The following is a 72,089-nucleotide window of genomic DNA, read 5'->3' as shown; positions in this document are numbered from 1 at the left end:
CTTGATGGTTTCAAGGAAATGTAAGGTGGAATAAAATGCAGTACAGAAATAACTTGCTATGATTTTAGCAAAAGGTAATATGATCACTTTTTCTTTTGACAATTCACTCCCCCCATATGCAATACAAGAAATGGAAGGAGAGCACACAGTCTTCAAGAACACTTTATAATGCAATACACAGTTCCAGTTCCCCCAGCAAGCTTAGAGAAAACAGGGATGAGTTTTAAACACAGGCGAATTACTTTAATGTGGTTTACAAGGAAGTGAAAAGGTGCTAAAATTGCTTTTAATTCCCTCTAGAGGTTCAGGGTAGGTGATGGCTACTTTATATTAGTTCAGGCTCACTTTAACAATACTCTATGAATGATTATCAGATTGCAAACGAATTTTAGCAAAGAGAAGCAAAAAGCTACTGATTTCTACAGATGAAGAAATCGGGCCAAATCGCAAATCGCGGTAAATTTCACGAGTGCGTGTCTTGCGATTACGGAAAAAGTATAGGGAGTAGGAAGTCGGTTCTAGGTTCCTAGCCCAAACGGTTCCAGAGATACGGACGATTAAATAAAGGTAGTTTTTCGGATTTAAAGTAAACTCAAAATGACAGGTGACAGCTTGCAGCTGCAGAATTGACAGGTGACAGTTGTGCAGCTTTAAAAATGACAGATGACACGATCTCTAGGAGGCTGTTCTATTTAGGTTAAACTAGTTTGGATTAGATTATTCTAACTAAGAGATTGGTTCTGCACTGTTCTGCTAGGTACTCACAATATCAATTTGAAATAGGCCTCGTCACGGTCTGGTCAGGTTGGACGGGACTTCTGGCAGGTGGTTCTGAAGTCCCGGCTATCTGGGTCAGCTCTGCTCTCTGGGTCTGTCAAGCACCGGATCTGCTCACAACGGTCTGGTTTGTGGTTCTCTCGGGTTCCGGATACAGCACTGCTTTCTGGATACTGCTACAGGTTCTTGCAAAAATTCTTGGCAAAAATTCAAACAGCTCGCCCCCGGCTGTTGAATAGTTTGGTTGGTTTTGAGGCCTGCTGACGAGGATTCAGCTGGTGGATTCAGGCCTCTCTGCTACAAATTCTGGAGTTAATTACTGCTACAGGTTCTGGAGATTGATGGATTTGAAGTCTGGATCTCTGGATGTGAAGTCGTCGGTCAGCATGCTCCGCAGCAAATGGAATTGAATGTCCCTACCTGTCCCAGCAGTCTCTTTTTATGTGTTTTAAAAAGTGAGTGGAGAGGCTAGCATCCCTAAGCCTGCCCCTCTCTTGATTTGATAGGTCAACAGATTCTTTGGTCCCTGATTTGGGAAGGGATAGTGTGTCAGAGTGATGTCATTTTTATGACCTGCAGAAATGACACTCCCCTGGTCAATGTGCACACAAATCTATTCCTGATCCAAATACATATTTCCCAGGCACACAGTTGTTTGACATCACATACACACCCCATATATTACTAAAGATAGCCCCTGTCCCGACTCTGGCGTTTCTAGGAGCTTGCATTCAAAAATGGCAACTTATTTTTGATTTTAGTGGGTTTTGCAACATTGGTTTTTCATCAAAAATTATACAAAGGTACATTTCCCTTCCACATATATCCCAGTAACTTTCCATGTCTCTAGCTTAAACACATTGTCTACAGTAATCATAATTAGCAGGGTTTTGCCCCAGAACATGGTACAAATGTCAGAGTTTAGACCGCTAGCGCCACCTTGGGGAATTTGTAGGTACTGCATCAATTTTTGAGTTGTCTTGAATTACTGCATTTCAATAGAGTGGTCTTTTGCTTGATAGTATAGGACCCTTGCTTAACATTGTTTTGATGGCATCCTCACAGTAGAGTGGTGATGTGGAACCCCCCACAAGAACGTTGTATCTTTGGAGTGGTCTCGTGCCAACTGCACAGTTCTCCTATTCTGGCGTGAATGTGGGCGGCGATAGCTCATCCCCACATCCACCCAGTCTATTGATTTAGTTTGTTCTGGGATAGAATAATGGGCGGCGACAGCTCATCCCCACATCTACCCAGTCTATTGATTCAACATGGGTCAAAACCCTTGACACACATGATGATGACGGCCTGATCCCCCAATTGTCTTATACCTGCCCAACAGGCTGCATGACTTTCGCGCATGCATATACTAATGTTAATGTTAATTTTAAAGGATATTTGTACCGCGCACTATCACCACTGGAGTGGTCCCCTGGCGCTCTGGCGGCTCTGAAAAAGGGAGGGGTGGGTGAGTTATTGGGTATGAGCTGGAAAAGTGCAAGATAGCAGTGATGTGCTGTTTGCAGCCTCAGCCCGGTGGGTCCGTTGGCTGGGCTTGGGGTGTTTTATGGTTGGTTGTCGCCATGTGCTGTTGTGCAAGACTATGGGCCTCATTACACGGTATGCGGTAACCATGGCGCTATTAGCGCCATGGTTGCTGCCGGTATTTTACCGTGTCCGCCTTGGTGGATGGCGGAATTACCGCCCAACTCCAAGGTGAGCAGGGGCGGTAATTCCCCATCCACCAAGGCACTTCCCCATTCCCATTTTTGCCCCCATAGGGCTCAATGGGAATGGGGAAGGAGCTAATTACGGTACCGTAATTAGCACCAAGGTCCCTTTGCGGGCACATTCCTTAATGGCTGCTAAAACCAGCTGTTGAGGTCTGGTCCGGCAAAGGGACCTCATAGTAAGGTGGTAAGGGTTTACCGGTACCGGTGCCCTTACCGGTACCGGAAAACCCTTACCGCATTACATGTAATGAGGCCCTATGTGTGATTTGTTTTGCTGTTGCAGTGTAGTGAAGTCTGTGCGGTTTGCTGCGTTTAAAGCTTATGGTTGCGTTTTTGGTTCGAGTTTGAGGGGTGTATGCAGAGGAGTGAAGTTGTTAGTGGGTTGGTTATTGATTCATGATTGCACGTTTGGTTAGTCTTGGCAGGAGAGTCGTATATCGATCATTGGGCCTCATTACGACCCTGGCGCTAATGGGTTAATGGCGCCGTAAAGGCTGCGGTGCCGTTAACCCATAAGCGCCTGATTACGAGGTCCCTTTGCGGGACCCGCAAAGGGACCTTGGTGCTAAGTACGGTACCGCAAATTGCGGTACCGTACTTAGCACCTTCCCCCATTCCCATTGAGCCCCATGGGGCAAAAATGGGAATGGGGAAGGGCCATGGAGGAAGAGGGAATTACTGCCCCGCCAGCCTTGTAATGGGGTGGTAATTCCCCCTTCCTCCATGGCGGAGTCGGTAAGTTACCGGCATGGACCATGGTGCTATTAGCACCATGGTTTTCCACCTGGGTCGTAATGAGGCCCATTGAATTACATTTCTATCAAGATGCGATGTAGGCTAAACTTGAGGATTCCACCCAACTGTGGCGCATGCTAACATTTACAATTCTATCTACATGCAACGCAGGCTAAACTTGAGGATCCCATCTAAGTGTCTCACATGCCAACATTCACAATTCCATCTACATGCGACGCAGGCCAAACTTGAGGATTCCATCTAAGTGTGGCACATGCCAACATTTACAATTCTATCCACATGCGACGCAGGCCAAACTTGAGGATCCCATTTAAGTGTGTCACACGCTAACATTTACAATTCTATCTACATGCGACGCAGGCTAAACTTGAGTATTCCATCTAAGTGTGGCACATGCCAACATTTACAATTCTATCCACGTGCGATGCAGGCTAAACACAGGCTATACAGTCACATTACCATATTTGCCCTTTACGTTTGCAATGGCACACAATACACCCTTTCTCCCGAGATGAGACCCTTCGACTCAGCTGTAGGGTATTTCTCGTCATTATGGATGTTCTAGAGCAGCTTGATTATGGATCTGATTGGAAGCTACAGGACTCTCAGCAGCGAGCAGTGGAAAATGCATTGTTCACCTGTACCTCTTATGTTTCCTTGCTCTGTGGCCTCTGCTTTCTGTGCTCTAAAAGACAGCACTCAGATGTGAAGTCTGTGAGCTTAATACCCATGTATTGGGTGTCGTGTAGCACATGGCCTCGAGGGGCCCAGCTAGTAAGGGCATCAATGCTTGTTCCCTAATGTAACTCAAGAAATAAAGACACAGACACCAGGGTTATACAAGTATTTGGTTAAATGAGTACTGTGTTTTCTTTATGTGTATTCTGTATATATGTTTTGGGTTAGACCATCCAGCCCACCATGGGACTGGATGCAATGTCAAGAATAAGAACACAGAAGAACAAAGGAACAGAACTCCCCTGGCCAAGAATGGGCTGGCCTGGGGAGAAAAGAATGGAAAGGGGATTTGAAGGAAAATTGACGGTTGCAAGAGGCAGTTAAGAATGACAGTTAGAAAAAGGGGAGAGCAAAGAAGCAGAAGAGAGAGAAACAAAAGAAAAAGATTGACCTTGGGGGGTGCTGTCTTCAGAGACCCCCCCCCCCCCCGCCTAAATCCAGAAATGGCACTGGGCAGCACATGGGAGAGCCCCAAGAGAGTGATCCGGGGGGCCAAGCTGCTTATGTCAGGGCCAGCTTGGCTGCCCTGGGGCCATGGTGGTGTCAGCCCACCTGAGGGCCAGACCGGATGGGCCAAGCAACATAAAGGACCCAGACAGCATGCAGGGTGCTACATGGGCCAATAAAAGAACAGCCCAGCTTGGGCTGCGTGAGTGGGGTGTTCCAGACCAGGCTGACTGGCTGTGCTCCTGTTGGCCCATCTTGTGGCAAGGTGGGCCTATCCAAAAAACCTTGTAAGTCACAGGCCTAGGAGGTGAAGAGTGGCAAGCCTGCCATGCCCCGGAGGGCGGGGCGGTGAAGAGCAGCCCTGGGCTGATGCAGCAGGCCGGGTGAAGACCAGCGGCCGTTTACCTGTGTCTAAGAATTCATTGCTGAGGGGGGGTGCCAGTCGGAAGAGAAGGCTGTGGGCCGCAGTGGTGACTATAGCTGAGTCCCCATGGTAACTGATCCTAAAATGGCACGCAAGAATATATGTGATTTTGGCGGCATCCCCAACGCCATTCGGGACGCTGCCTGAAATTGTAAGGGCAGCACAGGCCATCGTGGTAATGTCGGGAGGCCACCCGAAAGATTTTAAATATGCAGAGGGCTCAGTGCTGACAGTTGATGAGCCCCCAGTTTATCGGGTCTATCAGGAGTATCAGGTCTATCAGGCCTAGCTAGAAGACCAGAAAAGGCAGTAGGCGTCGTGGTGACTCTGAGAGGACCACCACACACGCAGGGGATGCCCAGGAACCATAAGTGTAGCGCAGGCTACACAGTGAGCCTGGGTGGTCCCACGTGGTGAACAGGGGCACCCTAGAAGAAGGAAGACCAGGAGGCCCAGGCCCCGATTTCATCAGATGCCAAGGCCCATTTTAACCAGCAATGGGGCCAAGACCCATGTCAGTTAGCATCGCTGCCAGCCAGTCACCAAGACAGACCCATGAAGGTACTGTGGGCTGGGGGGGGGGTTGACTGACTGTAGCAGTCACCTCCATTGTGACCTAATGTTTATATTGTGTTATATGTTGTATACATTTTGTAAGTCATTATATATAAATGTATGTATTGTTACATGTGCTTATTTAGTTATTAATATAAGTTAAGTAGTATAAATGTTTTGTAGGGAATCGATGGTTTTATGGGAATGTTAAGTAGGGTAAACGCTAAGTAGGTGTATTTGTGATTTTAGTAAAAGGGGGTAGCAGGGATGTACCTTGGCATGAGGTAGTTGGATAGTGTGGCGGCAAACCTGAGGCCGCCTATCGATATGGGACAAGCCACAGCAGCCATCATCCGGCTTCACACTCCATGTGCGTGGTAACTGAGTTTAGGCAAGGGGTCTGTTGCATCAGGCTCACACTAAGGGTTCCGGAGACCCCACCAAGAGACGGTGAGCTTACGTGGCAGGTCCCCATTCAGTGGGTGCCTATGCCAGGGGAGTCCCAGGGGATAGAAAAGGGAAAAGGTTAGAAGTATAAGTGTGTTTTTATAAATACAGAGGGATCTCTATTAGAATCCCTATAACATTCACTCTGGTATCTGTGTACCCTGGTAATCTAAGAACTCATGGAGTAGCCCTTCTCCTGTTATCAGCAATTGTATTTTGAGGTGCAGCGCCGCTCCCTACCCAGCAGACCTGGGTGTGGTGGTTCCCATGGAGACTGTCCCTGGTTTGCAGTGAGGAAGGTGCACATGCTTGCTTGGACCAGGGCCAGAAATACCAATATGCTCGATTCAATCAGGAACGTGTAGTTCCCCGAAAGGTAGAAAAAGAAAGACACCTCTTAAAAACATGAAAGAATGAAGACACTAATAACAGTAATACAAACATGCACTAAAGAAAACAGCAGAGGATAAATAGAGCAATGAATAAGAAATAAGAAAAAACATGGGATAAAGTAAACCAATAGACCAATAATAAATCAATAACGCAGGTGGAAACTGCACGATTTAATATCATGGGTACACCAGGTAGGGGTTCAGTCCCTCATCCACTGCTGTTACAGAAACAATACTGAACACCTGTTTACTTGAAAGTAAACTTAGATCACGCTCTCATTCTCCTTGTAATGCATGAAAGTATTGGTGCTTCGACCTTCATTGGATGACAAGGAGTCACCTAGTGGTGAAATTATAATAAGGGCCGCGAAAATGCTGTTTGTAGCATTTGAGGAGACAGGAATGAGAAACGGACACAGAGGACTCGTAGTTTTGACTATAAACTGGCATTGAAAATCAGGACTGTTGAAATGCCTTACTATACCTATCCTAGAAGGTATTTTCCAACCTCAGCCAATAACTAAGGGTTCTAGTAAAAATACATCATGTGCCCAAAAATCCTGTTCTGGCCCTCCCTTTCTAAAAATTAACTATAGGTGCAAACAATATTCTCTATGGATATCAAGGTGCACAAATGTTCCAATTCAAAATAGAGACACAACTCCAACCCAAAAGTTCCAAGTGTACATTGTTCACAATTCCAAGAGGATGGCATTTCCCTCTTGGTGCACACAGAATTCTTGGGGAAATAATTCCCTTCGCTAGGCTCCTTTTTGCAGTTAAGTTCCAAACAAAGAATCACATTTCAATGACTTCAAGATCCTAGAGCATGTGACTTCCTAAGGATTCTCTTGTAATTTAACACACATTTGATTTGGTCTGGTATACTCCCCTGCCAGGACTTCCTTACAGCTGTTTACACATTTTCACTTCACCTGGTATTTTCTCCTACCAGGACTTACATATAATAATTCTCTTTAACTAGTGTATTCTAATGTCAGGTCTTTCATGCCATATTTGTTATTACAATTTTCTTCATCTGGTGTACTCTCCTGCTACGACTTTCATACCATAACTTGATTCCAATTCTCTTCATCTGGTATACTATCCTGCCAGGACTTTCATGTCATATCTTCATCACAATTCTCTTTTACCTATGAAACAATACCAGCCCAATGTTAGTGTATAATTTCTTGATTGGTTCTCTCTTTCACATAATGGGCTCTTGCCCCTTTCTCAAGTTCATACACCTTTACTCAGTTTTCTCTTTCTATCACTTTAAGATGGGGGATCAACGACCCATTGGTGGAATAGCTCTTAGGTCTTTTAGCTTCTTCACATACTTCACTATGCTCACTCGAGGTATAGCTTTTAGATTTATTAGCTTCTTCACATACCTCACTTTGCTTACAGATAACTGCTTCGAAGCAGTGTATACCTTCAGGCAACCTCTCGTCTCTTCCCTTCAGATTGTGGGCTTAGCGTGCGACTTGTCATCCGCTACGCCTCTGCCATGCCACTCTTCGGTTTCTGCTGCATTTCTCTCTCAGGCAGCGTGTCCTCTGCATTCCGGTTCCTTCTCCTGGTAGGTGCATTAGCTTCGGTATCATTTCCCATGACGTCTTCTCCCCAAAATTCTGTTCGGTGCTCATGCAGGTAACCGTGCAGCTCAGTGACTGCAGCTCTCTCTCATTGCTGTCGGTTCTCTGGGATTCAAACTTTCTGGACTGATTAAAGAGTTACCAAAATCTAGACCACTGCAAAGGGTTCCTGGCCTTGGTGATCTTTACTGTTCTTTGTCTCTTCCTCGTCTCATTAGTTGATGGATGATTCTCTATGTGTTGTTGAGGAAGCTGGTATGGGTTTCTTTTCAGGTGTAATCATTACTCATCCCAGCCTCTTCCTCGTCTCAGTAATTAATATATTACTCTGGTTATCATGTCTGAGAATATTAATACTGGATTCAGTACATGGATGAGAATGAGTGGTGCAATAGGCCATTAAGGCTTGAGGAATGGAGTGAACATCCCCAAGAGGGAATGGGGTATGTGACTTTGCCCAATGGCATCATTCCTTCTCCCTGAGGGTCGCCTCCCCCATGTGATCCTCCCTGACATAGCCACCACCCGTGTCAGGATAGGTAGCAGCTGCTATTCCCTGGCCCCATAGGGAGAGATTACCTCAGGGAAAGGGTTGAGGAAATCATTAGATTCATCACAATTACATATTGGAAGGAAACTGGGCCAAAAATAGCGCAGAGAAGTACTGATCAGGTGACTAATTTGGCTGATAAGAAAAGTGATATGAACTACTGCTAGTTTTAACAACTGTAAAGAAGAAAGCCACACTTCTGGTATGACCAGTGAGTAATAACAAAAGTCTGGACACTTACTTTAAAAACAGATCCCAAAACCCGATGTTAAATCTCCTACACATGGAGATCTCAGAGTGGGCACTGGACTGGCGTACCTCCTATCTGATTGCTCTTCCAAATTCATACAGGGTTCCTTCTCCTCTCCTACTTCCTCCTCCCCCTGTGGCATCCCCCGATGGCTCCATTCTTTTACCTTGGCTCCTCTACCTTACTCTGCTTGCATGCCTCATTTCCTCCTTCTCCCCTAACTTCCAGTGATATGCGGATGACACACAACTCTTCTTCAAACTTCCTACAGACGCCCTTGCACCCTCCTTCATCCCTGACTGTCTCTCTGCCATCCAGGCCTTGTGCACTTCTAATGATCTCGGTCTCAATGCCAGCAAAACTGTTATCCTCCCTATTGGGACCCCTGCACCCTACTTCTTCCCTTCTCTCTGGCCTTCCTCCATGGGTCCTCCCCCTGCTCCTTCCATGGAAGCCAGGAATCTCGGAGTCATCTTCAACTCCTCTCTCTCTCATTCCTCCCTCGTACTCAGGACATTGTCAAGAAGTCCCACTTTCAGCTCCTCCTTCTGAAAGGAATTCTACCTTTCCTCACCTTCCCCCAGAGACCCAATGTTACCCGGTTCTGGTTCTCTCCAGGCTTGACTTCTACAACAGCCTCATCCTTAATCTACCTTCGTCCACTCTGCGACTCCTCCAGCTAATCCAGAATAGAGCAGTGCGACTTATCCTTGGCCTGAAGCCCAGGGACCGCATCTCTCCTGCCCCACAAAGTCTCGACTGGCTCCCGATCGCATCGCAAATACATTAAAATCCCTCTGCATCATCCACAGGGCTGTCTGGGGGCAGGGAACCACTCTATCTGCAACTCTTTTGACCAAATACTCCCCCTCTAGACACCTGCGTTCCTCTGGCACTAACTCCTTGCATGTGAAGTGGTTTGCTAAACAGAAAGCAGGTGGTCGTTCAATTTCCTCAGCCGGCTCCCTTCTTTGAAATAGCCTCCTCCTCCCTCGTCATATTGAGTAAGACCTCCTTATGTTTCAGAAATGCCTCAAGACCTTCCTCTTCTCCTCTCCCTTCACTCCCTCTCTCCCCTGCTAATCGCACAGTAGCTTGACTGAAGTGCAGGGCCCTTATGCATCCTCGGGGCCCTGACCGCCCACTTCTTATTATCGCCTGCTGTCCATCCTCTGTGCTAGCTTCAGCTCACCCTCGCCTTGGAGGTTGCACTCACCCTTTCTTCATAGCACTTCACCTGCTGCTCACCATGAGCACCATGGCACCTATCCCATACCACTCTCCGCTCTGCACTTGCACGTTCTGATCACTCACAAGGCATAGTAGGTTTGTCTTCCAATCCCCACTATCTTCTTTGGCTTATTTAATTAATTAATTATTATTGTTGTAATTACATTTTCTATCATCCCCTGTACTTCCCTGTTGCCCGGTGTGTGCTTGGAAACAGTGTTTTGCTTCCTGTATACGTGCCTAACAAGTGAACAATAAATAAACAATAAATAAATACAGGACACCACTGGATAGAAGGTACTGGAGCCGCTGGCATTGTGAGATAGTTAGAAACACATAGGCCATATTTAGCTTGTAAGGCATGTACCAAAGACAGGAGGATTACTCTTGCAAGGGCAACCTCAAGCTGGTTATAGTCAGTATGGGCTTCGGAGAGGAAGAATTACCACTAGGCCAAGGAATGGCAGCATGTGCAATGTTTTGTCTTAGGGATAACCATAACACATCCCGAGGCCACAGGAGTACTCAATTATTTATGGAGTACAGCGTATAAATAGGAACACACTGTTCCACTCCTTTTCTATGCAGTCAGAGTTAGAGTTCTAAGTTAGGGAAAAGTAGGAGGGAGTTGGTCCCACAATGACGCAGGTGGTTCTTACTTTACCTGGCTCATGACACAAATCATAGCTCAAAGAATTGGAACAAACACTTGTGCTCTATCCATCCAGAATAGGAAGAATCTGGCCAGTAAATGCAAGGCACAGAAAATGCAGCTAGATGTTCTCTGTACAAGCCATACAACTATGGAAGAGATGCATCTACAGCCTTCTCTAGTGGTTAAAGATTTGATTCCATTAGGATCACTACTGGGTAATGATCTTTCTGATGCAGACATTGTAGGGGAAATCACTAGAGAAAGAGCTTTACAAAATGCCAAGGAAGATGGTCTTGAGGTCAAAAAGCACTTCTCATTGAAGAGTGTCAGATATCAATTAAAATGGATGCTGCCAAAGCCCACAGAGGTTTTTACTCTTGTATGACAAGATTTAATGACCCCTGAGTTACCTATACCCATGTTACAGAACTGCCATTGATCTTAAGTTTTCCTACTCCTGAGGAAGTGGGGTGTGAGGTGCATTTAGAAACAGTAGATTCAGAACTCACCTATAGGCCAAGACCAGGTTAAATGCTGCCAGTTGCAGAAGCACTGTGCCACTTTCATGGCTCTGCAAAGGTAGGCTGTGGAGGAACCACATGGGTAAGCCTCTGGCTTGTTATGAATGTACTGGGCGAATGACATTACATACCAGGGTTGTCCAATCCCAGGCCTCATCGGCCAGAAACATGTCAGATTTTCAGACTCTCCCTCATTAACATTCATGAGATAAATTCACATGCAATGATTCTCAGTGTATTCACATTTATCTCATGAATATTAGTGAAGGATATCCTGAAAACCTCCTAGGTTTGAGGCCTTAATGGCCTGGTGTTGGATACCTGTTCTATACAGTGAACCCAAGAGTTGTGAGATAGGGAACAGAAAGAGGGTGGGTAATCCCACAATGTCACTGGAGGTTCTTACTGCACCTGGCTCATGACACACCTTTAGCTGCTAACCTAGGAGAGACCTAGACACATGACAGAATATTGGCTCAATTTGCTGGGTATAAAAATGAAATAGTTTGTTTGCTCCAAGCAGAATTTCAGAGGCCCTGGTACACTGGGAGGTGAAACAAAACCTCCCTCCCCCAATTCCACTTACAGTGCTTTGAAGGATGTTTGTTAGACTAGAGATTAACATTGTTGCACCACAAACACGAAACCAAACAGCATATTGACAAGGCATATATTAGGGGTCTTGGACCATGTTCCTCGGTATGAAGAAACAGTTTCTTTACAATGCATAAAGGCCCCCTTTGTGATAATTTTCTCTTGTCCCTTATTTCCCAAACAGTTTATGTTCATCACTGAGAGATGAGCCAACTTCTTTTCAGCATGCGAGAAGGCAATGTTGGATGAATTTCGAGTAACTTGTATGTTCTCTTCATCCCTCCATCCATGAACCATAAGGCTGGTTGAGAGATTCAGCAAGACTTAAAAGGAATTCTATTGGGCTAGGAAGAGCCCTAAACATGCACATGTGATGTTTTCCTGCTATGGTTCTTGGTAATCTACAGAGAGGTGCCTCAGAATGGAGTTGAGTTTCTGTAACCATACTTTCAGAAGTCCCCAGGGTCTGGCCAAAGCAGAGTGGGAAGGTAACCCCTGAACACTTACTTATAAAATAGTCAGTTGACTGTCAGCTAGGGCTTGAATCCAAAATTGACCACCAGATGGAGAAGTCTGTAAAAACACAGCAATTTAGGAGATGGTGAAACCTTGGCATTAACAGAAAGCCCTGTTGACAGAGTATACTACAGGCTAGCTGTTTGGATAGTTGGCCCTGTCAAACCCAGTGACCTTTATTTTTGCATTTATTTAATTTATTTATAGAGTACTTACGCCCAAAGGCGTTAAAGCCCTGTTACATAAAGGACAATGACAAGACTAACAAAGCACAAAAACCACGAGCAGTAATACAGTAACTAGGAAGTTAGACCCAGATGGGGACATGACAATTATGAAGAAAAAGTTCTAAAGAGAAAGGACTTCAGATCTTTTTCTAAAACACACCAAAATATGTTCAATCCTCAAACACGAGGGCAGTGTGTTCCACAAAGCTTAGGCAGAGGTTTTAAAGGATCTGCCACCAGTGCAATTACATTTATAGTGTTTGTTGGTTAAGAATTGTTGTGATCAGGAGCAGAGGGTACGGGATGGTTTGTAAGATCATCATCAAGACTTAAGTTAGGAGGGAGCTTCACCATACTCACAATTAAGTACTATAGTCGTGGTTTTAAACTTGATTGTCTGAGCAACTGGCAACCAATGAAGGTCTTGCGTTGAGTAGGTATGAGATCTTCTGGCCACATTAGTCACAATCTAGGCTGCCATAATCTGTATCACTTGAAGCATTTTATCCTCATATGCCGGCGCACACACAAGCAATGCATTGTCATAGTTCAGTTTGCTCCGAATAATAGCGCTAACTATGATAGCAGCATTAGCGTCAGATATGAATGGTTTTAACTGGCAGAGCAAGCAAAGGTAGTAGTGACAAGAAGACTGAGACCTGGGCATTCATATTCATCTCGGTATTGAGAAACATGCCAGGAGATATGGCTTTTCTCAGTATCAGGATGGTATAGGTGTTTAAGGATATAGACTATAAAACATAGAATCATAAGAATGTCCAAGTTTCTTAGTGGTATTCAAGGCTGCCAAAGTAGTAGTTCCGTTTTTTGATCATTCAGGCATAACCAGTTGTCCCTTATCCATAGGACGATGACGTTAAAGATGTTATTAATATGGTGTGTATCTCTAGCTATATTGCCAGATAGCATGAACAGCAGCTGGGTGTCATCAGAATAGTTTTGAAACGACATCACCACTGCACAAAATATCATGGAAGGGTTTTATATATAGACTGAAAATGAGGGGAAGCATACATGCTGCCTGAAGGTCTCTCTGCATGATCAAATGAGCATTAAACGAGTACTGTCCCAACACCACAGAGGTGGACCTACCACCTAAAACAGAGCTGATCCAGCTATTGGCTAAAGGTGATCAGGGTTAAGATCTCATGCAAGTTGCGACAGTAGGATGTCATGATCAAGCACATCAAACGCTGCAGAGCGGTCCAGGAAAATCAACAACCCAGCTTTGCCATCATCCAAAATGTCGAATATGCCAAACTGAATGCCTAGCATGGAAGTGTCTGTAGTATGTGCTGGACGAAATCCCGACTGGTAAGTACCCAGCATATTATGAGTGACAACAAAACGCTGCAACTGTAGGTAAGCAATTGTGTCCTAGAGTTTAAGGAGGAAGCTGACATTAGTGATAGGCCAATAGTTGCTGGAATCAAAAGGATACAGAGAGACATTTTTAAAGATGGGAGTAATGCAGGTCATTTTTAGTGAATCACGTATAAGGCCAGTGCAAAATGTCTAATTGACTATTATGGTGATTGCTTGCACCATCAGTGGGGCACATTTTTAAATAACCTTGCCATGGCATACATCACTAGCACAATTTGTAGCTTTAATCTCCCGGATAATTTTGGAGACTTCATCAAAGGATCACAGGCAAAAAAGAAAACTGTGGAATAGAAATAACCATAGTTCTGGAAGGCTATAAGAGACTGGAAGTGGCCTCAGGGGGCTATTCAGTAGATAGCTACAGGAGACTGGAAGTGGCCTCAGGGGGCTATTCAGGAGATAGCTACAGGAGACTGGAAGTGGCCTCAGGGGGCTATTCAGTAGATAGCTACAGGAGACTGGAAGTGGCCTCAGGGGGCTATTCAGGAGATAGCTACAGGAGACTGGAAGTGGCCTCAGGGGGCTATTCAGGAGATAGCTACAGGAGACTGGAAGTGGCCTCAGGGGGCTATTCAGTAGATAGCTACAGGAGACTGGAAGTGGCCTCAGGGGGCTATTCAGGAGATAGCTACAGGAGACTGGAAGTGGCCTCAGGGGGCTATTCAGGAGATAGCTACAGGAGACTGGAAGTGGCCTCAGGGGGCTATTCAGGAGATAGCTACAGGAGACTGGAAGTGGCCTCAGGGGGCTATTCAGGAGATAGCTACAGGAGACTGGAAGTGGCCTCAGGGGGCTATTCAGGAGATATTGTAGCCCTGGTTTTGTCCCTGATCTTCGCAATTCTTTTTTCAAAATGGGCCATAAGCTTATTACACCAATCAGACGAGGCAGGAGGACCAATGAGGTTGCGCAATAAACTGAAAAGCTCTGTGATGGAATTCTTAGCTGAAGAATTATTGTATTATATGTCTCATTCTTGGTAGTATCAAGGGCTGACCTATATTGGGCCTGTGCAGTGGCACACTCTAATTTCTGCTCATCAAGGCCAGATTGTTGCCATTTCCTCTTAGCTTTCCGTTTAATCATTTAATCTAATAGTGGGATTATTGATAGCAGAATTATGATACCAATCTTTTTTGACCTAAATGGAGAGACAGTATCCAGAGCTGCTTGTATAAGGGATGGTAGGAGTCAACCTTCTGATCCAAATATTTTTCGCAAGAAGAAACCACAAGCAAAGGTTTAAGCATAGTGTCCATAGCTTGAAGGGTGATTTTACTAATATTGCAGCATAGAATCTTGGAAGTGTTTTGGCAGGAGCAACCTGTGCTGTACCAGGCATTAATAAATCAAAACAAATCGTAAAGTGATCTGACCATGGGCAGATAATAGAACAAATATTTGAAATTACATTGTTATTGGCGACTATAAAGTCGATGTTATGACCCTTCTTCTGCGTGGGGTCTCTGACTAATTGTCACAGGTTTATTCCGGAAAGAGTAGTTAAACAGTCCAATGCTTCCTTGTCATTGGGAGTCCAGGTATTCTAAGGTAAAAACCCCCAAGTTGAGGTTAGTTGAAGTATTAGTCATAAAAGGTTCAATTGCGTCAATCAGTGAGTTTTTGAGCTCAAGCATATGATCAGGAGGACGATACATGCATGAGATGTTATATGTCAAATTAAGATGTACCAGGAGTTTATGCGCAAGCTTTCGCATCCTTGTACAGCGGATGAACATCTAAAGAATGGAAGAAATAGAGGAAAGACAATGTTCAGCAACATTACTTATAGGAGCCTCAACAATATCAACTATGGGAGCCTCTAAACCTGTGGACTGGATAACGTCATCTGAAATGATGAAAGTTAGGTGATCAAGTTCAGAAAAATTATTGGAAGTGCAAGACTCGGCCATCACACCTACAGATGTCTCAGTTTTGGGGACAATAACATTGGCTTAATTGATGGTGGTCAAAAAGTCAGGTTCAAAATAAGTGTCCAGACCACAGGGCTCCATAATGTCACCAGTGGATACTTCTTGCGTCATAGGCATTCTGGGCATTATTGGCTTGCTAATGGCTGTATCAAGTTGATTTAATTCATTGCTGTCAATCGCAGAAACGTAATCAAAACATCAATTATACCATAATGTCTTATCATTAGTGGTAGTTACTGGTGAAAATAAAACCACTGAGGCACTACAACACCCAGTGGTGGAACCAAGATCTAAATTAGGTGTGACCACTTTATATGCGGTCTCTATGTGCAGCAGTGTTTCATGCAGTGATGAGGTAGAACAAGTGGACATTGACACAGCCACCACACCAGTGTGCATGGTGTCAATGGAATCTAAGTCTGGGCGCTGAACATCAACAACGTCAGAGGAATGGAATCCTATTTCATCTCTACACACCAGGACAGAATAGCCTTATGCTGCGACCTCCGCTTGGCCATTAGTGCCTCCAGCATGCCAGGGTCAGGCATGGCAGAGCGTTGTTAAAAATCAGGGCTAGGTTCCTGAAATCTGCAAATGCAACAGTGGCCCGTCTGAATGCATACAACAGTAGCAGCAACAGCCCAGTGCTCCAGCAAGCAACAATTAAAAAGCATTTCTATTCTGTGCCTGTTTGAAGGAAAGAAATGTAAGTGGGAGAGCAGTGGTACACACCGCTGCTCTCCCAATTGCAAGTCACTGCATGAAATGTTAAGAAATGAGCCTCTAATGCATTGCATCTTCCCCTGTCCCTAGCCCAAACAGGAGCTGGGGAAGTCCTTGGATTTTGCACATTTCAAAGCACATACCATTTGTGAATTTGGATCTTTACTGAAATGCGCAAAACGTCATAGCATTTTTAACTGATGCTGTATCATTTTTTCAGAAGACTTTTGTAACATGAAATGCCATACCAGAGGTCTTTTACCTCTCTCTTTTCTGATTTGGTGAGGTAAGCTGTGACATACCTTACTACCGTTGTGGAGTTGTTTGTGCCAAATTAAACATCCAAATTGGCCTTCTGCATGGAAGCAATCTTTGGGTTGTACCATTTAATGTACTTGGAGGCTTCATCTCTTTTGATAGTCTATGCATTTCTGGGAGACTTTCTAGTAATGCTGCGTCTGACAGAAGACATGAAACTATTTACCTTAGCTTTTGAGCATACAGGTCTAGGGAAATTGAAACAACATTTACAGGGTAATTCATAGAATTCAGCGCAGAAGCAGCTCACGCGAGCAGCGCAGAGAGGGAGTGTGCACCAGCAGTGTGCGCTAAACAGCAGTCTGGCGCACCGCGTATTCATGGATTTCCCAAGCCATTTGCAGCGGTGGCGCAGCGAACATCCCAAAGCGCCAGTTACGCCCCCAAGAACGCCCCTTGCGCAAGGAAAAGCCATTGAAATCGCCAATACGGCGCAAAGGGCCGCACTAACCCTGGACTAGTTTACAGGGCCACTACACTGTAATCGCGTGACAAATTACACGTACCCCGCTCACGGCAGCCAAAACACGTGAAAATGTACTTGCGCACCCCTTTGAATACAGGTAACCGGCTCGCAGGAGCCAAAACGCATGGAAATCTTCCTGCGCACCCCCTTCCATACGCGTACCCTGCTTGTGGCTGCCAAAACGTGTGGAAAACACGTACCTAGGCCAATCGCGTGTGAAAAACATTTGGGGTTGTGATTTTTTGGGGTGCTTGAGCATTGTGTGACACCTCATTTCTCCTAGGGGGCCACAGAATGGGGCATTCATCATAGCTGTAGATATGTGTTTGTTGTTTGCGCGCACTTTTATTCTGTGTGGGGCCGCTTACGCCTGCCTCCTTTTGGCGTACACGTTTATGGATTTGCGTGTCTTTTTTGGCTCACGGGTTTCCCCTGTTCGATTCCATGAATACGTGTTGTTAGCGTGTGTGTGGGCGTTGAGAGCATTTACCTCCGGTACTTCCCCCGTAACGCCCACATTTTCACGCGTTGTTCCCCATTCCACATATAACGCCCCATGTTACGCCCACTTTTCTTGTGTGTGCTACACGTTGTGCGCTTTCGTTGTGCTCGTCGCGCATGGCGTTTAGTGACGTGTGAGCCCGTGTGCGCCACCCACAGATTTGGCGCACATCCCAGGATTTACACGCGCAGCACATTCCATGAATCGACGAACGGCTGCGTGCGCAGCTTTAGCACGCGTGCGCTGCGAATTTCATGCTTGCGCTCCCCTTTTCGGCGCAGATTTATTCCATGAATTACCCTGTTAGTATAGTACTTGCCTTTGATTCTGTTATGGCTTTATTTGTATCTGTCAACCATATGATATTTGAATCATAGTACCTTAATTCATAGGTCTTTTTTGGCGTCTTCTTAAGGGATAACACAAAATATGTGATTTCTTTCTCTAAATTGCAAAACGCAGTCATCAATGTCAAGGGCAAATTTTGGAGTGTCTGTAATCTACAGTTAAATGTGAATATGTGGAGCTCCTCTGGTCTGGCATTATTTTCTTCAAAATAAATGTTTAACCTCTCCAAATGAAAGGCAAACTTTTTTGCAGATGAAAGGTAACAAGGTCATGATGCGACAATGAAGTAACATGAAACAAAGGATCCTTAGAGCAGAGCTCACAGGATCTTTATACATTAACTAGCTGTTCCTGGCGTACATACGCCATTCTAACATAACCTAAAGGTCAATATTGGTCGGTAATTCATAGGGTCACTTCTGTCCTTCTTCTGAAATGTCGGAATGACCACTGATCGCTTCCAGGAAGGGGGCGTAGGTCCCTGTGACTTATTAATGGTCATTGAAATGACTAAACGTTTTGGAAACTGTCTTCTATTGAATTTGAAAGGCATATTTGTATCAGATGGAAGGAGAGGTATGTGTGGTATAAAAACAATACCTAACTTTAATTAATCGATTACACTGGCCTCTATGATGCGTCTTTTTGGGTGCGTAATTGTCAACCATGTTCCATTGCAGAGTCCCAGTGATGGCAGAAGATTGCGTAGTAGCATAGTTACAGCACCTACTTTCAGTTTTAGCTCATGAGGATGCATTCGTCCTACGGCATTTCGCTTTTTAAAGACAGAAACGTTGAGCCTGTAATTAACTGGAACTGCTGTGCCCTGTGTGAAGAGAAGTGGGGGTTGTGAGAAACCTGAAGGTGTCTCACCCGCTAGTCCCCAGGGATCTAACATCCAGGTAGCCAGGACCCAGCCATCGCTTTTTGATCCAGTTTCTGGGGGTGTGCCAGTGCAAGAGTATCACCTGGATGGTGGGTCCCCGGGAGTTGAAGTGGTACACCAGAGGGTGAGTCACGGTATCCCCCTCCCAGTAACACCTTTGCCCCATCCTGCTAGGCAGGATACCTAGGAATTCGACACAAACTCTTTCTCATGGACAGTTCACCATGAGCGACAACAGACTAAAACCAGAGCTGTATACTTGTCATGTCCCAACACCATGGACAGGCAAGGTCAGGCAATTACGGATTCTTACACACACCTGACTTCCATCACACTTCCCCACAGATAAAAGGGGAAGACAGCAAGACCAGAGAGAGTTGCAAGTAGGGAAGCACCCGTGACCTCTGAAGACCCTTACTTTCATGAGTCTTGGAATGTACAAAACCGAATACCAGGAACTAAGGCTGATGGAACTGTGTGGCAGAGGTACCCAGGCTCTCCCACGTCCATAACCAAGGTGGGGGGAGCGCTTGCCACTGTGGTACTGTCCTTGCCTCCAACAACATATCTGCCTCAGAAAAAGCAGCACAGCCCGTGAGTCAGAGAGACTCTTACTAGACCAGCTTGTGTTTTGAACCAAGGTTGCAAGCGGAAACATTGTACAAAGAGAACAGTGTGTGAGGCTTTTCTAAAGAGTGACACAGATATGAATGACAGCCGAGAGGAGTAATTGAACATTATATTTTAACTTTTGAAGTTAAGAAAAGATACCTTACAGAGAGGGGTTCGGCGCCATGTGGGTGCTCATTCGAAAGTCTCTGTTAGGTATCCAACTGATGCTGAGTGTAAGAAAAGGAATACTAATATTGAAGTGGTCATGTAACGGGTCTTGCTAAATTCTGTGCACATTCAAATGTTTTCGATAGTTTAAAGTACAGCGCAATTGGTCCGAGCCCGGCTGAGGGAGACTAATTGACCAACAGAAAGGGATCTGGCTGAGGGGCTTCCCGGGGTGAACCGTGAGTCACCCGAGGAAGAATGGCCTGAACGTTTGTTTTGGAAGGATTTGAGCCAGACTGTGGGGGATCCAACACTGAACCTTTGTTTTGAAGGATCTGAGCCTGACTAAGGGGATCCAATGTTGAACTTTGGATTTGGATGGGATCTGAGCTAAGGGAGATCCAGAGTGAACAATCAAATTGAATACTGGAAAAGGAAAAGAACGTTTTTGTTTTTGTTTAATAGACCCTCTAAGTTAAGAGACTTGCAGGAAGTAAAGAGACTTGAACACAGACAGTCTTGAACTGTAGAAAATGGAACTGTATCCTTGTGCTGCATAAGCCAGAGTGTGTGCTTTGCTCGAGTGAACCACCTTGTCCAGTGCTGAATACGTGGGAAGGGAGGCCAACGGCCCAAACATCCTGATTTATCATTCTGTGAACACTATTTTCTTTTTCATGAACATCACCCCACATTATTTGTAAATTAGTAGTAAGGATTGGCAATTGTTTTTTTCTGTATATGCCCTTTTATGTTGGAACAACTACGCTAAAACAGCGTTCTTATTATTTGATGGTCAGAGCTTACTCCCCTATGTAGATTTAGGTTTAGATAAGGGTTTATCCTACCCTTGTGAAGGTTTAATAAACACCCTTGAACTGTGGGCACTTGTGTCTGTTTTACAGTTGATACCATACCTTCCTCACAGGGTGCAAAGAAATAGCTTGAAATCATTCTGAATGGTTGCAATAGTGGATGGTTAAGGTGACCACGTAGAACCGTGCTCATTATGTTTGTTAAAATGATAGCTGTCTTTGAAGTACAAGGGCACACAGAGGTGCACTTTGCCATTTGCACAGCAGAGGGCAACCACACTGTTAAATTGCATCAGCTGAGTACAGAAACATACCTATGTGTTTTCTATAAATTGATACCATGTTTATTTCTGTTTGCTTTTCATAGGAAGCCATGCAAATAATTCCATGCATACTCTGCACAAGTAAGAATGGCAAACCGAGTGAGAGGAACAAGGTTCCTTAGTAAACAGCAAATGTCAGCATGACGCCAATGCTAGTATTTATTTGTGCTAAACATATACGCAAACATGTTGGTGGCTTGAATTGAACACTTCATCTTTCTACTTGATCATTTGGACTAGTCCTCTCTATCATATGTTTGAAAAGTGACTGCCAGTTTTCAGTGTATGTGCAACCCCATAACATCAAGATGCCAGTTTGCTCTCAAACAAAAGATGAAACATTAATTCAGTAGTTTATTTTAAACCAAGGCTTCAGAGTACATTCTTAAAAGGCCTCCCATTGTGTTTTCTTCCGTACCCTGTGCGTGATGTCTTGGGAATGCAATATTTAGTGGTCATACATGTCATTCAAAGCATTAGAAATTGCACTTTAAATTGACCGGTTTGTGGAATACCTTCATATATCTGAGTAGCAACCTTTATGTTGTGCTCTTGGAGATATTGTAAAACCATGTCAACTATACGAGGATCAACTAGTTCTTGCTACTTTCTGTTAATCAACACTGTTAAAGATTGACCTAGTTGCTTGCATATTCCTTGCATGCCTACATTCTCATTGAGGTCCAGCAGTACATATACTACCTTACCAGGGATGACTTTCAGTAATTCAGAAGTGGGTAATTTGTCAGTTTTGAGATTTTATCTCACAAAGAGCTGGAAGCATGTACAGTTTGAATTATGATGCTATCATTTAGTTTTATTTGTCAAAGTGTTTCTGGCAGTAGATATAACTCTAAGATGTTATTGACAAATCAACAGGGTATGTGGTTGTCATCGAACCATTGAGAGTGTTCACTGTCCTTTTTCATCAGAGCTGACTACTAATCTGTAATTAGTATATAAATAATTTTCAAACACAGCGTACACCCAGAATGCCTGGTATTTTTTAACAGAAGTGGCTTAAAACACCTGATTCAAGGAACGTTTTCCTATGGGATTGCACCATTATAAAATATTTCCATGAATCAGGCCCAGTGATTTGTTTCTTTATGTACTACAGAGGAAGTTGTTACTAACAAACGTTTGTACATTACTTGGTAGAGTGGGTCTGGTTTTTACTTTTTCTTAAGTAGCATTGTAGATCATTTAAATGTGTTCTACTTGTCTGATTACCACTTCGGATGTGCCTCTTAGTACACTGTTATTTAATCAATGCGATTTAGTTTAAGTAAATGTAGTTCTGGACTTGTGGCCCTGCATAGTTTGTGCAGAAGATTGTGCATTGTAGAATAGTGTGTTGCAAGCATATTTATATGGTGAAAGGTTATTTTAAAAGTTGCTTCTGAATGGCATCCCAAAGAATGGTTACAAATGTTAAAGTACAAATCTGACAAGGGGTGTTATTTCTAAAGATTATGCTGGTGGAAGAAGATCTAAAAATCTTGAATCAGCAATAAGTGTGTGTGTGTGTGGGTGGGGGATTCCTTTTTAACTAAATTTACACGTTTGAATTTGAATCCATTTTTTAAGAACATAGAATTATGGTAACCCCCTTGCGACCCAAATGATATTATATACACTTTGAAAATCAAAAACAATAATGTCCATGAAAACTTTACAAACAGCCTAAGCAAATTTAAATAATCTGGATGAAGATTGCACATACTGCTGCATGTATATCTGTGTAAAGCACATGGTGCATGTTGAAGGGGTGTTCAATGTCTTTTAGACAAACCAGTGGAACGAAAGTTTATTTTTCTCTAATTGCAGTATTGACTACCACACACTCTCTACTATGAACATTGTTGACAATGTGATTATGTTGCTGTTGGTAACAGGCACACTTCTGGAAGAAAGATAAGGCTTAGTGTTCTTAGTGTGAAAATCAATTGCACTCAAAAATATGTTACACAATTTTACTTTTTTTTCTTTCGTATAACAACTAGTTTTGTGAAAGGTTTCATTCTGATCAAGATGAGAATATACAGCTATTGTTTTATAGTTCAGAGGCACTGCCAATTATAGCTTCAGAAATGAATGTGTGCGAATAGTTGTCAAGTCTGAACCTTGAATTATCAGCGTTTTTTCAGTAGATTACTTACATTTTGAGATGAAACATTTTCTGTAAATGTTGCTTCCTGGAATGGCATATTTGCAATACACTGACATTGGAAAATGTGCATTGTTTTTGTTGTGGGAAGGGATTTCACACAGTGATGGAAATGTGGTATATGCTAATTGATTGCACCTATATTTTTGCATAGGGGGACAAGTAAACAGGTTTTCAGTGACCTGTTCATTTATTCTCTGCAGGGTGACCTCTATGAGTTCTCTTGCCTGTGCATTTTCTTTAAACGATTTAAAACAAGGTATGTGTACTGTACCGCAATAATAATCCATGCATGCTTCTATCTTCTTTAGGTTTGGATTCTAGTTTATATTTTCTGTTTGTTTGTAAAAATGAAGACATTATAATATTTCAAGTTTGAGAAATATGTGTTTGAGAAAGAAATTTAGAAAGCAAATATGAAGCTATAGAATGTGCTTTTAAAAATAGTCTTTTGTTTAAAGTTTACACCTCTTTCATCAGCAGTTCAACACTGTCTTGTAAGTTACAGTGCCAATAGAAGTCACGAGTGATAACTATAAAGTGGTGTATGTGGGCACCATTTGTATACAATGACCTGAAGGACAGCAAGGGTATTGTTCTCTAGGGTGCAGTGCTCATAATGTATGGCAGTCCTGTTATTGTAAATATTTTTCTGATCAGCTAAATTAGGCAATGCAGGAGCATAAATAAGTGTCTCTCTATTTATTGTACGGAGTTGAGACAAGGCCACATACATTATTGCCACATTTTTATATTATGCACTTTATTGAGCTAGTAATTCTGAGTAAATGTACACTGTGATTTACTAATTTGAGAAGCACACATAATAACAATTTAGTAAATCAATGCTGATTCTTTGAAATCAGTCACCTTTATTAAATGTCATCATTCATTCAATATACTTGTCTGGAAATCATGGCTTTAGGTGCCATTTTGAAATTGTGGAGTATGGGCTACAAAGGAAGGTGGTGTAACTGTTTTGACATTCACTACATAAGGAATGTGTTCATACCAGAATGATGTCTTTCCATGTATTTAATTTTAATTATTCATTGTATTGCAACACTAAGAAGGTAATTTCAAATGTGGAGGTAGCCATGCCGCTTTGAGCGGCATGGCTAGACCCCATACCGGATACCGGGTCCGGGTTCCCTGAATGGAGAAATACCGGGCCATTCCGACCTTGGAGGGCCCGGTATTTCCCCATTCAGGGAACCCAGACCCTGTGCATCCCCATTCCCATTCGAGCCCCCATAGGGTTCAATCGGAATGGGGAGCATGCTAACAACGGGCCCGTTAATGACAGGCCCGTTGTTAGCATGCTGGAACGCTCGTGGGACCCGCTAAGGACGACTGGTTATACCAGATTATACCAGGCGTCCTGCGAGCAGACCTCGTAATGAGGCGATAGGGGGTTAACGGGGCAGGCAGCTCATTAATCTCATACCGCCAGGGACGGAATGACCCCTATATCTTTTAATACATTATAAAAATCAACACTGGACGAGTTAATCTGGACAAAATGAAAACCTGCTTCATAAGTCTGGGCATCTAGGAATTTGGAGGTATGCTGCTGAGAGGCTGTTTGAATCCTCATTTTGTCGTGAAGCAAATGCTCTAATTAGCTGGTGATATGGGATGGCGAAAAATATTAAATTTCAGAATTGTAGAAAAGCTTGAAACATATCATAATTAAGATGATAAGGTACAAAGCTAGACATAATTAAAAACAAAACAAATGCATGGACTACAGAATACTAATTAAATTTTAGAGTGTATAGATATGGGTCTACTCAGGGGTTCTACTCAGTGATAGGTGATCAGTATGTAAGGTAATTCTGAAGAACGGCAATGGGGGCATCTGGTGAATTATCATCAAATTTATCTTCCAGATGTTGCACAATTTTATTTTAGCACTAAAGACTTGAATTCCATGTTGGGAAACAGAGTATGGCCTCATTACACGGATGGCGGTAACCATGGCGCTAATAGTCCGGCATGGTGAATGGTGGAATTACCGCCCCATTCCAAGGTTGGTGGGGCGGTAATTCCCCATTCACCATGGCCCTGCCTCATTCCCATTTGAGCCCCCATAGGGCTCAATGGAAATGGGGAAGGAGCAAATAACGGTACCGCAATTAGCGGTACCGTTATTTGCTCTGAAGTCCCTCAGCGGGTCCTGTCCTTAACGTGTGGTCTGACCACACGTTAAGGACGGGACCCGCTGAGGGACCTCGTAGTAGGGCGGTAAGGGATTACCGGCACCGGTGCCCTTACACGGTGCTGGTAATCCCTTAATGCCATCCGTGTAATGAGGCACAATGACCGTAGAACTTCTGCGTAAGCAGGTTTTAGGTACAGTGTTTGTACTATAAATGTTCGTTTTTCTCTATAGTGACATGCTTTAGGCAGGGTATTGGTACGATATATGCTATTATTTCTCTTTAGTGAATGGAATGTATACATGTATAATTAACACATGTTCAGTGTTAACTCTGTACATTGAGGAAAGTACCTATGCAAGATGATTTAACATTGTCCTTTGCTACAGTTGGACACTATATAAACACGTTAAAGCACGTCTTTTGTACAATCGAAATAAGCTAATTGATTTTCTTTAGAATAGTGGTGGTTGAGCTTGATAACTGTCTTTGGTAAACATGTACTGTGCTGGTAACCAACTTCTCCAGCTAACACACTTTGCCTTTTCCATTTTTCTTTGCCATGCATTTGTGTATATCTACATGCACCCTAAATGCCATACATTCTTGCACATATAATGATTGTCAGAGTAATATTCACTGACTACATACAGCACACTGAAAAGGCTTACATTGTTTATTGCAGAGTGTGAACCCATCAGTGCTATCATTTGTGATGCCATCTGCAATGACATGGTTTGTGTCACGAATAGTGCAATGCAAGGGCTGCCTTATGGTTCCTTTACGGACCATTACTGTTTAATGTACAGGGTTTTTCTGGCCTGTGCTATAACAATAGCTACCCTTTAGCAGAGTGTTTTCACTGACTATATACTATGTATGGGTACATGTGTGTGTGCGTGTGTGGGTGTGTGTGTGTGAAAAGATTGTCGATAGATAGACTCATGTATGTCTTTATTACATTTGAATTTCTCCATTAACAAATAAATAACCATAAAACAATACAACCTGTATTTATATTGGTTGTGGGACACACTCTCAAAATTCTTTACAGGAGCAATTCCTGAAAGGCCCTGGGAACACCTCAGATTTAAAATTCCCACCTTATTCCTGATTCTGGAGACTTAAAACTGGAGCAAATCAAGAATTCCTGCAGCATCTTTGAGATGCCTGTGAGAAAATCTTTGACATTCATATTTTTATGTGAGTTTCTCAGAGATGCGCCAGGAATCACTTGATTTGCTATTATTTTAAGCTTTGTAAACTAAGCATAACAAAGTAGGACCAACTCTGAGATGTTCAGTGCAACTCCTGATTTGCTCCAGTGCAAATCATTGTGAATCGGGGAGAGCATTTTTGTATAGAAACCTGTGTCAATGTAATTTTTATTTTCTTATTTACTCTATTATGGTGTTTGATGGTTTTCGCAGTTGACTCAGATATTTAGAGATTATAGCCTGTCACTGCGCTTTCTACCTGAATAACCTTTTACCTGAATAATCTATATTGCTGACACTCAGTGACACACTTGTGAGCCGCATTATGATACAAGTTTTAACATAGATTCTAGAACCATTTTACCACTTGCCCCTTTTTCTTCTGGGCAGAGTAGCATTTTCTCACAATGATCTTATCTGTCAAGCATACTGGGGAAATATTCTGACAATTTATCTCCCTCCTTGATATGTATTTGTTCACTTGTAAATTCTGCTGTCCATTCTTTGTGTGTTTATTTTTTTTAATGTTAAATCTTCATGTATTGTAAACAGATGGGTTGAGCCAAACATCTATTTGTGCCAATCCCAACATATAAAAAATGAGTAGGGATTACATTTGGGAACTAAGAAATGCCACAAGTCTAACTAGTTAGTGGCATTTAACTCAATTCCACATAATTAATTATGGTGAAAAGGGAGAGGGGCACAATCCAGTTCCCTGCAAAGTAAACCTTCTCAGCCACTGGTGTTCTCCTCCTACCGGTTTCTGTGCTCTTCACATCATCAGGGAGGCAGTCTTAACTTGCAGCTCACAGCAAGTGCAGGTGTTAATAATTAGTGATGATTCTGCTGCAAGGACTTCTGGTAGCTGTAGTCATCAGGTTTGCAAGGAACAAACTCACACCCAATCCCTTAAGTGGGGAAAGGGGGGGAGTAGCCTACAGTGAAGCACTCCAAAGTAGGGCATATGTCACCCCGGTGCAGCACCCTATAAGATTTCTGAAGATTCCATCCTTCAGAAAACTTGCAAATGTGGTGAAAAAGGAGAGGGGCGCACTCCAGTTCCCTGCACAGTAAACCTTCTCACCCACTGGTGTTCGCCTCCTACCGGTTTCTGTGCTCTTCACATCGTCAGGGAGGCAGTCTTAACTTGCAGCTCACAGCAAGTGCAGGTGTTAACAATCAGTGATGATTCTTCTGCCAGGACTTCTGGTAGCTGTAGTCATCAGGTTTGCAAGGAACAAACTCAGGGGGAGGGTGAATTATTGACTGACTCATCAACGCCCAGCTCAAACTGTTTAACCTAGCAATGTGGAATTTGGAAGTTACACTGTTTTCATGACGTAGGCACTGACTAAGGAAGGATTTCTGGAAATTCTATACATAAGGGGGCCCAAAGGGGGGGAATTTTTCGACCGACTCATCACTGCCCAGATTAAACCGTTTAACCTAGGAATGTGACATTTGGACGGTACATTGGTTTCATGACGGAGGCACCCAATAAGGAATTATTTTAGGAAATGCCATCCCTAAGGGTTTGAAAAGGTGGGGGGTCCAGTTTTGACTGACTCATCAACGCACAGCTCGAACCGCTTAACGTAGGAACGTGAAATTTGGAAGGTACATTGACCATTAACAAAACTCAGGGGCAGACTTTAAAGGTAGAGGGGATTGACCTAAGCAAAGACTGCTTCTCACAAGAGCAGTTTTACGTTGCCTGTTCCAGAGTGAGCTCAACTAACTCTCTGGTCTCTGGTAATCCTAGCACCTGAAGGGAGAACCACTAATGTAGTTCACAAAGATGTACACAAATGGTTTTTTTGTTGTAGGTAGCAGTTGCCAAATAAGTATGTTTTTTTTGTCTTCTCATTGTCTGTTTGTATTTACAACACAAAACCATTTCTGGACGCCCATCAATGGAACATCTATGATTGTTTTAGAGAAAATATGCCCCAACTAACACCTGCAAAAAACTTTGCTTATTACATTAAGACATCAACCTGTAAATTATATTTTGTACAGTTTCGATGAGAAAATCATGTGTCTTTTGAAAATAATTGTACCAAATCTCCACATCCACGTGAGTGAATCCATGGGCAACAGCTAGTTATCAATAGAATAAAAAGACACTGGTTGTGCTACCATGCAAATCACAAGAAATTCTGAAAATGCTTTTCTTTCAATTGGATAATATTTACAAAAGAATTTAATCACAAGAAGTTTCTTGCATTCAAGTAGAAAGTCCTTATGTATATCAGTTGTAGATTTAACTAAACATGTAAATGAAATTACTGTTTAAATGGTGACACATCGAAAAGGTCAATCATTTGACTTGAAGTCCTTCATTTGCAATTAAACTCTCTTGTGTTGCCAATCAGCATGTACTACAAGTAATTCTACAATGTTTTTAAAACTAGTATTCTGATTATATTCAATTTCTTTAAAGAAATGTGTGGTAGATCATGCAGTGAGCCAGAATGTGTTCATAAGAGAAGTATAGCAAAACAAAAGAGGTGATGGAGTATGACACCAGAGTTCAGATTCTAACTTACTTTTTTACTCTAGTTGGAGCATCACACATACCCAAGAAATGTGTAACACAAATAGATAGGCATGATTCGTGTATATGGAATGAGCGTGTTATGTATTTTAATCATGTTTGGGGTTGAGCAATAGCTAAAGCCATTTCACCTTCAGTCATGATGTAATGAACATAGTACAATGCATTGAAATGCATTCATGCAGTGAGCATGTATCAGCAGTTATGGACAGTTATTTGCCTTTCAGTTTGAATGTCTGGGCTTCAAGCCAGAGCAATCAGTTGTTTTGGAACAGACAGTACACTACACTTGCATTACTTCTAGGCTGCACTCCATTGGTCTGGAATGTGTTCCAATTGTTCTTGTGTTTTGGTACATATTACTGATTGTCCCCTTTAACAATAACAAAGTGTTGGGATGTACGTTTCATGTCTGAACATAGGGAAGAGTTCCATGTTGTGCACATCATATTACAAAAATGGTGTAGCAGGCTAGACACAGTGTTGATGCAATGTTGCAACTTATCATGTGTTCAGTGTAGATTAACAAATTGGGATACATGTTTCTGTAAGTGTAATTGTAAGTCTTACTTTGTGTTTAGTTTGATATATTTTAGCTTTGCATCACTACCAACATAATAGAAATCGTGGGGACACAATGCAATTGTACAATGTACAATGTGTAGTGTTTAGAGTGGTAAGCGAGAAGCTTTATGCATGCGAGAGAGAGAAGTCTGCAAGAGGAAAACCATTGTAGGGGTGCAGTAGTCCTGAACAATATACATGTGGGATTTTATAATGGTTTAGGTGAGACATGTACTTGGATATTAGGGGAGTATGGAGTTTGTTGAGAGTACATCTAAATATCCCAGATCACTGTTTCCCCATAAGTGGGTTTTGTGTAGGCCACAGAGAATTTGGTTTGCTGAGGTGAACTTTGCATGGCCTGAAGGGTTGAATGACCAGGTCAAGGAAGGCAGAATGAAGCAAACCACATTTGGGCAGCTGGCGATAGCATCAAATGGTTACTATAAACGAAGATTTAATGAAGTGCCATGGGGTCGTGGATTTACATCTAGATAGATTTGTGCATATGGGGAGTACAGAGTCTCATTGTTAAGTCCAGCCAAATGGTTAGTCGAACTTGGGTTAGTCAAAAAAACACATGGAAGGGGTGCTCGAGGGCTTAGTTTGTTAGTGTTTGATGGGTGTCGTGTGGGCTCTTAGGAAGACAAGGAGGATATGTGCTGGACACTGTATGATCTGAGATGGTAGTCACAAATTAGGTGACGTGAAGGAATACAGAAGGAATAACATGGAACGGCAGCAAATTTAGGACAATACGATGTTTTTTGCTTGATCAAAAACATGTTTTTTTGTTTCACTTCCTCCTCTTGTTTGAAGTCTTCTTGTAAAAGCCTTGCACATCACGCACAGGGTTAAAGGTTTCCTACTAAATGGGACAAGTCGTAAATTGAATTGTTTTCCGATAATAAGGAGTTTATTTTTAGAATGTCATGACTGATTATGGAAAGAAAGCATGTGGGGATGTGGATTTTAGTTTTTTCAATGTTTCCCATGGGGTTTGAGAATGTTGGGAGATTAGATTTCCTTGTACAGGTTTAGCCAATGGGATTTGGGGGGATGGCTTTGTAACAAAAGGTGTAATTATGTGAATTGTTCAAATATGTATAAAAGCTGCAACTTTGTTGAGCCCTGGAAGGAACTGTTCTTGTTCAGCTTCGCAAGGCTGACTAACCCCTTGCAACCATCAGCATGCTGTAAACCTTCTTTTTCTGCAAAAGTGCACCCTTGCAACCATCAGCATGCAGTAAACCTTCTTTTTCTGCAAAAGTGCATTTACTCTTCATTGGAGCTGGGTTTTCTTTTCATTGACTTTTGGAATCACATTCCTACATTAGTCCTAAAATAATACAATGGAGACTACAAGGCTTCTGGGCTAGGCTGGACATGAATGAGATAGTTGGCTGATGGTGTTAGAGCTAATTTGGCTTCTTGCCTTGCCATTGAGCCATTAGAGATAATTTGGCTTCATGCCTTGGCATCGAGCCATTAGAGATAATTTGGCTTCTTGCCATTATATCTCGCCTTGGGTAAACTACGGTTCTGAGGCTATAAAAGGCTGGCTTCTGGTGGAGGCAATCAGAGTTGTTCATGATCCTGGACTAGGCAAGGCTGGAGGAGGGTAGAGCTGATGCACCCAGGAGTAATCTGGAATCCCTCTCTCCATGTAGGCCTGTGGAGAGGGGAGGGGGGGTCATCTCTCCTTTTTTCTGATAGGATTATGAAGCTAAACTTGACCTGAAAGTGCATTTTCTGGGCTCCAGAGACTCAAAAACCTTTATTTTTGTTTTTTGAGGCTCTTTGAGAAGAACTACTATTTTTGGCTAAGATGCCTAGAGAAGCATTCCTACCTATGTCAATCAGCTCACCGCCCGCGGAAATATATTATTTATCATAATTGGCTGTTGCGTGCATCATGGACAATTTCAATTGACTCTTTTAAGGTTTTTTTATTCGTTTTGCTAAGAGACTGTAGAGGAGCGGCCAAATGCCTCTGCAGGAAGTCCCGCCCCCCCTCCCACCTATATGTTGGAAACCTGAGATTGGGTCATGTTTGATACCAGCAGTTGTGACCATTCTGCTGCAAATCTTTGAGAAAAGGTATCCATTAAGAAAACTCTATCAGATGTACACCTGAAGAAATTACAATCTCATGGAGGACATCCCCAAAGGAATATGAAAGAGAGCAGGAAAAGGAGCTGATGACGTCACAGGAAGCGAGAGTGACGCACAGAGAAGACTGGCTGAAGAAGATGTAAGACACTTTAAGAAGCAGCAGATGAAATAAAGAATCAAGTAAACTTTCATATGCGAAAAGGAGATTGCACGTGTGAAGAGCACTGCAGAAAATGCAAGCCGTTTAATAACTGTACAGATGGAGCAATGCAGGTAGACTAAGTGATCATAGAAGCTGGATATACGTAGTAAATAGACTGCAGGCAAAGCCGCCGTTGTATAGAAACTGGACATCAGTGTCACAACTTTAGTAAGCTTAACCCATGGAGAGAAGAGCAGCTGAGAGCTGTGTTGTAGCAAAGAATGAACCAAGATCATGGCTGAAAGGGCAGTCTGGCCTGGTGTGTAGGCTGAAGCAACCACGACTGGTTATCTATTCTTGGAGGCAGTTAATGTGAGATGCTGAATCATCCCTTTTTAGGGTGCAGAGAAGGAACACCATGAGTGCCAAGTTGTATTAATTAAAGACAAATAAATGCAGAAAAATTGACCAGATCCTGGTCTCTTGTCACGTGAGCCAAGGATGGGAATAACAAGCGGGCGAAGAATTCAATAACAACAATAGTGCATGCCTGCACTCCCTTATATTCCCAGAGGCAAGGATACTTTGCAAGGCCAAGTTCAAAAGCTATCTTCATGGCAGAAGGCACGGGTGATGAGAGACGTTGGGCTAGTTGGATGGGAGGTACAGTCAAGTCCACCTCCTGGCACCTGGGTTATGAGCCTAGGTGCTGCTAGTGGGCTGAATGTTCCAAACTGGCATGAGCGTGCCAACCAATTGTAGAGGGACATATAACGAATGGCCTTATCGTTTGCAAGCCAGTAATATACCGTGTACTTAATAATGATGAAGAGGACTTGCACTACAGGTTGGCATAATATCCAATGTCGGGAATTGCCATTAATGCTCACAGGTTTTTTGGAGCTATGAGTCGAGTTCCTTTTACTTACGAATAACCAGTCTCTAGTAGAATGTGACATCTCTGTTCCTTTGTTGTATTCGCAGCAGCCACCAATGAACATTTTGGGAAGAGATTTGATGACAAAACTAAACGTGACGATTTCATTCACCGATCAAGGGATAGTGTGTTCCACTCTGGGAATACACTATTTAAACATGGGAAAATGTATAATGCCATTCACAGGCCAAGTGGCTCTGCCTTGCGTTCCAGTAGAGCCAGAGGTTTTTCAATATGGGGTGAGCATTCTATTGACATGGCTACCTGGTTTAGTGGAAAAATTGCGAGGATACTTCATGAGTTCCTGTTTAGACCACAGGTACCTATGGATGAAGAGGGGGGACATACAATCCCTATAGAACTGAAAGCAGCCATAGTACGAAGGGAAATGGCGATGCTCAAAGAAATGGACGATGAGGGTAGATCATGGAGGACAGTAATAGCTCTCAAAGAAGGGTATGGATTGACTTATATAACTGATGATGACTTGTTCAGTGAAGACCGAACCGATGATGAAGTGGTGTTCTTTATGAGCATCACATACTGGATACGAATAGAGAAGAAGGAAGTCCCACAGCGAATGGCAATAATGTGGCAGCATCCAGCATTTTTTAAGGAAGACTTGGAGAAGGTGCCCAGCGTCCTATGGCCTACAGGCTCTTATGATGTAGCGTTGTTAAAGGGGATAGGGAAGTCAAAATAAAACTGAAGCCAGGAGCAATTTTACCTCAAGCAAGACAGTACCCCACGTCTCGAGAATCTGATGAGGGTATATTTAAGATCATTTCTGCACGGATGAAATAAGCTATTTTAGTGCCATCGGAATCATTGTGTAATACCGCAGTGTATCATATCAAAAAATCAAAAGGAGGGTTGTAGAGATTTATAAAAGACATGAGACTGATTAACCAGATTGTAGAAGAAGAGTTTCCTCTACTTCCTAATCCGGTGACGATACTGTGCAGTATCCCAGTGGAAGCTCGATATAGCACAATGATGAAGTTGAAGAATGTGCTTTTCTCGATCCAGTTGCACAAAGATTCAAAAGACTTGACTTCCTTTACGTTTCACCAACTAATTTGAAACACACTCATTTGCCCCAGGGGTACTGTGAGTCCCCATTGATCTTTAATAGAGTCTTACAGGTGGGCTTAGGCAATATTGATCTTAAGAGTGCAGGGATACAATACGCAGATGATATTTTAGTTTGTAGCACGACAGAAGATGAGTACAGACAAGATTTGATTCAGCTGATGACTTTCCTAGCAGACAAAGGGTACAAGGTAGACAAATAAAGGTCACAGTACTGTCAAGAAGAGGTGCTGTACACAGGGCAGTTGATTTCACATGAAGAAAAGAAGGTGACACCTGAAAGAGTTGAGGCGATTATGAAAATTGCAAAGCCAGAAACAGTGAGACAAATGCAGCAGTTTTTGCGGCTCTGTAACTATGTTAGGGCCTGGGTGTTTGAATATAGTTTGTATATGAGACACCTTTTGCAAGCTTTAAAGCACAAGTGGATAAAGTGAAAATAGCGTGGACTGAAGAAATGGAGGAAGGGTTTGAGGAACTGAAAAAATCTATTTTTACAGGCACCGTTTTAGGAATTCCCAATTATGCTGAGGAGTTTTATTTATTCTCGAACACAAACGGGACAGTGATGACAGAAGTACTTACACAGAGGACCACATTAGGGTACAAGCCTTAGGCATATTACAGTGAGAGTTTAGACCCAGTTATGAAAGAACAATTTCAGTGCGAACAGTCATTGGCAACCGTCATGTTCCCAATTGAGAAGTCTACAAATATTGTTATGGGCTGCTCTAATTCTCTCTTTGTGGAGCATGCTCTGTTTGCCATTTTTTGGACAGGCTTCCTGAGGCACTACAACTCCCAGTAGCCATAGCGGTCATCAAATGCGCAGAACATACAAAGCAAACAGATTTTATTTCTTGCAGAAACTAAGCGACAGACATCGAAGCCAAGAGGGTTGCATATTCTTCGGATATTTCGAGTTTTGATACTCTGAGCATTAAAGAGAAAGTTGTCACAACTATGTTGATGCAGGAAGGGTTTAATACATTGCTGATGACCCAATTAAGGGAGATTCAAGGAAGTGCACCACAGGAAAAGCAAGAATTATGGAAACTAAGGGGGTGTTCTTTACCCCCCCTGCAGCATTATGGCGACAGGATGTTAATATTGATATTTTATTTCTATTGCGCTCGTACACAAGGGTTTCAGAGCACGACAAGGCAAGGGAGGGAAACAGGGGAGAACAAAACGCTGATCTTACTAGGCCAAGTGACATTGAGAACACACAAGTGCATGGGAGAGGGGGAGGGGAAAAGTGCATGGAAGGGTGGAGAAGTGGAAAGTGCAGAGCAAAGGAGAAACAGATAAATAATAAAAAAGAAAGAAATAATAAAGGCAACAAGCAGTGGTAGTGCAGCCAGCAATTGGCAAGTGCTGGGTTTAAGATAGCAGACAGTGTAGATTTGATAAGTGCAGGAAGAAAAAGGGGGTGGGACTTTATGGGTACAGATACAGACCCCAGTGCAAGGGGTGGCCCAGAGACAGTGCGGGAGGGTGGCAGGGTGAGTGGGTACCTTGGCCCGGAGGACAGAGGGTAGCCAGGTGCACGGTGATAAGAGAGAACTGATCAGCAGGGTAGAGGGGGAGCGAAGGCATAAGCAAAGAGGAAGGTCTTGAGGTGCTTTCGGAACCAGAGATGGTTCTCCTCAAGTTTTAGAGTGGCAGGGAGGCTGTTCCAGAGGGAGGCCCCAGCCGAAGACAGAGATCTATCCCCAGCTTGTTTCTTTGAAAAACGACTGACCATGAGTGAGTTAGAGGTAAAGTTGCAAAGAGCTCAAGACGGGAGGTATGTGCGGAGGGATAGCTGAAGGTATTTTGGACCCAGGCCCCAGAAAACCTTGTGGACAATGCTTAGGGTTTTGAATTTAATCCTTGCATCCATTGGGAGCCAATGGAAAGATTTCAGAGCTGGAGAGCTACAATCCCAGGGCTTGAGGACAAGTCTCACAGTCCTGTTCTGGATTAATTGCAGAGGGCGGAGAGTAGAGGCAGGTAGATTTAGAAAGAGGCTATTACAATAGTCCAACCTTGAGAGAACCAGACTTTGGGAGACCATGAGCTTCTGAGGGAAGGAGAAGAAAGGCAGAGTACACAGTAGGAAGTTTGACTTTTTAGAGACATCAGAGATGTGGGCAGAGAAGGAAAGTGTGGAATCAAAGATTAACCCGAGGTTCTTAGCCTTGCACGTGGGGGTATGAGGAGGGCCAACGGAAGCTGGCCAGAGAGTGAGGGGAAAGGATGATGAAGGAGTGCCGATGAGAAGGATTTCCCGCTTGCTGGCATTCAGACAAAGATCATTGGTGGCACACCAATCTTGAATGGCAGTTAGGTAATCAGAGATGAGAGAGGGAGAGGAGGTGGCCGATAGAAGCCTGAAAATGAGTAGCGTGTCGTCAGCGTAGCACTGGAAATTTGAGCAGAATATGGCAATGCAGTGGGCGAGAGTTGCCAAGTATTGGTTGAAAAGCCAGGGCAAGAGGTTAAACCCCTGGGGAACACCACAGGTAGAACGGAAGATAGATGATAGGAAGGACACAAGTTGGACCTGGGAGAGTCGATCAGAGAGGATCGAGGGCAGCCAGGCCAGAGCCTGATCAGTGATACCTAGTTTGTTACGGAGACTGTTGAGCAGGATGGTATGGTTGACTTATAGGAAGGACCCAAGTTGGACCTGGGAGGACAGCCCTGGAAAGCCAGTGATGCCAGTAGCATTATTAAAGGTAGCGCTTGAACAGTTGCAATACTCCACGCATGTAACAAGGGAGAGTCTTGCTGCAACAATTGCAGAAGACTGGTTTATTCCAAATCTATTGGAGCACATTGCACTATTTATAGTGAATTGCATTTTGTGTCGAATGTTTACTACTGGGCATATCTGAGAATAATTAGAGAGGTAATACCTCGGCCGAATGGTCCATTTCAGCATTTACATATTGACTATGTCAATATGCTGCAGGTGTACAATGGATATAGTTATATGATAGTGGTGGTGTGTCCCATCTCTAGGTGGATCGAGGCAGGTCTGTGTACACACCCTGATGCCACTTGCATAGTGAAGTTTGGACTAAGACTCGCACAAACGCTCCTTATAGATATTTTAGATTTTTGTAGGATTACAAACCTTTGCTGAGAGTCTTGGCAATCTTGAAAAATGTACTTTAGAAGTACATTGACATATCAAAGATATGCCTAGAATGCCAGTTTTTGATTAAGAACTGGAAACCAGCTCAATATCCAGATTCATTTCTTGGTGCATACCTTTTGTAAGTGGTCAACTCCATGGTTTTGACTGATAGAGATGTGTGCAGGCTTGTGTTTGCTGTTTTTCCATTTATCCTTCAAGCTTATCCTGCTCTTGTCAGAAGAGACATTGATATTCACACTTTTTTACAGGATCCTAAAAAAGGCCCTTTGATTAGAAGGCTGTTAATTGCGATAATTGAGCAAATACTCCAACTACAGGAGTAAAATAATTTGGTAAAGTGTATTCAAAATGAGAAAGCTAGAAGTTAAAACAGTTCTAGAGAATGGATATGTGCAACCAGCACCAGGATGGCTCGAGAAGTGGATGTCGATTGCTTTATGCATGGTAAAGGCCTGTACAATTACTCTTTTTGTCTTTCTGTTTCTCCTCTTTCACACCCTCTATGATACTGGCACTTCTGCTGAGACAAAGGCCCTTTGATTCTACCCACCATGAAAACTGCTTTTGATTCCCTTTGTGTGCAGTCTACAAACCTTGCATATGGGAGCTATTGGAGAAATGCAGAGGAAGATAGTGCGGGGATAAATACCTATCTAGATAATGCAGCACATATGGGTAATATAACATGTGGTATCAGCACATGAGAAAGGTGGCAGAGAGAACATCCAAGGAGAGTTGTTACGTTTGTTCTCTCATACCCTATGCCATGAATACAGTATGAACTTTCATTTCAAGAGAAGATACAGAACACAGTGCCAGATGTCTGGTTCATTTTGCAGCATGCATGACCAGAGGACAATTTCAGGGAAGTTGGGCCACTCTGCAGTGGAGATCGAAATGGCTGTTTCCATTCTAGGATGATTACATCAAGACTTCACAGATTGAAAAACAACGTGGATGGGAGAGCAAGATGCTCGTGTATCCTAGAAGTGGACAGGAAGAGGTAGTTGGGAAAGACATGAAGAGGATGGAATGCCTAGATACAACAGAAATTGCTGGATCACCTGGATGTTGGGAACAAACTCAAGTCTTAGTCTATGATCAAGTGAAATCCAATAAGAGATGGGAAGGGGGGCTGATGTCCTGTGTGGCTCATCTACTAAAGCCAGAATATGTGCAGGCGGTAAACAATGGGTGTTTGAAGTCCAGGGCCAAGTATGCCAAACTCCTGACATGTGTCGAAGTTGAATCAGGTAGAATGATTGTGGTACCATTGGCGAATGTGACATTGGGCCTCATTATGAGTCACCCGGTATGGAAATAACGGTGGCGGTAAATCTGCTGCCACCGTTGTTTCCATACTGGGTGATCTGAGAGTCCTGCAGGCAGAGGTGTTATTCCCACCAGGTCTGACCTGGCGGGTTTAACACCACCCGCCTGAAGGCGGACGTGGAAACACTGGCACCATCACGAGATGGTGCCAGTGTTTCCACTTCCCCATTCCCATTAAGTCCTATGGGACTTAATGGGAATGGGGATATACCGAATTCCGCCTCCGGAATTCCCAGGTCAGTGGGGTCGTAATGCCCCGGTAATTCCAGGAATCACAGAGGTGGAATGGTAATACAAGTCCGGTGGTAACCTGCCAGAATTTCAGCCACGGTTACCGCCAGACTCGTAATGAAGCCCACTGTGTTTCTGAAGAGAAGGAAGCTCATGGGAGATAACATAGGCTGCAAAGCTACAGTTGATTTTACTGGAATGGGAGAAGGGACAGCAGTCCTGATGGATCGATATTGGGCTTGTGGGCCTAGGGCCTACACAAAGCTGGCCAAGGATTGGGGAGGAATGTGTTTCTTGGTGCTCATTCATATTCCAGCATTAGTGATTCCTCAGAGTGAATTTAACATTGGAGAATTTCCAAAGGTGGACGCCCATTTGAGAAGGAAAAGATCGTTTACATTATTCAATCGAACCAGAAAAGAGAATTACTTTACAGCCAAGTGGATAGAAGCCTATGATGCCATTCCGAATTAACACAGGTTGTTCAGTAAGAGTGCTTCAATCTTAATGACTATCTTCATGCCTGGGATGCAGACGATGGCTAATACCAAATGGTTGCAGATTACAGGGTGGGAGCTTCTGCAGACAATCAACACCACCATAAAGGGATTCAATTCTAATAAAGAAGAGCTAAGGGCCATACGATTGATGACCATGCAGAACAGATATGTCCTTAGCATGATCACTGCGATGGAAAGAGGGGTTTGCACCAATAAATCAGGCCATCATGTTGCACATTCATACCTTCTGACGATGACAAGAATGGCACATTAATAGAGGCCATAACGTTGCTGACGAAACTGCATACCAAGATGGAAGATGAGACAGAGAACATTGCAGATGACAGTTGGTTTGCGTCTATATTCTCATGGATTCCACAATGGATGGCAAACATTTTCAAGTTTCTTGGAAGAGTGCTAGTGATGGTGATGTTTGGATTCAGTGTGATCAGGATAATAATTACACAGTGTAAGAAGACAGCAAAGAAGGCTGTAGGAATGAAGATCATGATCAATGTCGAATCAGGGTTTGGACCCAAGGAATTGACAGTTGAAGGTGTCAGAAAATATATAGATGCCAGCATTTTAGCACCTGACGGAACAAAGTTCCTGTATACAAAGAATCATAAGAAGTACATGTTTTATAAAGGTAGCGGGCGCCCCTCTCTCGCAAGAACAGACATGATAACCTGTTCAGTGGTTATTAACCACTTGAGAGTTCGCAGCCACTGCTTTTACTCACTGTGCCTTTCACAGATGGGTAATATCCATTTGCATATCAGTCTTTGTCCTGCCCAGGGGCAGTCCAGCACCGAAATACAATGGCAATTCCAATCTGAACGAGAGTACCACCAGCAACCCCATACACGTGTTTCACCCTTGTTGGGGATCATCAGTGAGGTGAAGCTGATGCCTCTCTAAGCACAGTGAGAGGGAGACCACGTCTGGTTGCCCCCAGGAGACCTAGGGTTACCAATCCCAGGTTCCTTAAAAAATAGTTTTATAAAGGTAGCGGGCGCCCCTCTCTCGCAAGAACAGACATGATAACCTGTTCAGTGGTTATTAACCACTTGAGAGTTCGCAGCCACTGCTTTTACTCACTGTGCCTTTCACAGATGGGTAATATCCATTTGCATATCAGTCTTTGTCCTGCCCAGGGGCAGTCCAGCACCGAAATACAATGGCAATTCCAATCTGAACGAGAGTACCACCAGCAACCCCATACACGTGTTTCACCCTTGTTGGGGATCATCAGTGAGGTGAAGCTGATGCCTCTCTAAGCACAGTGAGAGGGAGACCACGTCTGGTTGCCCCCAGGAGACCTAGGGTTACCAATCCCAGGTTCCTTAAAAAACAGTTTTATAAAGGTAGCGGGCGCCCCTCTCTCGCAAGAACAGACATGATAACCTGTTCAGTGGTTATTAACCACTTGAGAGTTCGCAGCCACTGCTTTTACTCACTGTGCCTTTCACAGATGGGTAATATCCATTTGCATATCAGTCTTTGTCCTGCCCAGGGGCAGTCCAGCACCGAAATACAATGGCAATTCCAATCTGAACGAGAGTACCACCAGCAACCCCATACACGTGTTTCACCCTTGTTGGGGATCATCAGTGAGGTGAAGCTGATGCCTCTCTAAGCACAGTGAGAGGGAGACCACGTCTGGTTGCCCCCAGGAGACCTAGGGTTACCAATCCCAGGTTCCTTAAAAAATAGTTTTATAAAGGTAGCGGGCGCCCCTCTCTCGCAAGAACAGACATGATAACCTGTTCAGTGGTTATTAACCACTTGAGAGTTCGCAGCCACTGCTTTTACTCACTGTGCCTTTCACAGATGGGTAATATCCATTTGCATATCAGTCTTTGTCCTGCCCAGGGGCAGTCCAGCACCGAAATACAATGGCAATTCCAATCTGAACGAGAGTACCACCAGCAACCCCATACACGTGTTTCACCCTTGTTGGGGATCATCAGTGAGGTGAAGCTGATGCCTCTCTAAGCACAGTGAGAGGGAGACCACGTCTGGTTGCCCCCAGGAGACCTAGGGTTACCAATCCCAGGTTCCTTAAAAAATAGTTTTATAAAGGTAGCGGGCGCCCCTCTCTCGCAAGAACAGACATGATAACCTGTTCAGTGGTTATTAACCACTTCAGAGTTCGCAGCCACTGCTTTTACTCACTGTGCCTTTCACAGATGGGTAATATCCATTTGCATATCAGTCTTTGTCCTGCCCAGGGGCAGTCCAGCACCGAAATACAATGGCAATTCCAATCTGAACGAGAGTACCACCAGCAACCCCATACACGTGTTTCACCCTTGTTGGGGATCATCAGTGAGGTGAAGCTGATGCCTCTCTAAGCACAGTGAGAGGGAGACCACGTCTGGTTGCCCCCAGGAGACCTAGGGTTACCAATCCCAGGTTCCTTAAAAAATAGTTTTATAAAGGTAGCGGGCGCCCCTCTCTCGCAAGAACAGACATGATAACCTGTTCAGTGGTTATTAACCACTTGAGAGTTCGCAGCCACTGCTTTTACTCACTGTGCCTTTCACAGATGGGTAATATCCATTTGCATATCAGTCTTTGTCCTGCCCAGGGGCAGTCCAGCACCGAAATACAATGGCAATTCCAATCTGAACGAGAGTACCACCAGCAACCCCATACACGTGTTTCACCCTTGTTGGGGATCATCAGTGAGGTGAAGCTGATGCCTCTCTAAGCACAGTGAGAGGGAGACCACGTCTGGTTGCCCCCAGGAGACCTAGGGTTACCAATCCCAGGTTCCTTAAAAAATAGTTTTATAAAGGTAGCGGGCGCCCCTCTCTCGCAAGAACAGACATGATAACCTGTTCAGTGGTTATTAACCACTTGAGAGTTCGCAGCCACTGCTTTTACTCACTGTGCCTTTCACAGATGGGTAATATCCATTTGCATATCAGTCTTTGTCCTGCCCAGGGGCAGTCCAGCACCGAAATACAATGGCAATTCCAATCTGAACGAGAGTACCACCAGCAACCCCATACACGTGTTTCACCCTTGTTGGGGATCATCAGTGAGGTGAAGCTGATGCCTCTCTAAGCACAGTGAGAGGGAGACCACGTCTGGTTGCCCCCAGGAGACCTAGGGTTACCAATCCCAGGTTCCTTAAAAAATAGTTTTATAAAGGTAGCGGGCGCCCCTCTCTCGCAAGAACAGACATGATAACCTGTTCAGTGGTTATTAACCACTTGAGAGTTTGCAGCCACTGCTTTTACTCACTGTGCCTTTCACAGATGGGTAATATCCATTTGCATATCAGTCTTTGTCCTGCCCAGGGGCAGTCCAGCACCGAAATACAATGGCAATTCCAATCTGAACGAGAGTACCACCAGCAACCCCATACACGTGTTTCACCCTTGTTGGGGATCATCAGTGAGGTGAAGCTGATGCCTCTCTAAGCACAGTGAGAGGGAGACCACGTCTGGTTGCCCCCAGGAGACCTAGGGTTACCAATCCCAGGTTCCTTAAAAAATAGTTTTATAAAGGTAGCGGGCGCCCCTCTCTCGCAAGAACAGACATGATAACCTGTTCAGTGGTTATTAACCACTTGAGAGTTTGCAGCCACTGCTTTTACTCACTGTGCCTTTCACAGATGGGTAATATCCATTTGCATATCAGTCTTTGTCCTGCCCAGGGGCAGTCCAGCACCGAAATACAATGGCAATTCCAATCTGAACGAGAGTACCACCAGCAACCCCATACACGTGTTTCACCCTTGTTGGGGATCATCAGTGAGGTGAAGCTGATGCCTCTCTAAGCACAGTGAGAGGGAGACCACGTCTGGTTGCCCCCAGGAGACCTAGGGTTACCAATCCCAGGTTCCTTAAAAAATAGTTTTATAAAGGTAGCGGGCGCCCCTCTCTCGCAAGAACAGACATGATAACCTGTTCAGTGGTTATTAACCACTTGAGAGTTCGCAGCCACTGCTTTTACTCACTGTGCCTTTCACAGATGGGTAATATCCATTTGCATATCAGTCTTTGTCCTGCCCAGGGGCAGTCCAGCACCGAAATACAATGGCAATTCCAATCTGAACGAGAGTACCACCAGCAACCCCATACACGTGTTTCACCCTTGTTGGGGATCATCAGTGAGGTGAAGCTGATGCCTCTCTAAGCACAGTGAGAGGGAGACCACGTCTGGTTGCCCCCAGGAGACCTAGGGTTACCAATCCCAGGTTCCTTAAAAAATAGTTTTATAAAGGTAGCGGGCGCCCCTCTCTCGCAAGAACAGACATGATAACCTGTTCAGTGGTTATTAACCACTTGAGAGTTCGCAGCCACTGCTTTTACTCACTGTGCCTTTCACAGATGGGTAATATCCATTTGCATATCCGTCTTTGTCCTGCCCAGGGGCAGTCCAGCACCGAAATACAATGGCAATTCCAATCTGAACGAGAGTACCACCAGCAACCCCATACACGTGTTTCACCCTTGTTGGGGATCATCAGTGAGGTGAAGCTGATGCCTCTCTAAGCACAGTGAGAGGGAGACCACGTCTGGTTGCCCCCAGGAGACCTAGGGTTACCAATCCCAGGTTCCTTAAAAAATAGTTTTATAAAGGTAGCGGGCGCCCCTCTCTCGCAAGAACAGACATGATAACCTGTTCAGTGGTTATTAACCACTTGAGAGTTCGCAGCCACTGCTTTTACTCACTGTGCCTTTCACAGATGGGTAATATCCATTTGCATATCAGTCTTTGTCCTGCCCAGGGGCAGTCCAGCACCGAAATACAATGGCAATTCCAATCTGAACGAGAGTACCACCAGCAACCCCATACACGTGTTTCACCCTTGTTGGGGATCATCAGTGAGGTGAAGCTGATGCCTCTCTAAGCACAGTGAGAGGGAGACCACGTCTGGTTGCCCCCAGGAGACCTAGGGTTACCAATCCCAGGTTCCTTAAAAAATAGTTTTATAAAGGTAGCGGGCGCCCCTCTCTCGCAAGAACAGACATGATAACCTGTTCAGTGGTTATTAACCACTTGAGAGTTCGCAGCCACTGCTTTTAATCACTGTGCCTTTCACAGATGGGTAATATCCATTTGCATATCAGTCTTTGTCCTGCCCAGGGGCAGTCCAGCACCGAAATACAATGGCAATTCCAATCTGAACGAGAGTACCACCAGCAACCCCATACACGTGTTTCACCCTTGTTGGGGATCATCAGTGAGGTGAAGCTGATGCCTCTCTAAGCACAGTGAGAGGGAGACCACGTCTCATGGCATGATGGATATATTGCAATCCGAATGGACAGTGCAGTTACATGACCTGGAGTGTGGATGAACATGTCAAATCAAACGGATTCCTGAAGGGAGTGATGAAGATCTGGACTCCAAAGAAGCACTTCTTCAAGGGGTAGTATCAAGATGTGGAGACCGGTGAAGGTGTGTTCGATTGATCGACCAGACGGGGGCGTGCAAAGGAGTGGTGAAATGCCTCTGCAGGAAGTCCCACCCCCTCCCACCTATATGTTGGAACCCTGGGATTGTGCCATATTTGACACCAGAAGCTGTGACCATTCGCCGAGGCAAGGTCTCTTTGCAAGACCAAGTTCAAAGACAATTTTCATAGCAGAGGAAATGGGTGATGAGAGACTTTGGGCTAGTTGGGTGGAGAGATACAGTCAAGACCTCCTCCTAGCACTTGGGGAATGAGATTACATGCTGCTAGTGAGACGAATGTTCCAGACTGGCACGAGCATGCCAAGCATTTGAAGCAGGCCGTATAATGAAGGACATCATAGTTTTAGAGCCAATGATATATTGTGTACTTAATAAGGATGAAGATGACTTGCACTAGAGTTGGGCACAATATGTCCACCTGAAAGTAGAGACCCAATCACAACCCAACCTGTCATAGAAAGTATGCTAAGATGTTCCCTTTGAGCGTATCACAACCCTCCGTAGGTTTCCTTTATTTGCCACATAGTATGACATCACGTATGGTGAATTTATGTTATATAAATGTAATTTTTTGTATGATGTGCCGAGAGAGCTTGTGCAACGTCTGTTAATGTCCGTTGTGACTCCCTGTTTTAGACAATTGAAAATAAAAGAGAAGACCGTTGCCATCTTCCTGAGTTGGTTCCGTTATTTGTTGTAAGAGTTACTCTGCTTCCCATCCACTACATAACACGCTACCCAAAGGGCCTTACGTTCAAGACCATGGTGACTTTGGTAATGGCTCAAAATGTCACCCTCATAATTGCGATGGCCGAAATGGACGACTTTTTTAAATTTATTTTTTAACCCCCCTTACACCACATACATATGGGGGGCTGCGGGGGTCTCCCCCTGCATATATATGTGGTGTAAAGGGGGTTAAAAAAAGAAAGTCAGCATTTTGGGCTGACGCAATTATGGGGTCGCAGTGATCACATAGATCCGGTGACTTTGATTGGTGGACTGTGCATTGCCACTCATTGCACTCATGTTTCATCTAGACCCACTTTGAGCGTTGGACATCTATACGTGAACAGAAGACACTGAATTCACACGCATCATCTATATCTACCAGTACTCTACAATTGTCTAAAGTTTGAGACAGGATAGTAAGTTGATACATGGTTAATTAGCCCCCTTGGTGGGAGAGGCAGCCAATTAGACGGCTGGGAATATGGGCTAAATCTCCTGATTTTAGACCGCGTTCCAAGCCACCTGATGGCTGCTTCCCCACCCTGCACCCCTTTTACAATAATCCCCCTCACCTCATTGTGAGTGCCGCCGCTGCCACTTCGCTTCCTTCATCGTGCATGAGGCCACCATGGAAAGGGAAGAGGGACTCTGCATTCCCTTTTCATGGCGAACATCTTTGAACAGTCTCTTTGTTCCGTGAACAGGACAGCGCAAGGATCCCAATGAATGTGACGGATACTAAAGGCATTAAGCATCTGTTCCAAGGGCTGGAATGGGTCCTCGTTAATAGCCCTCACTTTGCTGGTCCTTTAACTTGGGCCGCAAGGCCTTTGCTACCTGTTTCAGCCCTTGGAACGGGTGCTTAACGCCATAATGGTAAGTCATGGTAAGTCATTGATCTCAACCTTCGACACACTTCCACATTTATATATGAAAGGAGACACTGGGCCTCATTATGACTGCCGCCGGAGTAATTTTTTTTCCGGCACCCGGTAATTCCCCATTGCCGGGTGCCGGAATATATTACTCCCCATTGGACTCAATGGGAATGGGGAGCACGGATGCACCGGCACCATTCATGAATGGTGCCGGTGCATCCGTCGCGGTCCTCCAGCGGGTGCTGTTCCGACCTGGCAGGCTGAAAGGCACCCGCTCGCAGAACTCGTAGTTTGCGGTCTGGAAACAATGGTACCAGCAAGCTTACCGGTACCATTGTTTCCGGACCGGCAAACTTGTAATGACCCCCACTGTCTTCCAGGCACCTATTCACCTTTTCTCGAAACCCAGAGGGCAGAGACCTGCAACATTACAGCACTCCACACTTAAACATCCAGAGTCCCAGAGTGTGTACCTTTGGAATACTGAGGCCCCACTTAACATGCCTAGACGAGTCTAAGGCGTGTTCAATGGTCCTCTGATGGAATATAACACCATTGTTACATGTTTTGTGCTTCATAACATTGCACACAGGAGAGGCATGAATAGGGAACCCTGCCATGATGTGTGCCCATAGTGACCAGCCCCACCTGATGCAGTAGCCATGCAGCAGGCTTTTGAGAAGACATTGTTGCAAAGTATTTCACGTGATCCAACGTGTCTGCTCCTTAACTCCTGTGACAGTGTGCCTTGTACATGCATGATGAGAAATTGATTAGCCTATTAGAGAATGACTCTTTCTGACATGTAAGTATCTTTCGAAGTGCTACGCAAACACACGATAACAAGACTATCCACTCGAATGTTATTGCGGCCACTCAGTTTTCCGTGGCATGGCATGGGTAGTTTCAGATCGCCATTTACACCTTTCAGAGAGGAAGTCTGAATCCCAGGGATACTATTTCAAAAGTCATTACTTTTTTGGAAACTGTTGTGACTGGTGTGGCACCGGAGGAGGCTTTCCCTCCGCTACATTCTCCCGTAATTTCCTCACCACCATACCCACTGAGACACACAGAGCCACTGCATCAGAAAACCTCTCTTTATTGCCCTCTCCAGATTCTGTGTCCTGGCTCTAGTAGGCCCTCCTCTTCCTCCCTCCTTTCCCCGTGGCCTCAACTTCCTTTCCTTGAGGTGGTTCTCCCCTTAAGGTAGTCCAGTCCTGTTTTCCGTTACAACATAAACCACAACTCTTCATGCTTAAAATGTTGGGAATACAATACTTCCATGATAACGTTTTGGAAGTTGTTAGCTAGATGTGGAGACAGGTGGAATCGTCCTGATTTTTATGTTCGAGTCTGAAAACAAAATGTAAGTCTGAGCAACCGATGAGATCTCCATGTTTCCGATCTGGGATAGAGAAAAGGAATCGAGTAGATTTCCAATGAATAAACTGGCCGTAAGCATGTTCAAGAATACATCTGATACCGCATAACTTGTAGACATGTTTTTTTTAAAATACTACATCCTGTGGATGTCTTTGACTGTTTGGCTTCTATTGCTTATTATTGTTTTTTAATTTGTGTGCTGGTTTCAGGCATTACAATGGCCAACATTTTAAAGGATTCATTCGTCTCTTCTTGGATTTTGTCAGTCATAAAACATGCCACATTTCAATCAGGATGTGCTAGTCTGTTACCGGTTTTCCCTTAGCATTCCGGGATTTGTAGTCTTGGATTTCCCCATTATAAATCCAGTACTACAAGTTCCAGTTTCTGCAGATCCGTATCTCATGTAAGTGCCTGTCCTCTGACTTCAGCATCCTGTAATTCTTTTTCTCACCAAAAGACTTTCTTTGTGCAAGCACTCAACACGTGAATTATATTTCAATGTGTCAGAATGACAAGGGCATTTTTGTTTATTTCATTAGTTTTTCTGTTTTATCCGCAAATGAATGTGTTGTGAGACATTCACCGCATATTTGGTTACTATGACTGGACTCATGGTTGTTTTGAATGACAGCTAAAGTACGGAGCCAGGTGAGATGGCTAAACATACAGTTATATATGCTGACATACAGATAACTGTAACACTGGGCAACTAGAAACGTAAAGTTCATAGGAAAACATATACCACTTATATGTGTGTGTATGTTCTCTTTGGACGCTTTTTTTAGATACTGTTTTTGGATCCGAATTTTCAGCAAAACATTGTAATCAGTTTATTGGGTTGAAAACGAGCCAGAATTTCAAATAACCTCAATGAAAACATGAAAAATGCATCTAGACGTATTTCACTTTTAATTTGGAAGTCCTGTACAATGGCATTCTGGCAAAACAGCAGTATCAATGCGCGCTTAGTTCGAATTAGGACAAGATGCGAGCAGAATTTGAAACAATGCATTTGCTATCAATTTGAATTTGTAGTCTTAGAAGGCCCTGCACTAACTGGTCTTCCAGGAATACTATAAATATTGAAATTGGCCCCTTTTCTATTCTAAATGAATTGACCAGCCTAGGAACCATGTCATGCATATGTATAGTGGGTCCTCTTAGGAATCAGAAGTCGGTACTTTTGGTAATGCGCTTGCAAATTGAAATATCTGAGAGGAGCTACAGGAGCAAAAGAGCAGAGATGTTAACCATTCTGAAGGATATTGCCTACTCTGAACAATTTACAGCAATTACGTATTTATTTGAGAAATGGCTCATGCCTGGACTAGCCTGACAATCTGTCTCTATATTTCTAAAGTCGCCCATTGCTCACCAACTGCAATTGATAATACAGCCACTAATGTTTGTAAACTATGAATGACTTATTTGCCCGTGGCAGAGTCGAGGCAAAGGCATAATAGGCAGGAATGACAAAATGGGCCCCCGTTTGTGGGGTGTGGAGGTGGGCATGGTGATGTCACTGGCGATTTTTGGATTAACTGTGTCAGTGTCTAGTTTTTCATTGTCCTTTATTTGCTGTTGGAATTGAGTGCTTGGAAGTCTGATCTGTTGGCTGGGAACCATGTTGTCGCCATGCCAAGTCTTTTTGAAGGAGGTATGCTGGATGTATGGCGAATCCCATTTGCCCATCAAGCCTGCAAATATTGAGACCACCAAAAGTTTTAAGATGAATAGTTGATTTAAATGTTGGCAATGACGGAAGTAAGGCATAGTGAGGTAGACCGCTTAGCTTCCCATATTTAGTTTACAAACAATGTACAAAGCTTTAAAAGCAGCGGATCAGGTGCCAAGTCTATCTACCAACATATATGACATATTTGCACAAACAGGTAAGGCAAAACAAGTATGACTGGTCTACAGAGAGTGCAAGAGCACAGCAAACCGTTAATTTCTTCAACATTATTATAAGCCAGCCCAGTGGATTCTGTAGATAGAAACACATCTGTACTTTACCATGAATATCTATTTGAGACGTTGAAAAACTTGGGGAATACACCATATGTCACAGGATAATAGAGATCATTATTTTCCACATTAGCAAATAATGGACCTTCATTCAGGTCATAGATGGCTACTATATGTGCTGATCCTTCATTTGTGCTTATTTCAGCCCAAGTGGGACAGGAATTTCCAGATATAGGTTCTGATCCTACTAGGCCCACGACCCAAGATGCACCTCACTGACAATGCCCAATGAGGTAGAAACATGTATAGGGCTATTGGTGGTCACATGCAGGAGGGATGTGGCATATCAGGTCAGGCTGAACTGCTCTCTTTGGCGTGGCTCCAACCTTAATTTGCCTATTGTTTTCCCTTTCTATAATGGCAGGCTGGCTGAAAAGGGATTGTCTAGAGGTTTGCCCAGCGAATTGACAACGGCTATGATAAAATGAAAAACGTCCAGACATTTGCATTCAGTTTTGCTTCTGATCCAGTTGCTGACCTATGTACATACTGATGCGTTCTCCATCCAGGGCCTCATTCCTGCATCTTTAGAATACTGATAATTTGGTGAAGGGGGCCAGAGTTGCAGCCTGGAGAGGTCATGTCTTCTGCCAATTTCACCACCAAAGAAATGAGCCTGTACAAATAAATCATGATTGGACAGAGAAGCTACATTGTACCCCTGGTGCCCCGCTGGGAAATAAAAATATGTTTGAAGGTCAGCCTGGCAGAGTGGGGAGTGGTGAGTAAAAATCCTCCAGCGATTACAAAAGCCACCAATAATACTGCACCTCTGAGATGTGTGAAAAACCAATAGGTGATCATCTTAGAGTAGTTTCTTTTTTGCATGCAACCTGTGAAATAACATGTCCCTGGTTGCAAGCAAATGTCAAGATATGTTGTGTATGTTATAACTGCTCATAACTCAGTGGGTATCACTCATTTAAAACACCCTAATATATGATCCCACCTCATAATTCTCAGAAAAGAAACAGGTTGTATTAGAAATAAAAATGTGTTTTATCCAAATCAAATTACTTGAAAGGTGGTAACTAGCTTTATGTTGTGGAAGTCAGCACAGTAAAATGTTGATGTGCATAGCTGGTTTACTGAAACCAGAATTGGCCAGCATGTGCACATTTCACTAAGAAATCATGCATACATGTATTCATACAAAATATCATTTAATTACATTTCTAAATCTAATTCTAATACGACAGTGTAATTTCAAAACAACACAATCTAAGTCCATCCGTTTTTGCTTACTGTTGCAAAATTTAAATATGTATAGCATTTGTGTTTATGTGATTACAGGAGAATGCATTGAGGTATGTTTACAAGATAATGTAAAAACTGGTGCAAAATCCTTGGTTCCCACTATTTGTAGGTAGAATTTAATTAGTGATCGGGTACAATACAGCTGTGTATTTTGCAGACTGCACTTCTCTTGCTTGGTGAGTTCTGTACAGTAACCCATCTCAATGCAGCAATGTTCCAAAGTTATATTTTGCATCCAGGACTTTCAGCATTTCTTGCTGTGCATTTAAGGTTGTTCCTAAGCCAGCCCTTAGGGCTTCAGTACATATTTGCCTATGCAGTTGCATGTTAAGGTACAGTTTGTGGCAAAATCTGTAACGTTAGTATAGTGCTATCCCTCGGGTGAGCAGGTAACTGCCTACATCCCATAGATTCACCCGGTTCAAGGTAATTCAAGACAAGCACAAGACGAAGACGAATGAGGTGAGGCTTTATTCCACTGCCTCTCACTTTAGATTCAGGTAGTCCTCATTTCTCTTGTATTCTCCCCTACACTACTACGGAATGTGACTGTTCATTATCTGAAAGATGCTCTAGGCCCATAAGGTTGTCCAACTCCAGGCCTCGAGGGCCGGAATCCTGAGAGATTTTAATATTCATGAAAAACATGGGAATACATTTAGAATCATTCTATGCAAATGTATCTCATGAATATTAATAAGGGATATCCTGAAAACATGTCAGGATTCCGGCCCTCGATGTCTGGAGTTGGACAACCGTACTGTAGGGTTAGGTGGCTGATGTAGAGAACCAAATACAATTTGCACATCACTGGCTTAAATCCGGGCAAGTCACCAGAATTGTCTCTTGGCACTTTTAAAACACAGTGTGATTCACCAACATAATGACACACATTGTTTCTTCTTTGAAATGTAACATGGGCCATCACTGCCTTCATTCAAACCTGTGGCATAAAACAGACATAGTAATCCAAAAATCGACAATTTGATTAACAGTTATGACTAAATGTTCAGCTGTTTTACCAGTAAAGACTATCTTTTTATAAATATCCTAAATAGTAACTTTTATAGTATTTAAAAACATTTGGATTTGTCTGCATCAAAGGCACACATAACTGCTCAATTGTGTTAAACTTTAAAACATCTATTTACAATCGGTGTGTGATTCCAATTTTTAAAAACATATTTATAGTTTTTACATAAAGTTCTCTGCATCAGGCATTCAACAAACAGAGCTATCACTTACAGTTTTTGATATTCTGAAAACAAGAGGCCATATGATCCTCAGCAGAAGCTATAAAATAGCTAGAGCTCTATTTTTAAAGCCTCTAAAACGGACACAAGGAAAAATTATGTACACGAGTAGCAAATTCCTCAATGCAAATCCTGCTTTCCTCCACTGGTGTTAAGCTGGCAGCCAAAGTATTTCTGAACACCAAAGACACATGGGCTTAAGTTTCAGCTTTCTGCAGAAAGTGCACATCTCAAAAATAGTAACATTTTGGTAACCTTTATTGGAGGCTACACATACCCAGAATGTGCCACCTGACCCACTCAGAATTAGCACTTGTTTGTTTGTTTTTTTGTTTGTTTGTTTGTTTATTTTATTTATGATGCGCCCCTTACCCGAGGGTATCTGGGCGCGACAAGAATATTAAGTTTCTTAGGTACAAAGTAAGTTACATTACAGGTGAGCACAGTAATTACTGTACATAAATATTACAAATAGAATCCTGTCTTTGATGGGGAGCCATTTGGTTTCTCTTCTGGCCGCAGAGATGTGTTCTCTCTTAGAAATGCTTAGAGCAGATCTCAGTGCATTGTTTTGAGGATTTGTAACTTGTTAGTGATTTGTTTGCTTGCTCCTGAGTAGAGGGCATTACAGTAGTCAAGTTTTGACATGATTAGGGCTCTCGCAAGGGTGGAACTGCTCTTGTTGGATAAATAGGGTTTGCATGCATGTATAAGCTTACAAGTGTACGCTGTGGCAGATGAGGTAGGGTTGACTTGCTTTCCCATGTTCAGTGTAGAGTCTAGGTAGAAGCCTAATGTTTTGGTTTCTTTAGCCACTTTGATGGTGATGCCATCAATCATAAATGTAGAGTATTGTGCATTGAGTTTATTGAGTTGGCTGAAGCACCTGGGCTTAGGATTTCTGTCTTTTTGTCATTCAGGCATAATCCGTAGACTGCCATCCATGCTTGAATGACTTGGTAGGTATTGTTTAGGAGGGCTAGATCACGGTCATACTCGCCCGATAGGGGGAGAAGTATATGAGTATCATCTGCATAGTTGGTGTAGATGATCCCCAGATGGTCTAGTTTGTTGAATAGCGGTTTAGTGAATATATTGTACATGGTGGGTGACACACAAGATCCCTGAGGGACACCGCATGTAATTGGGGTGGGATCAGCGGCAGCAGATTGAGAGAAAACCCTCATTGACCTATTGTTAAGGAATGATTGGATCCAGTCAGGGGCTTTGTGGGAGAAGTTGGCCGCAGTGGACAGGTGCTTGCAGAGAATAGTGTGGTCCACCAAGTCGAAGGCGGCCGACAAGTCAAGTAGGAGGAGCAGGGCGCATTGCTTTTTGTCTTTGAGTAAGTACATTTTCATCTTGTGGTCTATGAGAACGGTTTCAGTACAATGAAGTGGTGTGAAGCCCGATTGTCTGAGTCCTAGGAGCTTATTGGATTCCAGGTACTGCTAGATCTGTAAATAGGCCGCTTTATCTAGAATTTCACAGAGAAACGGGACTGTAGTAATTGGCCTGTAGTTAGTTGGGATGGTTGGGTCTAGGGAAGCTTTCATTAGCAAGGGTAAGACCCAAGCGTCTTCAGGTTAGTTGGGACAATGCAGGTGTGAAATGAAGCGTTTATTAATTTAGTGATGAATGGGCAAGGTCTCTGGCAGATTCTTTAATTATTTATGGGGGGCAGATGTTGCCTTGGCATCTGGATGGCTTGAGAGATGTGATGACTTTTTCCACCTCCAAGGTGGTTACTTGTGAGAATTTGAATTCAGGAATGCATTTCAATTGGGGATGTCCTGGTTCTGGGGCTTGCTGCATTTGGTTGTGGTATACATCAAATAAGAGTGCCAGTGAAGCATTCAATCATGAAACTTGTGTTAACGTCTCTCCTAAATATGATAATCAAACCTGATAACCTGTTAAAATAAAATCAGAAGAGAAAGTGGCATGTATTACATGTTGCAAGTTCAAGTTCAACAAGCCTTTTTTCGAAATAAGGGTCATATAGGCAGAATATTTTATCAAACAAATACAAATATAAAATAAGCCTTCCCAAAATGCAAAAAATATAACTATAGTAGTACAAGAGCAAAACAGACACCAATCTAAATTCATACAAGGAGGTACAAACTCAACCTAGATCCACAGTCCAATGTTACTCATCAATCTTGTCACACAAATGTACCCATACAAAATACATATTTGGAAAATAAAACTAGAGTTTGAAGTCTAAGACGTGCTTTCCAACAATCGGAGCCTTCTGGGCCATGCTTGGTGAAGATATTTTGGAACAAAATAAACAAAATTTAAATCATATGATGATTTACAAAAGCTTATAGCCTGCTCAAGGCTGTGCACAATGTAAAGATTTAAAACCGGCTTCAAATATCTGGGTCTTAGCTCTTTGCAACCCGCACATATAAACATGAGGTGAGTAATTGTCTCATCCCTAGAGCCACACATTTGACAGAATCTGCTTCCATTGAAATTCCAATTACGAGTAAATTTAGCCACAGCCAAAGTGCCCTGCCTGCATTTAAGGTCAAGTGCACGTGCATAGTGAGGATTGACTACATCCAGATATATTTCATAACCAAAATCTAACTTAGATTCAAGATACTGCAGCACTGTCAATAGCAGAGAGCATGCTTCGCTCATCCTAATACGTGCTAAGACAATGGCCGCTTCTTTCACAATGACCTTTGTCCCGGAACAAATCCCATGGGGATTGTCCCAATAGGACCTTAGCTCCAAGGTGATCGGGCATCCTTTAATATGTGCAAGCCATGGGAGTGACCTCCCTCCCTCTATGGCCATAACATGTGTCAATGCCTTCCTATATTCCACCAAATCTGGAGACCCCCATATCTAAACCCTATACAATACGGGTGTAAGCATAAGATATTTCACAATGGGTTTAATATCTGTTTCCAGGTGAAGCAGATCATTAGGAGTGCTTAGGGGAAGCAATAAAAGCTTCTTTAAGAACATGTTTTTACATTAACCACAACCTGAACTTTGGTGTGCCCCCATATTTCAGCCCCATAGGTTGCTGTGGGCAGGGCTTGAGCTTTGTAAACTTGCAGTGCTGGCAGCACTGCAAAACCATGTTGAATCTGGGCAAATCTTCTAACAGCCCGCTATTCTTGCTGAGCATAGTACTAGCTTTTGCTCGATGAGAATTCTAGCAACAGTTCTCAGCAAATCTTAAGCCCAAGAAATCGTACAATGGGACTATCTCCAGTTTGCTGTTGTCCACCCTCAAATCCAATGGGTGGGCCATACAGCATTTTGGTCTAGTGATCATAGCTATTGTTTTACTGATGCTTATCTCTAAACCTAGGGCTTTACATTTAGCATGGAAGCTGCCCAAAGTCTCCCTGATCATCATGGGTGAGGTGCACAACTGCATGGTCATTAGTATATAAAAGCTGTATCAGAGTAAGGACATGATCCAGGATGTTCGTGTCTAAGTCCATGCCACGCTTGGAGAGCCTTCGTTCCTGGAGGACAGAACTCCGACTCTTTCATTTCCTCCATTTCTTTCCTCTATTTTCTCTCTTCTTTCTGGTGTCCCTCAAGGTTCTGCCCTGTCCCCCATTCTCTTCAATATCTACATCTGGCCTCTTGTATGCCTCATCCACTCCTTCGGCATCAGATGTTACTCTTATGCCGACGACACCCAGATCCTTATCCGACTGGATATCGATCAGGCAGAGATGTCGTCATGCCTCAAGGGATGTCTGACAGCCGTCGGAGACTGGATAAACCACAACTGGCTAAAGTTGTTTGGGGATAAGACTGAGGTGTTGGTGGTGGGAGCCCCCCTGACCCTTCACTTTGGGTGTCTTCCTTTTGGCCTTCCTTGCTGGGTCTGCTTCCGATCCCTGCTGATAAGGTTAGGAACCTGGGGGTAATAATTTCGGCTACTCTCTCCATGGATCCCCAGTTTGCTGCGGTATGTAAAGCAGGCCACTTTCACCTGCGTATTCTTAGGAAGGTCCTTCCTTTTCTTCCTGCTCATCTTCATCCGCCGGTGGTGGCCGATATTGTGCTCAGCCGCTTAGATTATTGTAACTCCCTTTATCTATCTCAGCCGAAGGGTCTTATTCAGTGGCTGCAACATTTACAGAATATGGTTGCTCGGGTTGCTACCGGCTACCCTTATGGTGCCCACATATCCCCGGTGCTGTAAACCCTTCACTGGTTGCCAGTTGGCCAGCGCATTGTTTTCAAAACCCTGTGCCTGGTTCACCGTGCCCTCCAGTCTCGGGGGCCGGAATATCTGTCTTCTAAATTCCTACACTATGTTCCATCAGAGTGTCTGCAGTCTGCCTCACTTGGCTTGCTTGTTGTTCCTACCTTCTGCTGCTCACGTTGCGGTGGCCGGGCCTTTTTGGTTGCAGCACCCCGTCTTTGGAATGGTCTGCCTCTTCATCTAAAAAATCCGAAAAATCACCTTGCCTTCAAGAAGGCTCTTAAAACGTTTCTATTTTGATACTGTTGCAGTTTCCATTCCTCTCCCCTCTCCAGCGCCAAGATGCCTTTGGTGAATGTGCGCTTAATAAGTATGCATCACATAACATAACAACTGTGTCCGCGGGACTTCATCAAACGCAGTGTTCAGATCCACGAAAACTGTGTAGATGTTGACTTTCTTCAGAGAGACATATTTCTGTAAGATCATGGAGAGTCGAAGTGCCTGGTCAACTGTACTTTTGCCAGCCTCAAAACCAGCCTGTAAATGGCTAATTGTGCCCGGAGAGCTAGCCCATTCCTCCAGGTGCCCAAGAAGAATTTTGGCAATGATCTTCCCAGTTGAATCTAGCTGGGACATTGAGTGATAATTTGCGTGGGAATCACAGCTCCCTTTCTTAAAAATCGGTACAATTTCCACACTCCTCCAGGACTCCGGAATAACTTTAAATTGCATAAGTGCATTAAAATAACAACATAAAATGGGTGCCCAAACAATAGGTTCTTTTTTAAACAGATCGATAGGGATTTTGTTTCGGCCCAGAGCCTTTCCACCCTTCAAGGACGCTATTGCTTCCTGAACACCCCGCCCCCCTCCCCACCGGTGTAAAGACAAAACTAACTTCCCCTGGCTCCAACCACCCACTCTGGCCACATGAGGGTTGTATTGCGGACATAGCTGTAACTCTAGACTCCTTGTAAAGTTCACTAAAATGCCCAAACCACGCATCCGACCCAATGCAACCTTGTATGACAACATCCCCCCATCGTTATTCTTGATAATACAACAAATTCAACAAATAATGTGACACTACTGGCATGCAATGTTTTGCGTATTTCTGCAGTATAGTATGGTTTTGTAACAAGACAATGTAGCCCTTGCTGTTTAAGCCTAAAGTATATAAACCCCAGAAGTAAATTCTCTTTTGTACTACAATGAAAGGCCCGCCGCCACCAAAATCTCCTATTCAGAAGTTCAACCCTGCACCTTAATGTGGCCGTAACTGTATCATATGAGCCCAACCTTTTGTGCTAGGCATTTAGACCTGCTAAAGCACAGCTTTTCCCAGAGACTTGACAGGCTACAAAATTCATCTCATATTCACACATTTTCAAATTTAGAAGAAGATTGCATTAAAAGGCTGTATGCATATTGTTTATTAGCATGCAGTGAACACATTATTTCAGTTGGGGTTGTATGTGAAGTCAGCTGGTGTGCTGGTTGAAGCATGGTGAGAGTCCTCTGCCTAAAGGAGAGAGAACGAATGACGCAAGGACAAAAGGTGCAAAAGCTGCATAGCCGGAGCCTAGGATGAGACGAGAGATGATTGCTGTTCAGGAACTGCCACTGATGCTTCAGTGAGAGCCCTGTGTGTTTGAACACATCCATCAGAACTCTACAACCTGGTGCTGGCCAGATGTTTTGGGCTACAACACCAATAATTGGCCCCCGTTGGCTGTGCTGGCTAGAGCACATGGGAGTTGCAGCCCAACACATTTGGTGAACCACCATTTACAGAACTGTGAACTATTTGATGAAATATACGACACGACAAATGAAGATCTTGTATTTAGAGTCCCAACATGATGGATACCCTATAGCGATCGATTCTACCTTGTGTATTCCATGTTGCTGTTGAAGACATTGCATCCAAAGCACACTCTTGCACCGGGACTTCTGAGTGGCTGCTTTGGGGCCCGATGCAAGCCAGTAGCACCACTTACGTTATTTTCCCCATTGCACCTCAGTGGTTTTGCCTCTGGGGTCTGCCCACACCAATTCACAGCAATTAAGGCATGCCCTGATAAAATTGACTTTATGGGATCCATTCAATGCCTTTCTATTCCCTCTGATGTGTTATTTAGTAAGAGCCTCTTGTTACTTCTTCCTACTGATGTTGGATTGGAAGGAGCTGCATTAAGAGCAAAATTTGCCTTGGTCTTGATTTCCGTCGGGCCCATATTGCCTTGCCTCTGCTTTTGACACTGGTTGGTTTTGGCGATTGGTGGCATTAGTCACTAGTATCGCCAACACATTGGCACTGTAAGTTAAAAAAAAGAGAGAAATAGGAGTTTGGGAGCAGCATTGGCATGGCAACATGCCATCGCTTGGTTATGAAATGGGCGAAGAACCATTCGGGCCTCGCGCCTCTCGCTCATGTGTGCCAGCCTGCTACTGTTGCCTGGGAGCTGTGTGCACTAACGAAGTAGGAGCAAAATGACGGCACTAAACATTATGGCCATTAGATTTTCATTTGGTTGCATCAATGCTTTTGGTCAGTTAAACTACAGTTGGACTATGTTTAAAGTCCGCTGCGGAGTGATCTGTTCCCAATAAGCCTCACTTTCACCCTTGTCAGGTTTGATGGGCAGGGCTGCCTGGGCTCTCTTCTGGGAGTCTCCCCTGCTGGTTAAGGCTCACATCCTGCCTGGAGGGATCCAATCCACCCTCCCTGTATGTCTTTGGCCCAGGCGATCATGTGAGCTCGGCCGCCGATCACTGCTGCCTACCATGAAACGGCTCATAAGTGTACTGCTTTCTGCCCGTAGGATGGGTCCGCACCGTGTACATGCAGGCCAACTCCTGGTCTTCGAGGGAAACATCCTGCACAGTTTTAGCACCCCCATGCAGCTGCACATCCTCCACGACATCGAGGACAGGACGCGGGTGAGTCACCAGATCCTGGGGGAGTTGTTATGTTCATTGCACCCCACTGTTTTTATATTACCTGACATGTCACAGAGTTAGAAAAAGGCAAGACGGGGCTCTCTAAATGCTTGAGTGTGCAAATGAGGCAGCAGCAGTGTCGGGGGAGAAGACCCACCAATCCCAGCGGGTCTTTATCATCCTAGCACAACACCCATCAGCCGCATTGTGGACCATCCTGTTATTCTTATATCACATCTTTCGACAAAGTGGTAGTTTGCCTCTGTGCATAATAAATTGTGTTATAGCTTGAATTTGCACTGTATTTATTTGTATGGTAGTATTATGGCGTGGCACACCTACAGAGCTCTGGCAGACCTACAGGCTCTGTCCCAGTCTTTGCTGTGCACTTCGTTTCTTCTCCCTCTCCCTCGCTTCAATGGGTCCATCTGATGCTACTCTGCCAGTGCCAACATTAGACAGAATGACATCCATCACTACACTAAGCACAACTGGTAACCTTCAAGCACCAAGCACACATTCTCGTAACACAATCCACTAACAAACGCTTCCACAAAATTCTCAATTCATACACATTCCACACAGATGGCACGCACACGCTGAATAACTTACAGATACCATACAATGGCTTTTTCCTAACTAATTTTGTATTGCCATGCAACCGCACACTTCTGAAATGCTGCAAAAAAAATCTGTCCGTTGGAGACTAGACCTTGCTACATTTCCCTTCGCAGACTCAACCACACACGGTCTATGTCTAAATGATGAGAAAACCGAAATCCTGCTCCTCGGATCCAATACAAATCTCAAAAAACTCAGTTCCAACTATAAGGCCTTCAACATTGATGGCAATACCATCAGAGTGGCCAAAACAGTGAAAACACTAGGCTTTCACCTTGATGCAACCATGTCACTAAAAAAACAAGTCAACTCACTAGCATCCTCCACCGCCTACACATGCAAGCTAATTAGGGCAAGTAGAGCCTTCCTCACCCAAGCTAGCTGCATCATCATAGCCAACGCCCTAATACTATCCAGACTGGATTATTGCAACGCCATGTACCTAGGAGCCAACAAATGCATAACCAACAAACTACAGACACTACAAAACAACGCTCTCAGAACAGCCCTCAACCTACCCTCTAAGGAACACATCTCCAACAAAAGAAGAGAACACAAATGGCTTAAAATCCATGACCGCATCTCCCTCAAAACGGCATCACTCACCCACAAATGCTTAAACAACGCAGCCCCCCCCTATCTCGCATCCAGAATAAAGAAAAAAACGTCCACCCGCCCCACCAGATCGATCAATTCCTACTGCCTGCAGGTACCCAATTTCAGACAAAAGAAAACCGGCGGCAGCAGCTTCCCTGTCCTGGCAGCCCAACACTGGAACGCCCTCCCACTCCACATTAGGACTGACCAATCCTACTATAGCTTCAGGCGAAACACCCTCACTTGGCTGTGGGCCAATGATCCTCACGACTAACCCTGCCATCTAATCTGATCATGCCAGTGCTATAACCTGACTACCATGCACAGCCTTAAATTTGTAAATATGTAAATGCAACCGAACTGCCCCTACGCACAGTATTAATATGTAAATTTGTAAGCCTTCGCTCAACTATATGTATATATGCACATCCCACACAATGTAACTGTAAATGCAATTCACTTTTTCTCATGCCTATCTTATTCTGTAACCAAGTTTTTAAGTAATCCTATCTTCCTGACCTCTGTTGCGCCCTGTTACCTCTGGGTTTTGCGCGCTATACTAAATAAATAAACAAACAAACAAACAAACAAATAAACAAACAAACCTATTTGGAGTAGTTTTTGCTTAAATTTGCTATTCTAATAATGCTGCATTAGGTCTCAACCATTAGTCCGGTATTTGTAGTGGTTGGTTATAAAATAAACACTCTCACCCACATATTTACACAAGCACATATGCAATTATTTTGACGTGTTTACGCCCTCAAGGGCCTGCTTCTAACAGCATGCACAGACTAATGTGTGACCAACAAACACCCAATAACAACTTACACTATCAAACCATATGTATTCCTTTTTGAAATCCCTGTAAATGGAAAGTGGTATGTTTAGTCTGCTATGTGTACAACATTACAGCAGCAACCACTTATGTATCATGCCAGTGCCCACTCCCTCCAGCTAATATTCACACTGGACTATTCAGGCTCCATGCATATATGGGTGCCCGGATTGGGGAGGGAGTCGGAACAGGAAAAAGGCATTATATACATTAAGCGTAACATATTTAATCTAAAGGACTATGAAACAGCGAAACGTGCTGAGATAAGTGATATAAAAAAGATTTCCATCTTCCTCCACCACGGTGCCCCTATTCTTCTCCGTTCGCTAATAGTACTTTGACAACAAAAGGCGTAAGTGTTAAGCGCTATACCAGAATACCGATGTACGTACGTACATACATGTCATATCTGTGTAATGGGTATGAGTAGGGCTTTAAGTGGGACTAAATTGCACTTTTATTTGATATTTAGCAACTCTTTAGTCATTTTTGTTTTAATAATAGCATGATATATTAACATAAGCTATGAAGTGTATCAGAATCACTTACACAGCTGCAGATAAGACACAGTGCAGTTAATTGATTTGCCCAGGATCACATACTTTGGTTGTACCAAGCAGACGGTGTTGCAATAATGTATTTATTTATTTGTATTTAGTTCATTATGAACATTTACAAAATCAATAAATACACAAATACACGAATACACAAGTGCACAAACTTATAACTCAACAAGACAAAACAACCCAAGCACATTTCACCTATCACAGAATCCAGATCTAAATCATTATACATAGGGTAAAATTACGAAGAACTACAAAATTGTACTAAAAAACAATAAAATATGTACATAACATTCATAATCTATAACAAAACATATACAATACTTCTCATTTTTGGTAATATTAAAACTAAGCTAAAAATGTCATCCCACAACATACAATACCTATTAAAACATGCATTCCCTGATGTAATTTCAAGTCACCTTTTTTGCATTTGCCCTCCTACGTGCCATTACTTCCTTGATATCTCTGCCCAATAGAGGCTTTCACTGTATAGTTTCTAAAAACGTGTTTACACAGCACCAGACTCTGTACAAGGCAATATGAGTCCCACCACATTCGGTATTCAAACAATACGACCAAAAATCAGAGGTTTTTATCATGTCGTAATCATGTGTGAGATGACCCATTACGGTCATATAAATGTGGCCTAACTTAGAACGTTCAGATAATAAGTGCCTAATAGGTTCTATACATCCTGGTACTTTTACAAATTCTACAGATTTTATGATCCTCTCTAGGAATATTCCATTGACCCCCTCTAATAGATCTTACTGGGAGTTGATTTTTATGCATTAGCCGTCTGAAGCGTCGAACCTTAGGGTCAGGGCAGCACAGCAAATATCGTTGAGGTGACATAAACCTATGGCATACTTGCCCAACCTGGTTGTAGTTATGTAATATCTCTAGATAATCATAATTCTTAACCCAATTCCACTTTTTTAGATTGGTAAGAAACACACTCTTTATTATTTTCAAACTGAAGCACCTCTGAAAATCAGGTACCCAATCCAGGCTTTTTAAACAAATATTTTACTAACTTGATAAACCCACACTCTTTTCCAGTTCCACGTTGTAGACAGTAATTATTACCCATCTTTAAGAGTAATGGACATATGTAGTTGGATTTCAGGAAAAATACCCCTCTGCATTTCAATGGCAATGCTTTTAACGACATTAGTCCTATATCAAGTTGTATATATTCAATAGACATAGAAGGAGGAAGCCCCAATACACAACACCAAATGTATCCTTCCAAAAGTTTTTATCATTCAAGGTCATGCATCTCTAAAGCCTCAAGTCCATATAGAACAACAGGACAAAACGATTGTCTTTATAGAACAAGAATGCCTCCAAGTGTAAACCCAGCATAATAATGGACAAATCTCTGCACCAAAAAAGAGATGTGTTTCACTTTTTGCGTTTTACAATTTACCACCTCACCATACCCCTTTTTGTCTGACATTTCAATTCCGAAATACTTATAGTGCTGAATATATTCGATGTGACCAAAATCGGTGATCAAAGGAAGCTTTTTCACCTCCCACGAGGTAACTAACATTGATTTAGTTTTGTTCAAATTTATGTTGCATCACATAACAGGCCAATAAATTTTGCATTTCTTTCAGACCCAAAAAGATTTGATCACAAAGAACTACATCATCGACATAGAGCATGGCTGCCACTGTGCATGACCCAATCTTCGGCGGGCATTTATCAACGGCCGTCATTATAGAGGGGAGATCAGAAATATAAAGGTTAATAACCAGTGCTGCAAGTCTGCATCCCTGCTTTACCCCTCTATTTATGTCAATCTCTTCAAATAACAGGCCATTATTGCCCAGTCGTATCTGCGCTGTTGTCCCCGTATGTAATACCACAAAAATTTGCAGCAGCCATTCTGGGCACTCGAGTGCCTGCAATTTCATCCACAGCAGTTCACGTTTAACTTGGTCAAAAGAAGCGCAGAAATCAATAAAAGTGATATAAACCGATGTTCTATTCTTGGCTTTAGCTTGTGTCATCACTGCATCTAACAATCGTATATTTTGGGTAGTGCATGAACGTTTACGAAAACCCGTCTGCTATGGGTTCAAAATATGCTGTTTGGAAACCCATAACTGCAGATGTTCTAAAACAAACCCTCTAAACACGTTCCCAGTGTTATCAAGGAGAGATAATAACCGATAATTTTCCGGGAGTAATTGATCACCAATTTTACACACAGGTATATAGATCGCTTTTTTCCATGAGGCTGGGCTGCATCTTTCACGACATACTTTTTAAACAGAGTGTTGCAATATGCACTTAGTTATGTGCATTTTTACATGCTCTATTTAGGCCATGCCTATCAAGTCTCAGGCCATGACCATTTGGCAAGCTACGCCCGCACTTAAAGCATGGGTATCACTAAATGTTTGCATTGCGTTTGGGCCTGGTGTCCCCCCAACTCAATTTAGCTGTCTGCCTGAATTCATTGCTTATGGGTTGCTTCGATCTTTTTTTCAGCATATTGTAAATTAAAATGATGTGCTCACTCTTCTGCTCCCAAAAGGCACTTTTCTTTAATGCAAGTTGCCGAAATTGAGCACACTGTGCAGTTGCAACCCCCCACACACATTTTTTCAGCATATTGTAAATTAAAATGATGTGCTCACTCTTCTGCTCCCAAAAGGCACTTTTCTTTAATGCAAGTTGCCGGGATTGAGCACACTGTGCAGTTGCAACCCCCCCACACACATTTTTTCAGCATATTGTAAATTAAAATGTTTTGCTCACTCTTCTGCTCCCAAAAGGCACTTTTCTTTAATGCAAGTTGCCGGGATTGAGCACACTGTGCAGTTGCAACCCCCCCCACACACATTTTTTCAGCATATTGTAAATTAAAATGATGTGCTCACTCTTCTGCTCCCAAAAGGCACTTTTCTTTAATGCAAGTTGTCGGGATTGAGCACACTGTGCAGTTGCAACCCCCCCACACACATTTTTTCAGCATATTGTAAATTAAAATGATGTGGTCACTCTTCTGCTCCCAAAAGGCACTTTTCTTTAATGCAAGTTGCCGGGATTGAGCACACTGTGCAGTTGCAACCCCCCCACACACATTTTTTCAGAATATTGTAAATTAAAATGATGTTCTCACTCTTCTGCTCCCAAAAGTCACTTTTCTTTAATGCAAGTTGCCAGGATTGAGCACACTGTGCAGTTGCAACCCCCCCCACACACACACACACTCGCACTCGATCACGCCCAACACACGGGAGCCTGGCCAGCGCAACTTGTTACTGCATTTCTCATGTTAGGTTTTGCTTGCGTAGGGGGTGCCCAGACATCAGCGACTGATGTGCTGCTAGGTCCACCAGTAGGGTGCAAGCGGCAATCAGCAAAAAAACGAGCCCCAACAGGCAACTCGCTGGACTAGGACACTCTGCTCAGCAACTCTGGCCACCCCAGGCCGGTGGGCGAATCATTCGGCATCAGCCCATTGTCCAAAAGAACGGATGGAGATTTTGTGTGAACACTTAAAGGTGTTCTCTCCATCTATACGGAGCACGCTAAACGATGGGCACAAACCCTGCAAAATGGCACGAGTTTCGGACTCCCCAGGCAGGAGCCCGTGCTCACGACAGACTAGTTTTAACCAGCATCTGCACTGGGGCTAACATTTCACCAGTACAATGGATTACGCTTCTTGTTCTATTGCACACCTGCACCCCTTCTCACATCCTTCTTTCAAACTTTCACTTTCCCCCTTGCACCCTGGTGCCTACAGGTGCATAACTCAAAGAACAACAGTAAACGCCAAAGCTATTGGCATTGCCAATGCGTGTTTTCTATGTGTTCTCACTATTTCTGTCTTATTGACTTTCCTTCACCTTGAGCTTTATTTTTAACCACTGGAGTGATCTTCAAAATCTTTCAGTGCTGAGATTCCTTTGGCCAAAGGTGTGCGCTCTACATCTGAAAACCAAATGAAATCATCGATTCACAAATTCACATAAGAAGTAGCTCATATTGAAGTCACATTTCGGGGGGGGGGGGTATCATATTTACTGACAATTAGGATCTTTATCTTGTCACATGATTTAGGTGTTTGAACCCCTGGCCCAGTGCACAATATTGAACAGTGTCTTTCAGCGACTTTGAATCTTCTCTGTCTGTGAATGTCAGACTCTATGTGCAGCAGGGGCTCGAGTGCAACCTGTACACTCCCTTCCTCCTCTAGCAGACAGTTCCTGTCTAACACTTAACATGTGTTTTTCATTTGGGCAATGGACGTTCCTTTCAAGGGTGTGTTCTGAGCTGAATTATTTCAAGCTATTCTCAAGGCTGTATATACAATATTTATTTGTATTCCTGTTAACATGCTTCGATCCTGGCTGTGTGCTCTCTATGCTGTGCTCTATTTTAGATAAAAGATTTCCAATTTGTTCTAAATCCAGGAATCCATACTTAGCTGCTGCACTTGTATATGAATGTTAATTTTCTTCCTGGCATGCAGGCGTACAGAAAATCTAACAATGTAAAATCTAAAAAAATGAAATTCAAACGAAGTCAATTAGATTTGTTTGAAATTGCATGCTTAGTGCATCTATTGTGACTCACTATAAGCATCTGTTTGTATTATTTGAAATGTTCAGTTTTACCCTTTCTGTGGAGCAAAATTATTCGAATCGTGACTAACTTTTATTCTTTATTTTTTTTTTAATTAAATTGGAATTAATTCGCTATAAAACATTTGCAAATGTACACGCCCCTCCTGGTGGCATGTCTGTTAAAACAGAAAAGCAAGAGAAAAAATAAAAAGAGAGAGGTACGTTGGGCTCTTTCCCCTAAGGAGCACACAGATCAATAGACAGATCCGGTGCCAGGAGATGCAGTTCTACACAGTTATTCCCACACCCACTGCTTACATTTCCACTATGAGAACATCTCATTGATAAATGCTACTGCTGTTAGTACCACTGACACCTTTTCCTCTCTCAAAATAAAGGCCCACTATCCATCCGAGGTCAAAGTTGGTGCATCTTTTAGATGCTAACTAAAATGTTTTGTTCTTTTTTCGGTCACGCTGGTGCAAAAGAGCAGCAGATGGTTTAATGTTTCTGCTTGACCCCTTTGGGAAGAAAAACGGCATTTGGTGTCTTTCGGGGCTTTAGCTGGCATCCTTGACCCAATTATTTCATTTGTCAACAGCAGGTTCAATCTGAGCCGGAGGAATTGGTCTCTGTGGTATCGGGACGGAAATGTAACCAGATATTTCGGTAGCTCGCCCAATGCCCTTGCCTCGTGAGCCAAGTTATAGTGTAATTTATAGGCAGAGGCCTCATTTAGGGACACAATCCAGTCCTGCTCCCCAAGTTTAGTTTTCCACTTAGATGGATTTGTTTTAACTCTTCTTCAGTGGACCCAACTCCCGCAGTTTGGTCAGGTTTACTTTGACACATGCTTTCAGCATCCCATTTGTCCCTTTCCTGATTTCTTTGCAAATAAGTTCCATAACTGGTATGTCATAGCCCAGGTGACACTTCCTAAATAAGGCCAATCTCTTCCATTCCACTGTGGCTTTCAAGGCTTGGAGACCCAGTTCTCTACGCAGGATCTGAAAAGGAAATGACGTCGGAACTCTCAAAACGCTCTTCCAAAAGATGCCCTCCAAGATTGGCCATAGCCTGTTCAGCATTCTCATTGTTTCATATGTTGCATGTTGTCCATATGTTAGATTCGGGACAACTTTCATCTTACAAAAATCCACGACAGGAACCATTAAAAATCGACCACATTTCTTGTTTAATATGATTGCCTGACCTAGTGTGGCCCCCGCCTATCCGTGGAGGAAAACTAGTTGCAGAATCCAGTGTTAGATTAAGATCTGGCAAAATGAGATTGAAGAGAGGCGGGGCCAATGGACAGCCTTGATTTAGGCCTCTGTATGTTTGAATTTCCTGAGAGTGCTACGAGATTTTTGCTTGCTTCTTCAATCATATTTTTGTTTGGCCCTCTTCCTGCCTCGCTAGGTCAGGAAAACCCTTATAACTTCATGCTCTCACCTGGGAAAGCTGCTGCTTTCGTGGGCTAGGGATTCCTTTGTGTGTCGCTCAGAAATGGATTCTGGTCCCTCTCCACATCCATGGTGCCAGAAAGTCTAGGTGTGGAGCAAATGTGAAAACAGCTGTTGTCCCTGATTTGACATCTACTGGCGCTTTAAATGGTGCAGATCCTTAGCATTGGTGGGCTTGGACTTGCTTCTAGCTCAGATTCTGTATAAGAAGAGTACCTTTAAAGCCATTTCTTTAGATCATCAATGGAGCCAAGAATCCCTCAACAAAACACATCCTAGTGGCTAAGCATCCCTTCTTGTGTCTGGGAGGTGAATCCCTTTGTGACTACTCAGTCTCCGAAGACCCTAATCAGTACTTCAGCCCTTGAACTTGCGGGACCCACTAGTCTCGATTCCTTCTAGAGGATCATGCCCTTCTAAGCCTTTGGGGATGATCCTGGACTGTTTGGTGGACTGACTAGCTCTGTCATGGGCTACCTCATCAGAAGGGTCACTGTTTTGTGTTCAGAACTTTGGTGGCCACCGGTTTATTCCACAAGTTACCTTCTACTCTAATTTCAGCATCCCAGCCTCAATGGATCAGGTCCTGGAGTAGCTTCTGTGACCACAACTGCAGGGATGTTGCCAGATTTGTAAAAGATCTGGGGCTTCGCTAATGTCGGGTTTGTCGGGACTCGGGATAGCTAGCCTTTAGGTTGTAGTCACTGAGCTTCTATCTGTGGCTACAACCAAAAGACCTGTTGCTTTAGCTATCTAGATCCCCCCAGCGATGCTTCTGCATGACCGGAAGGATGACTGTCGTCGCCTGTGTGTGGAGACTATAATTGTAACTCACCTTTCTCCAGCCTGGAAAGTGTGCCGAGGAGGCCTATATTTCTGTTTCTTGAATTTCTTCATCACCAGTGATTGCATCGTGCAGCTGCACCCAACAGGAAGAATCCTCAAATCTGAAACTCCTGGGCATCATTCTCCAGGAACCAACAGCAAAAGATCAAGCCCCAGAAACCTCCTAACGTTCCACAATGACAACTGGGAAAATTGGAGTGGGGTGGGGATTAAATGCTGTAATCGGTCTCCCCCTTTCTTCCATAGGGTGACATTAGGAATAAGTGCCTTTTTTTCCTGCTGTCAGGTGTCTTCGATCCAGTCTGACGCAGAGGCAGCACGAACACCTGCCTCCCCGTAGGGTCTTGGTGCCTGGACCCAAGTGGAAACACAGGCTTACGCAACTCGCCGGGGAAAGAGGGTTAGGGTCTGTAGAATGGATGGGTAGAGGGTTGTAGGATGGAAAAAGGGTTAGGAAGTGGTAATGGATGGGAATGGGGATTTTAGGGAAAGATGCTCCTCAGCTCCTGCCGCCTCCTCCGTTAATAACTCTTGTGGCGTGTTCGCCGCCCACTCACACCATTCACAACAGTCACACCTTGCCAGTAGTTGGAAGCCTTTTTGGTGGAGCTTGAAACCACCCCTTAGGAGCTTTTACTTGGAGCTCTAACCACTGGATGCTTTACCAGGATGAGGTTAACATGCAACTTACTGCCTTCCAAATCACCTGTGTGCAGCACTAGGCGAATGCTAACTCACACAATTCAGTTCACTTGGTATTACATAGCTCCTAGTGTCATTACATAGCACCTTGTAGCAACAATTAACACTCAGTAAGAATCGGAATTGCACTTAGCTGCGGTTCGTAGTCGTGTTCTCCTTAGCACGGCTCAGGAAGTTCCGGTAGTTCTGCAGCTGCGAAGTTTTGCTGGAAAATACCAAAAGAATAATGAGTGTGTGCAGGGCCAACTCGCTCTATACTAAGTTTCCACCCAAAAACAGTGGTAGGTGGAACCCGATGATGTGCGCGGGCCGGGTTGCCTTCACCCGTGGCTCCGCACTCATGCCTCCTGCCCTGCCCCGTTGGAAAGTCAGAGATGGTTCGCTCCGGGTTACTTCACCCGGAACGTAGCTTAGGCGCTCAGCCAGTCACCCCTAATGTACACTCGTCATGCGGGTTAATGTACAGCCATGCATTTGCGGTATAACCGCCTAAATGCTTATGTTTGCATGCAGCGTGACTTCAGCCGCTTCGTTAGTCTTTCTCTCCGTATGCGGATTAATCTAAGCACTTATCTGAGAGGTAACGCGGGGCCTGTGAAGGTTTCAGGTGGGCGATTGCCCCGCGAGCTTGCCCTGGACGGAGCTCTGAGAAACACGTCCGCTCTCCTCTGCCGCCGGAATAGCAAACAGGGAAATGTGGGCACGGCTCGCGCATGCGCTGATCGTTGGGTGCGGCTCGCATGTGAGTCTTTTCTTCCCGGTAGTCTTGTGAAGCACACGGCCTGCTGGGTAATGTAGTTTCTTGGCTTTTCTCATGCCCTGCCTGCTCTGCCTGCAATATAGATGAAAGGTCCTCTTTATGCACTGCATATGGGGCTGCAACAAAGGCTTCACAGGGTTTTGGCAACCGTGGGACACTAGCTTGCCACATGTAATGCTAGCAACTTGCCCAGCCCTGACAGTACTCCCCCTCCCTCTCGCAGGCCCAGGTTTAGAAGGGTGCATACGATGAAATTGACGGAGGAGCCGAGGAGCATGCAAGTGGGATGCAGGCTCCCAGGATTGTTCTTCTGAGCCATAACCTTTCCAATCTATCAGGTACTAGAGTTTATTGTGCTTAACACATGAGTCCAGTATTGCCATAACCTCATACTTGGGGTTGCCTTCAACAATCAGAGGCGGGGTTTTTTGGGCTTTAAGGATGAGGGGGCTGCCTTTAGTAGGGATACATGAAATACAGGATGTATGCGCATATGTTTTGGTAGGGCTAAACGTACTGCCACTGGACTCGTTATTTTTTCAATTGGGTACGGGCCAAGAAACCTTGGTTGGAGTTTTTTGGGACCTTGGAAGTGCAAGTTTTTCGTGGATAGCCAAACTGCATCCCCAACCTGGTACGATGGGCTTGGTCTGCGCCTTTTGTCTGCATATCTTTTATAGCTCTGTTTTGCCGAGGACAGGTTGTTTTGTATGACTTGCCAACTACTGATGAGTTTTTTCCTTCGTTCTTCCACAGCTGGTGCCATTGGGGCTAACTCCGGTACTGGCTGAAATTTTGGATGAAATCAACAAATACCGTAAAAAGGGGTTTCCTTAGTAGAGGTGTGGACCGCATTATTGTAGGCAAACTCGGCTAGCCAAATCACTTCGGCCCAAGATTTACCTTGGCTGTGTATCATGCATCGCAAATACTGCTCTAGTGTTTGGTTCAGGCGCTCGGTCTGACCATCTGTCTCGGGATGATAGGCTGTAGACAGATGCATTTCAATTCCAACAGCTTTACAGAAGGCATTCCAAAAGTGGGAGGTGAATTGAGGCCCCTTATCCGATATAATCCCTTGAGGTATGCCATGGAGTCGAACTATGTTTCTCAGAAACAGCTCGGAGATGTCGCTAGCAGAAGGCGTGCCTGTACATGGTAAAAAATGTCCCATTTTTGTTAAGTAGTCTATGACCACCAGAATCGACGTGAATACCAAACTCTCAGGAATGTCAATGATGAGATCCAATGAAATTGTATGCCAAGGTCTTGGTGGTGTTGGTAAGGGTAGAAACAAGCCTACGGGTCGTTGATGATCTGTCTTATTACGTAGACAATTCTCACATTGACTTAAGTACTGCCGAACATCTCGGGTCATTTCAGGCCACCAGAAGTGTCTGTGAAGCAGTTCTCATGTTTTAGTTGCTCCAGGATGCCCTACAAAAGGTGAATCGTGACACCACTGAAGAGCCTGTTTCCGTAATCGGGTGGTTGGGAGGTAGAGACAGTCTTTATAGAATGATAGTCCTTCTTTTATTGTATGGTCTGTGTTTTGTGTTGTCCACTGCGCTAGCTCTTGTGCGGTCATAGCCTCTCGGATGCCTTGGAACATATCTTCCACTACAATGCTCCCGATTATTCGTTCCGGGTCAACAATAGATTTTGGTTCTGTTGGGTTTTCAACCGAAGGCGACGACGAATCCGGATACCTGGACATGATGTCTGCTTTTTTGTTGTCCGCACCGGGTCGATAAGTGACGACGAAATCAAACTCTGCAAAGTACATTGTCTGTCCACCTCAATTGCCGCGGCTTAGTGCTCTGGCTGACTTTAGAAATTGCAGATTTCGGTGATCAGTGTAGATGGTGACGGTATGCCTAGCTCCCATCAGATAGTGTC

Source organism: Ambystoma mexicanum, chromosome 6q (assembly GCF_040938575.1).
Source record: "Ambystoma mexicanum isolate Mex_15411 chromosome 6q, UKY_AmexF1_1, whole genome shotgun sequence".
Classification (NCBI taxonomy): domain Eukaryota; kingdom Metazoa; phylum Chordata; class Amphibia; order Caudata; family Ambystomatidae; genus Ambystoma; species Ambystoma mexicanum.
The sequence above is the reverse complement of the archived record's forward strand: the minus strand, read 5'-3'. Positions refer to the sequence as shown.